The sequence below is a fragment of the Strix aluco genome, chromosome 1 (assembly GCF_031877795.1).
Source record: "Strix aluco isolate bStrAlu1 chromosome 1, bStrAlu1.hap1, whole genome shotgun sequence".
Classification (NCBI taxonomy): domain Eukaryota; kingdom Metazoa; phylum Chordata; class Aves; order Strigiformes; family Strigidae; genus Strix; species Strix aluco.
The window spans coordinates 89941837-90013925 of record NC_133931.1 but is presented as its reverse complement, the minus strand read 5'-3'; positions in this window follow the sequence as shown (position 1 = coordinate 90013925).

The following is a 72089-nucleotide window of genomic DNA, read 5'->3' as shown; positions in this document are numbered from 1 at the left end:
TATACTTTTATATGTATATGCTATAAGGATATTTATACAATATTAAAAATCTAATATAAAATATTTATATTATATATGAACATACTATCCAGTATTAGATTATTTATAATATATAAATATATGATTATATAATATATAATATGTATACTTGCACAAATATTTGAAATATAAGTGTCATTTTTCCTATTTTTCCTCTTTTTTACTCTTTTGTTTGATTTTTTTTTACTTATTTTGTGATTAGAAATTATCTCCTACCGATTCCAGATCAATATCACAGAATTAAGAGTCTTTCTACAGCAAACTTTCTTTAAACTGCTCAAAGACAACTTTTCAGTCTTTCCAGAATACATTCTCCAGTGTTTTGTTGCTAGAGAAGCTGTTTGTTACTGCAAGGTGCTATGGTGTTTAACAGGTAGGCTTTCATCCAGTATCAGATGCTTCAAGCGCACCTGCGGCTCCAAGTGCATCTGAGGTTAGCTCCAAGAGATGATAGAATTGCACCAACTGTGATCACCTCTTTCAGCAGCTCCTCCTCACAAAGGAAACTGAAATAACAAATCAGTGTCAGAGATGACACTGTAAACCAAAGAAATAGTCTCTTGGGTTGAAAGATTCTTAGTCATGCGAAGGATGATGTTCAGATAAATTCCCAAGTCATCTGCTGACCTTATTTGTGCTAAAAAAAATACTGGGATGTTGTGGCTACATCTATGCTAGTAAACTGAACAGTACTAGGGCTTGCTTTCTTGTTCTCAGGTTAGCTGGCACAGTCTGGACCCCTTCCTATTGCTACGTTCTCTTGATTTCAAGGCAGGCTGCTAACAACTAAGCTACTGACTGGGGACAAGTGGAGAACAGTCCTTGCTTTGTGTTGACTCCAAATTTGTGACCTAGAAGTGTTTAGGAAAGGCCTCATTCGCTGAGCCAAAATTATGCTAATAACTATTCAATTATAAACAGAATATGAACAATGGAATTCCTAAGAGCCCCGTTTAGTTTACTAGTACATATGTTCCCTATGGTTATATCCTAAAATAAAAGGTATGTTTTCAGGGCAGAAGGTGTTACTTAGCATAAGCACTCCATTCCTAAAGTCACCTTTTACAGTAGCATTTTCCCTTTATATGGTGTCTGTGGAGAGCAAACAGCAATAAGTTCACTGTGAAGAACAATGTACTTAGTATTCCCTATAATATGCTATATGAAATGTGTAATTCTATCTATGCATTTTCAGAGGCTTCTGAAAAAGAAAAGCAGCCTGAAGTCTATACTGGGAATATGCTAACGAAGAGATGTGATTGAAATGTTAATCAAGATATTCTAAGGCTGACGAAGGAGATGTCTTAATCCTCCACATTAACAAGAGGTCTTCCATTGCCTAGTCATAGCAGAGAGAAAGCAAAAGAAATTGAGATGGAGTGAGACCCCGCCCATCACGGGCTAAGAGTCTGTTCTGTGTCTCTAATATTTGCAATCAACAATGGCAGAAAGCTAAAACAGAGCTCTGAGACTTCTCTTGAGCATGCCAGATCAGGGACAGACTTTCACGGCTAATTAGTGAACCTCAAACACTTGCAAGCATGAATTGTTAGCAACAGCCTTAGCAATTTATTTTTCATTTAAGCTGTTCGTAGCTTTGTTCTGTTATTGCAGATCTCTGTTTTAAGTAAACATGCCATTTAAATCTTGTCTGGTAGTAAAGCAGGTGCTGAATAACCTGATAATACATTGAACTTTTAAAAATATGTTGAACTCAAAGTTGTCTGAAAGGATTGGGTCTCTTTTGTGGTGTCCAGTACCTGAATGCATTTATGCACAGCACTCCGATGGCAAAAAAGATGCACCTCCACTGAGTTACGAGTTTAAGAGCTGGTAATGCAGTTTTGCGGTAGAGGATCTGCTTGAAATAAGTGCTAGCCAGGCAAGTTTCTTTGGCAACAGGATCTTAGTGAGACCATTTTCAGATGTACTGGTGGCTTAAAAAATGCACTTAAGTTAATTTGTCTGTGCAGCAGCTGTTCTTGCAAATATTATGCATTGTGTTACTATGTGGCTTTGCGAGGACTTGCCATTTTGTGTTCATGAAATCTGAGGAAGACAAATTTTTTTTTTGCTGCTGGTTAGCTCCTAAAGTTGTTCCAAAGATCCCTTTTTTTCCTTTGCTCTTTTTTCCTCTGAGCCATGTCAACAAATACTTTCCTGTCCTAGCAGTCTTGAACTGCATCTTTATGGATTGGATCTCTGAAGTGAACCTGCTATTGTGGAGGAATCAAGGTCCATACTACACAAGTTTCTTAGGGAAGGAATGTTACTTCAGACTACACCTAGCATGATCCCATGGACTAAAAACCCACTAGCATTTGGAGCAGGTTAGTTGTGTTCTTGGTGTACATCTTCCAGTTTAATTTCATCCAAAAAGGATATTGTTCATGCACTCTTAGACTTCTACATGGTATGAAACAAATTATGTGGTATGTGGGAATGACTGAGCTATTTGCTTCAAAAGCACACTCATCTGGACTAAAACACCAATATGAATACACTCTGTCTTGAAGTGTTGTGAAAATACAGATTCAAAATTTATCAGAGATGTTAGGGTGATTTTGATGGCACTATTCATTGAAATGAACAGGAAGAGGGCATCTAAATTCTTTAGAAAATCATTCTGAACCATAATATCCTTTGTAGTTTTAAATCTCTCTCCAAATACACTCTAAATATCAAGTATAGGAACAGAAAAAAAAAATTCAATGATGCAGTACTACAATTACAGAAAAAATATTAAAATCAAATATAGTCAAACTAACATGCTTATACCTGTCTTTTAAAATTAGTTTGGAGTATTGGGATTTTAGGTTGGTTCATTGAGTTGAGTGTAAATTTTTGTTGCTCTTCTTTGCTTTTAATTCTTTATGTAGTTGACCTTTCTGGCACAGCAGTTTGGGACCACCACTGATGAACTGTTATTAATATCTTAGCACAGCTACATTAATAATCCAAAGGAAACACAGCTAAACATGCTCTTTCCAACTTGCTCAGTGACTTAGCACCAATGGTGTGCACAGCTGGTGTAGGTGACCTGTTTTCAGCAGGAGCCCTGGATACCTCATTCCCTGTGGTGAAGAGAAGGTGATCCTGTTGGCTGCATCATCTTGTACTGACATCACATTCAAGGCAGAAGCTGTTTCTCAGTACAACTTCTGTAAGCTCAGGGTAGCTGACTTTGCTGGAACATCGGTTGCAGTGGATGCTCAGTGCCTCTGAAAACTCAGTGTAAGATTTATTTGGACCCCAGAAACAAAACAAACATCTGAATGACTGGGCAGTTTAGAAGATGCAATGAAAGAGATCTACTGAAAACTGCATGCAGATTCTCTGGCAAGGCCAGGGAGAGAGCACTGAGCTTTCTGCCTTCCAGTCCTCATTCCAGATCACAGGATGGATTGGTCCAGCTTAATAGCTCATATGAACTGTTAATACTATTAACATTTATTAACCCCTCCTGCAGACTGTTAATTAAATAATGCAGAGTCAAACCTTAATTCCTTTGGTGCTGACTAGATACCTCTTCCACTTCACACAGTTTCATTTATCATTACCCTGTGTCCCTTGTGTTTAATTTTCAGATGAACTAAATGCCTGCATTTGGTATTTAAGATATGACGTTAAAAGTGGCTGCAAACATAACAGACATAAACTGTGTTACCAGAAGTTGGCACGGTGAAGCCAATAAACAAGCCTGACTGTAGGAAATTGGATCCTGGAAAGTGTGAGGAAAGAACCTTGAGTAAGTCTGTCTCTTAATTTAAACTTATAAAGAATAGTAGTTAATAAGCCTTTGCTAAAATGTGGCAATGTTCTCTGCATGTGACAGGTTTAAGTTTACACATAAATGCTGGAGAGAATGGATGAGCTGATTGCCCAAAATGTGATCCTAAGTTATGGTAACCCTTTACCCCAGCTTGACTTTTTATTATATCATGCGGCTGTGAGCCATACCAGAGCTAAAGCAATGACTTGATGAATGTGCTTTTAAAGCAGCTAAGCTAAGGCCCCCATAAAACTTGGGGAAGTATGCAAATTAGTGTCCTTTTCTGGATGTTGATAAAAGGCACTATTTATAAATACAAAATGATTGTTTGGCAAGCAAGATAACTTTTTTCATGGTTAGTGTTATAAAATAAACAATATCTGAGGTTTCAAACTCCTGGTAATAAGAGCACTGGGAGAGCGGTAGTTCTCCCACTGGAATTTTGTATTGATTTCCAGAGCTGACTTTAAAGATAGGCTGTAGTTAAGAAATAGAAGACTTGTTCCAGGATAAATAAAATTTGCATCCTAGCTGATCACCCTCACAGCTATCCTTTGGTAAGTCTGCCTTTTTCATATCCATTTTGCCCCAGCAGTGGTACCTGGGGCCATGATTTTCTGTAGCAAGGGTAGAAGTGGGGAGCAAACAGACAGCAGGTAGTGCTCATCCAACAGAGCAGAAGGCTGTCACAAAGCAAACATTTACCAAATTTATTCTTTTCTTTAGCAAACATTACAGAGAAAGCCTTTCCCACCCCAAAAGTAAGAATACATGTGGTAAAATACTGAGAAAGGTGCTGCACAAGAGCAGAGCTTGTGTTGGTGTATCTCACAATTCAAGATGGAAAAGGGCAGAGCAGACTTTCTTCATCTCTATAAATAACACGCTGCTTTTTATCTGTGTTAAAAGATTTACAGAATCCTTTCTTTTGGCACTTGATCACTCTAGCTGGCAGTATAAACATAGGAACTCCATGAACACAGAAAATCAGAGGAGAAGAAAAATGACTGTGCAGTCCTACTGGGATTCCTCAAACCATGGCAGTTAGGCCTCTCACACATTAGATATTGTTTCTTGGTTTTTTCCGCCATTACTGCCAACGCCAGCACAGTGAGCATAGAGTGCAGGAAAGGCAACCAAGTCTTCAGAAATTAAGGGGAAATGGAGTTTTGACCCATTAGTTGTCTAGATCTTACCTTAGCAGTTCTAGTCAATCCCAAAGTGCTCCAGTTGTCTACAGTAAAGCTCTTACAATTGCTGAAATGGTGGCAAAACAAAACACATCCTGTGGGCAGAACAGTGCATTGCTACATGAATTGCCATATTTATTACCAAAGACACAGATTTGATATTAGAACTGATAGCAGCATTTTAAAATAGCTTTCCAATAAAATTTCAGAATTAATTTAAAATGAAAAAATACCTTTCAGAAAAATGCAACAATAAAACCCAAAACATTTTTTAATTTTGCCTTTCATTTTTTAAATTTTCACTCCTTCCTTCCCTTTACTGACTCCCACACCCTTTTCATTAGCAGAACTTAATAAGGTATACAATATCATGGGAAGGGAAGGGAAGGGAAGGGAAGGGAAGGGAAGGGAAGGGAAGGGAAGGGAAGGGAAGGGAAGGGAAGGGAAGGGAAGGGAAGGGAAGGGAAGGGAAGGGAAGGGAAGGGAAGGGAAGGGAAGGGAAGGGAAGGGAAGGGAAGGGAAGGGAAGGGAAGGGAAGGGAAGGGAAGGGATATTCAAAGCAAGAGTTTCAGCCATCATAACAGCTGCAAAAATGCCTATTATTTAAAAAAAGTTTTTTGAAGAGAAGTCATGTAAACTTTTTTCAGTTATAGTGATCGTAGAGTTTTATGAACTCCACTTTGTTCTGTGATCTAAGCTGGCTATCCTGATTTTCCCAGGCTATATCTTAACCAGATGTGATACTATTAACAAATTAGAATTTTAATGTTCCTTTACTCTCTACCATAGCTGTTTTCTAACAAATTTTCTTGGAAGTCATATTAGCAGATATCCTTTTCTGCTATAATTTATTAAATTTAAATATTATATGACAAACATGCTGGTTCATATGATTACATACACAGGAAAAGATATGAAAATGAATGAGACCATGTCTTTATCAATAACTGTAAAATATTATTCTCTTACCCAGAATTGATACATGTTATATATTACTCACATATTCTATAATTCACTCTGTTCAACTTCAATGTTTTCTTACCAAAATCCAGTTGTGAAGGCTGTCCACAGAGTATGTGACTGATCCATGCTGACCAGACGTGCCTGCAAATCTGATGATATATGGAAGAAACATGTACCCTAATTAAAACTGTCAGCGAAATAGTCTCTTTACCTATAGTGAATACAATCATGAGGTCTCCCTCTCCATTTCTCTTCCTCAGAAGAGAACTTCACATTTTCTATAGATTTTTGGTTTTTTATAAAATAAACTTTATCTAAGGTGCTGTCCTGGTTTAACCAGGATAGGGTTAAGTTTCCCCAGCAGTGGGGGAGGAAGCTCTAGCCGGGTTATTCATATGCCATGCTGACATCATGTCCAGGCACCAGAGCGTGGGAAGAATCGGTGATCGCGTGGGGTTGGCGCAGCCGGGTTTTCTCTCACTGCTGTATTGGTAGATATCTTGCTCTGTTCATTGTTATTACTGTTACTGTTATTGTTATTGTTGTTGTTTGTTGTGTTGCTGTTGCACTGTTGTATTAAACCTTTCCTTATCTCAGTCTCGGGGCTTTGTATTTCACTCCCTTTGTGGGGGAGGGGCAGCGGCCGCATGGTCTCAGACCCCGGCAGGGATTAAACCATCACAACTTTGGCGCTCCAACGTGGGGCTGGAGAAGACTGAGATAAGGACAAAAGGAGAAGGTGTGTTAGAGCAAACTGTTAGGTGTAATTTTTCTGTTTTTATTTGCATTTGTTTGATAAGAAATGTTTGCAATGCTGACCAATTTGCTTGTGTGCTGGGGCTGGATTAATCCTTATATCCCCTGTGTGTTCCCAGTGCTGGTGTTTGTTCTCGGTGGAAAATGTATCAAGGGTCTTGTTCTGCTCTATTGGTTACTGTCTGCTTATAATGGGCTCATTTCGCTGCTTGTGGGGGTGAACCGGTACCTGTTTGCTGCCTGGGCTTTTGTTTGGGGTCTCACCCCCTCTATGGGTGAGCCAGGGGAAGAGATTCTCTCGGTTTTTGAGAGTTTCAGCTATCCCTGGAGCACCCAGGCCAGTGTGCTTGCGGCACTGTGCTTTCTAAATGTCTGCCAGATCTTGTTTTGGGCCATGTGGTACTTCTCCAACAATAGCACCACCCGGAAACCTGCCCTGAGGTAGGTATAATAGCTATACCTATTATAGCTATTATATAGCTATATAATGGCTAGGTATGTGGGAGAAGATGGGCAAGTACCTGAGTCAGTGGTCACCCCCAATGTTCTGGGATTTCACTCCCAAACAAGTGCAGAGTCCTGATAAACTGGTGGAGTGTTTGGAAAAGGTGTGCTGCCAATCTGACAAACCCTGGGAGATGCAGCTCGCTGCGATGTGCTGGGGGCTTGCCCACGCTTACCGCATCGCTCTTAACACTGATCACTGCCCTCAAGGGGGAGAAAGAGCTGCAGGATCTGAAAGTGAACCTGGTGGTACAGCAGCTGGGCCAGGGGGACAGGCAGTGCCAGTACCAGTCGCCTCCACCAGCACAGCAGCTGAGCCAGAGGGACAAGCAGTACCAGTATCGGCCGCCCCGATACGGAAAACCAAATATACCAAAAAATCCCCTCGCAGTGCACAGGATGATAATGAACCAAGCCCATCATGAGAGCAGGAGGAAGAGCCGGAGGTAATCATCCGATCTCTATCCCTCAGTGAGTTGCGAGATATGCAGAAGGATTTTGGCCACAGTCCAGGAGAGCAAATTTGCACCTGGTTGCTCCGGTGCTGGGATAGTGGAGCTGCTGGTTTGGAACTGGAGGGGAGAGAGGCCAAGCAGGTGGGACCTTTAGCCAAGCAGGCTGGTATTGACATGGCAATAGGGAAACAGGCTCAAATCCTCAGCCTTTGGAAGCGACTCCTGCTCGCTGTGAGGGAGAGGTACCCCTACAAGGATGATGCTCTATGTCGGTTAGGCAAGTGGACCGACATGGAGAAAGGCATTCAAAACCTCAGGGAAATGGCTGTGTTTGACATGATCTATGGTGATCTGAATGATGAGCAGTCACCAATGGATCCAGATCAGGCCCCTTGCACACAGTTGATGTGGCGGAAGTTCCTGCAAAGTGGACCAGAGGGACATTCCAAAGCATTAGCAGTAGTGTCCTGGTGGCGAGACACCCAGACTCAGACAGTAGATGAAGTGATTATCCAGCTCTGGCAATATGAGGGAAGTCTCCCTTCCTCCCAACATGCTTTGGTTTCAGCTGTAGAGGAACTGTCTCAGAGGCTCCAGAAAGTGGAACAGGACATGTCCTATGTTCCACCTGCACAAGCCAATGTCTCAGCTATTAGAAGCAGGCACTTCCCCAACCAAGAGAAGGGCAGTGGAAGACACACACCACGGGGCACCCTGTGGTTTTTCCTCCACGACCATGGGGAAAACATGACAAGGTGGCATGGACAGCCCACTTCCGCCCTAGCTGCACAAGTACAGCAACTGAAAGGGAAGACCACCATGAAAGGGGAGTCTTCCAAGAGAGATGTAGCTCCACTGTCTAGTCGGAAATCCCCCAGACAGAATAGAATGGCCAACAGTATGCTTGACCCTCTTGAGGGGACAAGTGAGTCATTCTTGCAGGAGTCACTCTTAGATCAAGTGAGTGATGGTGAGCAGGATTAGAGGGGCCCTGCCTCCAGCCAGGTGGAGGAAAGGGATAATCGGTTTTACTGGAAGGTGTGGATCCGATGGCCTGGCACATCAGAACCACAAGAATATAAAGCCTTGGTAGACACTGGCGCACAGTGCACCCTGATGCCATCAAGCCACAGTGGGGTTGAACCCATTTGCATCTCCGGAGTGACAGGGGGATCCCAACAGCTGACCCTATTGGAAGCTGAAGAAAGCTTAACTGGGAAGGACTGGCATAAGCACCCCATTGTGACTGGCCCAGATGCCCCGTGCATCCTAGGTATAGATTACCTCAGGAGAGGGTACTTTAAAGACCCAAAAGGGTACCGGTGGGCCTTTGGTATAGCTGCCCTGGAGGAGGTTGAGCAATTGTCCACCTTACCTGGCCTCTCAGAGGACCCCTCGGTGGTGAGGTCGCTTAAGGTTGAAGAGCAGCGAGTGCCAATTGCTACCAAGACGGTGCACCGGCGGCAGTACCGCACTAACCGAGATTCCCTGGTCCCCATCCATCAGCTGATCCGTCGACTAGAAAGCTAGAAGGTGATCAGCAAGACTCATTCACCTTTCAACAGCCCTATATGGCCAGTGAGAAAACCTAATGGTGAATGGAGACTGACCGTGGACTACCGTGGCCTGAATGAAGTTACGCCAGCAATGATTGCTGCAGTGCCGGACATGCTAGAGCTCCAGTATGAGCTGGAGTCGAAGGCAGCCAAGTGGTACGCCACGATTGACATCGCTAACGCGTTTTTCTCCATCCCAATAGTGCCAGAGTGCAGGCCACAGTTTGTGTTCACTTGGAGGGGTATCCAGTACACCTGGAATCGATTGCCCTAGGGGTGGAAACACAGCTCCACCATTTGCCATAGACTGGTCCATACTGCACTGGAGAAAGGTGGGGCTCCGGAACACCTGCAGTTCATTGATGATATCATTGTATGGGGGGACACAGCTGAGGAAGTCTTTGAGAAAGGAAAGAAGATAATTGAAATCCTTCTGAAGGCTGGTTTTGCCATCAAGCGACAGAAAGTTAAGGGGCCTGGAAGGGAGATTCAGTTCCTAGGAATAAAATGTCAAGATGGGCGTCGCCACATCCCAATGGAGGTGATAAACAAGATAACAGCCATGGCCCCACCAACCACTAAAAAGGAGACTCAGTCTTTCCTGGGCGCTGTGGGGTTCTGGAGGATGCACATCCCAAACTACAGCCTGATTGTGAGCCCTCTCTACCACGTAACCTGCAAGAAGAACGATTTTAAATGGGGCCCAGAGCAACAACAAGCCTTTGAACAAATTAAGCAGGAGATTACCCAGGCAGTGGCTCTCGGGCCAGTCCGGACAGGGCAGGAGATTAAGAACATGCTCTACACTGCAGCCAAGGAGAATGGTCCTTCCTGGAGCCCTTGGCAGAGAGCAGATGGGGAATCCCGAGGCCGACCTCTAGGCTTTTGGAGCCGGGGATACAAAGGCTCTGAAGCTAACTACACTCTGACTGAGAAGGAGATACTGGCAGCGTACGAAGCAATTCGAGCTGCCTCAGAAGTGGTCGGCACTGAGACACAGCTCCTCCTGGCACCTCGACTGCTGGTGCTGGGATGGATGTTCAAAGGAAAGGCTCCCTCCACACATCATGCAACAGATGCCACGTGGAGTAAATGGGTTGCGTTGATAACACAACGGGCTCGAATAGGGAACCTCGACCCCCCAGGATTAGTGGAAATGATCATGAACTGGCCAGAGAGCAAAGATGCTGGTATGTCACCAGAACAAGAGGTGAAACGTGCTGAGGAGGCCCCACCATATAACGAGGTGCCAGAGGAAGAAAAACAATATGCCCTGTTCACTGATGGGTCTTGCCGCATTGTGGGAAAACATCGACAATGGAAGGCTGCGGTGTGGCATTCCACACGAGAAACCACTGAAACTGTTGAGGGACAAGGTGAATCGAGCCAGTGTGCAGAGGTGAAAGCCATCCAATTGGCTTTGGAGACTGCTGAGCGAGACACTGACTCGTGGGTGGTGGCAAGTGCCCTGTGGATGTGGTTGCAGCAAAGGAAACAGAACAACTGGCAATACAAGGGCAGACCCATCTGGGCCGCTGAAGTATGGCAGGACATTGCAGCCCGGGTGGAGAACCTCGTTGTGAAGGTGCGCCATGTGGACGCCCATATACCCAAGAGTCGGGCCACTGATGAACATCAACATAACCAGCAGGCAGATCAGGCTGCTAAGATCGAAGTGGCTCAGGTGGACTTGGACTGGCAGCATAAAGGTGAACTGTTCATAGCCCGGTGGGCCCATGAGACCTCGGGCCACCAAGGCAGAGATGCAATATACAGGTGGGCTCGAGATCGAGGGGTGGACCTCACCATTGACACCATCGCAGAGATCATCCACGGATGTGAGACGTGTGCTGCGATCAAACAAGCCAAACGGGTGAAGCCCCAGCAGAATGAAGATCGATGGATGAAATATAAATATGGAGAGGCCTGGCAGATCGACTACATCACACTGCCACAGACCCACCAAGGCAAGCGCCACGTGCTCACAATGGTGGAAGCAACCACTGGGTGGCTCGAAACTTATCCAGTGTCCCACGCCACTGCCCAGAATACCATCCTGGGCCTTGAAGAGTGAGTCCTGTGGCGACACGGCACCCCAGAGAGGATTGAGTCGGACAATGGGACTCACTTCCGAAATAACCTCATAAATGCCTAGGCAGAAGAACATGGCATCGAGTGGGTCTACCACATCCCCTACCACGCACCAGCCTCTGGGAAGATCGAGCGCTACAATGGACTGTTAAAAACTACATTGAGAGCAATGGGGGGTGGAACCTTCAAACTCTGGGACACACATCTGACAAAGGCCACTTGGTTAGTGAACACAAGAGGACCTGCCAATCGAGCTGGCCTGGCTCAGTCAAAACTTCCACGTGTTGTAGACGGGGATAAAGTCCCTGTGGTGCGCATGAGGGATCTGCTGGGAAAAATGGTCTGGGTTAGTCCTGCGCCGGGCAAAGGCAAACCCATCCACGGGACTGTTTTTGCTCAAGGACCTGGGTGCACCTGGTGGGTGATGCAGAAGGAAGGAGAGGTCCGATGCGTACCACAAGGGGACTTGATTGTGGGTGAAAACACACCGTGAGTTATACCGTGCTTTTGTCAATCTTCCTTTGTTAATGCTAATTGCTAAATGGCAGCTGGATGTGACGCGCATGGGATAGAATAAAGGGGTGGATTATGTCCTGGTTTAACCAGGATAGGGTTAAGTTTCCCCAGCAGTGGGGGAGGAAGCTCTAGCCGGGTTATTCATATGCCATGCTGACGTCAGGTCCAGGCGCCAGAGTGTGGGAAGAATCGGTGATCGTGTGGGGTTGGCGCAGCCGGGTTTTCTCTCACTGCTGTATTGGTAGATATCTTGCTCTGTTCATTGTTATTACTGTTACTGTTATTGTTATTGTTGTTGTTTGTTGTGTTGCTGTTGCACTGTTGTATTAAACCTTTCCTTATCTCAGTCTCGGGGCTTTGTATTTCACTCCCTTTGTGGGGGAGGGGCAGCGGCCGCATGGTCTCAGACCCTGGCAGGGATTAAACCATCACAGGTGCACATCAATTTATTGTACAATTTGTTTTTCAGTCATTGTATCCAAACACCCCATGTTAGATATGAAAATAAGAAAATCCTGTTGTTCTGTCAATGCATTTTCTAGGAATTCAGTAGGCACTGAATGGTCTCACTGATACTCCACATGAGCTGCACAGCTCTTCACACCAGACGACAAGTGTGTTCCTGCCGGTAAATAACAACAGGGGACTTTGGTGGCTGCAGAAAGGGGACTCTCATTGTCACTGTGGACATAGTACTGCATCTTTCTCTGTTCCCTTAAACAGTGCTAACCTGGCAGCAGGGAACATGAGTTCAGCAGGGATAACATGGGAAACAAGGCTAAAACAGAACAGGAGGTATCAGCCAGCATAACATGCCTGGGAAGGGAGTGAGTGGCATTGGGAGTGCTGGGAAATGGGACTGCTGCTTGTCACAGTTTCTGTGTCAGCAAATGAAATTATTTCACCTCTATTTGGGCTGAAAGACTTAGTCACCTCTTTTGGAGAAAATGTGGTTATCTTAGTGGTTCCATGAAATCTCACTGTTTCTAGCACAACAAGGTACTATTTCAGTATTGCACAGCTATGAATATATGTTTCTGAGAAATCATACATTTTTGGACATGAAGTCTTGCTAAGACTGTCTGGTACAAATGTTGGAGCTATGTTCATTTACACCAGCTGAGCTGTACTAGTAGTAGTAGTAATAGTAGTAGTAGCATTTTTCAAATTATCAGCACATTTAATTCAAGTGTCCTGAGAAGAAAACTGAAATTTATACATACAATTCTAAATTTTGTAGCCACTGTTATTTCTTGGCTCTCTCTGCACTTGAAGACACAATAATAAGGTTTACATCACCAAAAATATGTTTTTATGCTTACTTTGCCAAGACTAGTTAGTTTTATTATAAACTTTTAAAATTAAATAACCTGGATTTCTTATTTAAAAATGTACATTGTTTAATATAAGCAAATGACAAAACTTCAAAAGACTATTGTTAGTAAAAGGAGTAAACAGAATATTTAAAATTACTAGAAAAATGGCCTTACAAATGTTCTTTTCAAGTATTGTTAATATACTAATGTCACTGGATACATTCCACTGTCTGGAACAATTTCCATGTAAGTCAATGAAGTATATACAAGTTTTCCTCAATAAAAGTTAAAAGAATCTTACAGCTTGTTCAGGTCTTTCTGGTATGATTACAGACTTTTACTGGGTGTCTTGTTTAAGCACCTGCTGGTGTGATGACTATCTCACTGCCTACCTGCTGAAGTGATTTTTAATATTACTGACTTACATTCTGTAGGATCAAGTCTAATTTTAGATATTAATTTTTGTTAACTTTGTCTCACTGCTTACATTATAGATAAGTAGAGTATGAAAACTGCCCATTCCAGTTTATACAAAAAAAACTTAGATGGTTGATCATGACAGTCTAAAAAAAATCGCAAACAAAAAACCCCACCCAAATCTGGGAGAAAAAGAAAAATAATTAAAAAAATAATTTCACAAATTTAGTCATAAATGCTGTTTCAGAATAAGTTATGGATGAAACTTCCACAGTTCAAAGAAACCAGAATGTTGACACATTACTGTACTAGTAACTGTATGCAACTGTATGGGAGTATGCAATACCCCCAACAATTACAACAGAAATTTACACCATGGAATTAGAATAAGTGTGGAGTGTACAGTGATGAATCAAATCCCACAAAATGCTTATCTGGAGTCATCCCTGTGCTTATCAGGATTTTGGCAAAATGCTTCTCCATGGTTTCAAGCAGGCTAGTGCTATTGTGAAAATCATCTTCCTTTTGCTATTTCAGGATTTCTGTTCTTACAACTGGTAATGAAAATTTGCCAGAAATTAGAAAAAAAGAAGTAATTAAAAGCTTCCTCATCTTTCCTCCTTGATTCTGAAAATTGGAAGAAATAACAAATATTTGGAGATAACTTTATTTCTGCCTGTTTTCTATCAGTCACCAAAATGCTTCTGAAAACATGAGGGAGAAGACTGTAGAAAATGTTAGTTTTGATCTATAAGACTGTGATGGTTTTGTGGCATGTTTATTTAGGGAATAAAGACAAGGTAATTCTAAGTATTTTGGCTGTATTTTTAAAACAGTATTTTGTGCTTTGTTTTTTTGAGTTTTTTGAGATAATTAGGTCAGAAAATATATCACTATGATCAAGACCTCCATTTGGATGCAGTTAGAGTCTGGTGTAAAGTCTTGTAAAAATACAGAAGATATGCTTTCCAGAACACAAGTTTATACAAATAGCACTGTACACATTAATTTTTTAATAATAAGGCAGTAGGTCTGTAATTTTAGCAGCAGAAATGAGAACTGTACATCTAATGCTAAAAATGCTACCTTTCAAAGATGGTTTCCTTTGGTCCTGAACTCTGAGCCTGAAATTGTGCATGTCAAGAATTTAATATTTAAGTTGTTGTTTTGGGTTTTTTTTTTATTTTTAAATTTTCTGGACAGTGTATCTCAGGAACATGTAACTTTGAAATGTTACATAAATTGATTAGCATCAACACAGGTAGAAATACTTAACCATGACATTTAGAAATATAAACAGAAATCTAGATTCCACTTTGCTTCTTCTAGCTGGTATCTGAGGGATAAAACACACTATACAATCAGGTCTCAATGACAGCACTAGAAAGAAATCCCCAAAACAGTTGTTGGGTTTTGGTTGGGTTTTTTTGGGGGGGGGAACTACTTTCAGCAAAAGTGAAACTTTCCATGTTAAAATGCTGATAACATTTTTCCTTAGCATCTACAATTTTCCATCACAAAAGCCAAAACAAAATGTTTTAAGAAACCTAACATTAAGTGCCCGTGTGATTTTGCAGCATCTTACAGGTGCTACATTTTTGTATTTAATGCTCCTGTTTTCCTCTCTGACTCATGCTTGTGTGTAAGTCCATTTCGTCTTGTACAGCTCAGCCTCCTCCCAGGCTGAATGCAGAGCTGATGGTGGTGCAGACATCAGCAGCCTTGTGACAGTCAGTGGCACCGTGCACACCGTAACACACTGGCAGCAAGTATTAGCTACATCCAAGCCAGTAAGGCAAAGCTGAGTTGCTCTTAGATCCAGAGCCCATGGAGTCACCAAGGTGTGGTTCATGTGCATCTCAAATCACTCCTGTCTGTGAGAGTTCAGGTTAAGGAAAAAAAAAAATTACTGAAATTTTTAGAAATAAAACAGAGAAAATTTTAAGCACTGGTTTTGACTTTTTTCTTGTTTATGTGCACATGTGGCTAGCTGAATTTCTCATCAAAATGTAAGATGCAGATAAAGGTACTTACAGTTTTCAATGCAATGGACTTTGGGAATTTTGAAGACCTCTAGAATGACATACTGGAGCTACCACACCTTGCAAACTAGAGATGAGCAGGACAAGCACACACGCTGCCTTACAGACAGTGTAGGAACTCCTGTGGGGCTAAACCACAAGTCATAGAGATTTAGGGCACAGGTTTAAAAATCTGGAGTCTTTTTCCTTTGTGCTATTTTGGAGAAGGTCTAAATCATTTACCTCAGATATATAAGGCCTATTTTTACATAGACTAAGGGCATTTTTAGTACTTTCACATAGAGTAAATAAGCTTTAAAAGAAATGTAAATATAATTTGTTTTGTCATTAAAGACCTTTAATACTGCCACAGTGAGAAAACAGGAGTCTGAATCCAAACATTACTCATGTCAATAGTTTTGCCTTTTCTTCTGCAAATTTTACCCCAAGTCCTTAGCTCCTGAGTCTTCAATAATCTTCTGATTGCTTTTTGTTGCTCTGTGACAAAAAGTGTCTTTCAGGCTGAATATCCTTTGCTCTGGTAGTTTGTGCATGTTTTTTCTTTTGAGATATCAATAAAATATATCTGTGTACATTCTATTCAGCTTGCTTGGGTATCACACTGAAAACTAAACTTTTTTACCTGTACAAAATTTCTAGATATGGATTTCAAGATAATTTTTGAATATTTTTTCAGAATTTTGTCCCTGCCAGGGAGACCAGGAGTTTATATTCATTTATACTCTATTCTTCTGATATATTGATATGTTGATGTATGTAGAGGTGACCAACATTTACTGAGCAAAAACTGTTTAGTAGAGGAAAAACTCATTTTAATTGTTTTAATAATTTTGCCCATATTCAGGCTCTTTTTATTTTTTTTTAATTTTATTTTCTTGATAGTGGTAAATGGGAAAAAAAAAAAGGAGAAAAAAATAAGGAGCGAGGAAAACTGCAAAACCAGGACATAAATTTTATTGGTAGGATTTTCAGTGAAAGAAAACAGAACTTCAAAATTTGCAGATTGAGACCAGCCTCCTACAATGCATGTTCCTTTTAAGCATCTCATTTGTAATTGCTCACTGTTATGAGCATGTTTCTTCTGTATGTGATAATACAGAAGATAAAATGGGAGGTGCACTGTTTGTTGCAGTGAGGTACCAGGATTTCCTCCCTCTCCTTGCCAAGCAGAAGTTAGCTGGTTATGGAGACTGTAACTGCATTCCTCACTGTTTTGACTTTGTCTTCTCTGAGTGACTATAACAGTCTTCCTCCTCTCTCAGTTGGGACTTAATGATTTTCTCAGTTGAAGCAGACAAAAATGGGCATCTGTTCTACTGTGGGTGTTTAAACACAGTGGGTGTGTGTGTATGTGGATACAGGGCATAAGGACTTCTTTTCTGGGTTTGCAAGAGATGCCACCTGAAAGAGCTTAGAAAAAAGACAACAGTTTAAATTTCACATCAGGTTTCTGAGTATAACTTTCCAATGTCTCTTTGCTGGTCTTCTGTTATCTCCCATCAGCCTATTTTCTTATTTTCTCATCTGACAGCCTTTTCACATGCATGTGAATGACAATTCAAATGCTTCAGAAGCTGTTGTTTTCAACTTTTATTAATGTTTCCCAACTCATTCTCTTATTTTCCTGTTGACAGGCTGCCAAAATCACCCTCTGGTGAATTCTAAAAGGGTCTGGGTAGCAGAAACTGGACCCAAAATTTGTTGCAAATAATCACTCAATCAGATCTTTGTCACAGAAAATATTTGATAGCCCACACATCTCTATTTTTAAGCAGTCCATAACATAAAACTATCAGAACTTTTATTTCTTTAAGCGTAAGAAGCACATCATTAGTTCAAAGATACCTGATTTGACTGGGTAGCATACTTGATTCTGCATAATTTTTTGTTGATTCTGTTGATTTTGTTGATTTTGTAGATTCAGCTTAGACTGGGATTTTGACCATGTTCAAAAATGTATACCATTCCCTGCTGCTTCTGGGAATAATACACCGTAGTGGTAATCGAATCCAAGTTGTTTCATCCTAGATGTCATTCAACATAGCATTACCAGTAATAGCCTGCCAAGGAATATTTCTGCCAATTTTCAAATCTGAATCTTGAATGAAGCAAAGGAAAAAAATTTATTCTAAGAAACCAATCTAGAGATTGTGGTCTGATTACAATCTATTTTGGGATAGGATTTCAGGAATTTAATAACTGCTGTGTGAATACTCATACATATAGACATGATCAATAAAGTTTACACTTTATGTTTCCCACTTGTGAAGCTTGGTTGAATTTGATTTATGATTTTTTCCTAGCAGCTTGGGACAGAATATTACAGATTTACAATGGACAGTCAATTTATAGTATTTAATTTAAACACTGCTGGGACATTGTACAAAAGTTTGAGGCCACTAAAACAAATCTTAAGTCAGTGACAGAAAAAAAAAAAAAAAAGTCCTTTCTTAAAAAAAATTACATAAGAAGAAAATAAAAACCATAAAAAATAGGAGAAAAATGAATAAATAATTTTAAAACTGTAAAAATGAAATGATCATCATTGCAAAGCCCATCTTATAGGAGCTGGATAAGAAAGGGAACTCACTGGTGCCTTGTAGAGAAGCATAAGGGATAAGGAAAGAAGAGGGGGGATGAATATCTGACTGATAACTTTATAAGTAACACCTTACCAAGATACTCTGATGTTCTTAGAGTACAGGGATTTCACTTGGCTGTGGGATTTTGGTTGTTCAGTTAAAACTAGAAGCAAGAAGAAAAAAAAAAAAAGGAGAAATGAGAAGGGAAGAGAAAGAGGGCAGAGAAAGGGAGGGAAGACACAGACAGAGTGAGATTCTGCAGTACTCACTGAAATACTATCATTTCTTTTGGTACTTCTTGACAATGTTACAGCTGTGCACTGATCCACCTGTTCGGCAGGTCTTTACTCTTCACCTTGCTTGCTAATCCATGTCATTCATTAATTGCTGTTTCTCAGAAAGGAAGTTGGTTTCAGCAATTTGAAATAATTAATAATCTAATTTGTTTGCAAATTTACTGACCACAACTGTTTGGGTAAGTGAAGTTCAGCTACAGGTTGCAATAGTTTCACTGATATGCAGATTGACATCTATTACATGTTTGAACTCATAAATTTTCTTGTACAAACACCAAATCACTACTTACAAGCCTGTCTGTCCTAATCTAGTACCCCCTGAAGTCTTTAATTAGGCCTTACACACGTACCATTATTTGGGTATTATTTTAAACCTCCTTTGCACCTAAAGACCTATGAACCAGTTAAGACTCAGTGTTTGAGGGCAGGTTAAAGTGTACACTGTGTGATTATTTTCAGCAGCAACACTAGAGGTCTTGCTGTGCAGGTGAAGAAATTGTGGGTGATTAAGTAGTATCATGTACTCCAGAGGGCATGCATTTGCTGGAGAATGTCTTGTGTGAGATATCCCTTCTGTTAGTTATTCCACTGGTAGGAAATGCAGCCGTAAAACCTAAACTCCAAAGTCACACATTCTTATAGGTTAATGCTAAATCATCAGCATGTCTTCGAACATTAACTGATGAATCATCACAGCAGCCCTGTTTGTGAAGTACTTATTATCCTTGTTTTATTGGCTGGGAAGACAGAAAGGCTTAAACCAGTCATTTAGGACTCAGACACTGTTGGACTCCCCAGATAGAAGGATTTCTGACCAAACAGCAAACCCGTGGGTTAATCTCAAAATAAGCCTTATAGAAGGAAAAATAATACTTAATGGTGGGGTAAACACAGTCAAAGTGAATAAATAAATAATAACTTCAATGGAAGGCAGTAGAAAAATGATTTGTAAAAAGATAAACAAAATAAAGAAACACTTTGTTTAGTTTATTAAGCAAACAAAGCCTTATATGTACATAAAATTATTGTAACCCTGGGTTTAGAAATTAACCCCTGTATAGGTTTATACACTGTATGGTTCTTTGAAAAGAAGGAAGTCAAAGGTATTTGCAAGCCTGTTTGTCTTCTAATAAGTAGTTGTGTTTGAGAAAGACCTTGGTCCTAAACTTTAATATTGCATTTTAGGTCAAATTGTCTTCAATTACACTGAAATTTAGTATTGATTGGTTGGTACTACACTGAATTCAAGGTGGAATTTTGTGTTCATAATATGCCAGAACAGAAAAATAGAAGAGTATGAAGTTATTCAACTAAACTGCTTATAAACTATGGAAAATAAGGCAGATGAATCAAGTAGAAAAATAAAAAGAAAATTCAAAAGATGTCTCTCACACTACCCCAGTCTTGGAGCTTGCAGCAACCCTATTGATACAACAGGATATCTTAATTTTTCTAGGCTCTTGCAGTGATTTGTTACTGTGTATGCTGGTGGGGATGCTCAGTCTACAAACAATTGACACTACACCATCCACAGATAGGGAGAGTTGAAGCCTTCATCTTGTTATTGAGAAAAAAAAAGTCATGTAGTTAGAGAACCATACTGTGTGTACACAATAAGCCTCTGATTGTGTTTTGGAAAACTCTTTACCAGGCCTTCAGCAACAGCTTGTTTTTAATCTTTGTTATTTTCAGCCCTTTATTTATTTTAAAAGGCACAGTGGAAATTGGCTACATCTGGGCTCAAGGTTGCCAAAACATGTCACATAGAAATTATAGTCATTTGTTTTTTAAAAAATCCCCCAAAACCTCCACAAAATGTTCAGGCTTACATTTCTGACATTTAGGATGAGTTAAAACTATTTAGAAATCCATGTGTGAAAGGTAGAAAGAGGGAGAAATAAATCACTGGTCCTCAAACGCCATGTTTCAATCAGACCAATTCCTGTTTTCATATTAGGCTGAAATGATAGAACAGGGGAGCACAACACAACAGAACGATACATCCAAGCACACTTCTTTGCCTGGCTTAGGTTTTCATGGTCTTTGTGTCAGCTCAAATTATATAAGGTTCTTAATTTGTAGAACCACAGTCTCCAGCCATCCCAAATAACTTTTTTATTTGTGTATCCTTAGCTTATAAGTCATAAGAAGGCCTGAGCATTAATAATACAAATCCACCTGGGTAATAAAACAGGAAATAAAATGTAAACCAAAATAATAACTGGTCATTTTTTCATCTAAGAAAAGTGGTGAATTCTTAAAAAAAATACTTGTTGTTACTTTTGCTTCTCACTTTTTGTTAGCTCTAGCTTATAAATATGGCCAGAAGGCTAAAACTTGACTTATCACTGTGAGCTTTATAGACCATAAAATAGTGGGTTTGTTACCAGTGGCAACATCCACAAAGACCTGGACTATTAATGGTGATAGTTCCTGAAAAGCTGATGCAATGGCTCTCTTAAGGTAGGCCAAGAAGCTTTAGTATGAGTGGGAGAGGATTACCAGAAATATGGTACTATCAAAGATGTGAGGAAAGTTTGCAATTGAGCAAGGATTGTCAAAGGCTGTGCATGCAAAACCCACTTTATTATGGCAGAATTATAATTGCAGTGATTTTTCAAATGTGAATAGCAAAACAACCACCTGTTAAATCATATTGATTTAAATCACAAAAGCAATTGAATTTTCCATAAGCAGCTGGATGTTCTGCTGTCATGTATTTTCTAAAAGAGAAAGTAAAATAAAACTGTAAGAGACAGACTGAGAGAGAAACAGTGGGGAAAGAAAGGTCTGGAGTTCCTATTATCTCTTGGGTAGATATGCCTTTGTTGGATAATTGCACTTTGGATTGATTTGCTTCCCCTGGCACTTTATTTGGAAGACGACTTTTATTTGTCCCTTCTCCCCAGTCTCTTCGACCCTGTTATTTAAAACCTAATTGTCTTATGAAATGCTAATTACCAAGCTGGGCAACTTAATTTTCCAAGCTGCAAAGTCTCCATTATTTCACTTGCCATTTTTGATGCAGGAACACTTGCAGGGAACAGTTTTACTTTTATGACTACTTCTCCAACCCACCATAGGCAGGAGCTCAGGCATGTCATAAGATCCCACATTTTTGCCTGAAGCAGATACTGACATTCTGCATCCCTTTTTTTTCTTCTCCCAGGCTTTGATAGAACAAGGAACCTGACACCAAATGATGGTGGGGACTGGGAAAAATGAGACAGCTCTAAAATCAGCGTGTGAAGTTTCTAGGCCTTGTCTGAATACAGCAGATGGAGATGCCTGCCCTGATGGTAAATAGCAACTGCCTGGAACCAAGCAAGTACAACAGATCATGCATCTCTTTAATTTCCAAATTTGTGGGACTACATGATGCACAACCCGTGAAACACGAAATGAAACTGTGAGATTTTAATATCCTAGAGAAGTCAAAGATAGTTTGCTTGTAGGTTGTTTTTCCCCAAGACGTTTTGTCATCTTTTTTTCTTCTTTTCTTTGCTGCTTCTTCAGTGGAACAAACTGTAACCTTCTGAAGGCAGATAGCCCTGTGTCCTTTTTGCCTTTTAAATACCAGTGATATAGCCCACATCCTGCACACTTCCAAGATAAGGTTAGCAAGGTAAGACCTAAAAGAACTGCTATATTTTTAGCTTACATCTGCTTTGTTGTTAATATTTTGGTGCTGCTATGGAGTAATGGAAAAGAACCCAGAATAAAACCCCAGTGTGTGGCATGGTTCCCAAGTCTATTTATATTACAGGTGGACCTAGAAACAAAGATCAGACCAACACAAACATATTTTTCTATCTATTCATAAATCTAGGCAGCTAAAGATTATTAAGAGGCATTAATATTGAATTTCCAAACACTACCCTGGATGTAGTATATATGAATGTTTTGTATATGTCTCTGCCAATATTTTGTGCTTGTTTGTTTTTAAACAGCTCCACAGTAAATGCCTTTCCAGTTCAAAGAAAATAACTTTTATCGGAGAAAAAATAAGCCAGACTACCTAAGATTACTGAAACTCTAACACTGAGAAATCAAGAGCCAGCAGCTTGGTAGGGTCAATGTTTTGATGCTGTGTTACTGTGCTTATGGGTGAAGGGTGAAATACCGTCTCTTTTGAAAACCTTATCCAGCACCAGTTATTCATACTCATCTTTGCAGAGTGTATTCTCAAACAGAAAATAGAAGGACTGAAAGGCAGAATGGAGGATGAATAATTCAAAAAGGAGACCATGCACTCATCGGGTAATTTTAAGGAGAGTTTTACCAGACCACACATGTTTAAGTTTTCCTCTGGAATATTATGTTAAATTTTGTTATATAATATTGTATTACCTTGGGCAGTTTTTCACAGGCTATGGGGTTCTTCTTATTTACCTTTGGTTTAGATCTATGTAGCTCTGTAAATTTCATTGCCATTGTTTTACATTGTGTAAATTAAGTTAGCATCCAGTGTTTGCTTTCTCTGACCTGATCAGTTATACTTCCTCCTTTATGAATCTCTGACTAATGTATTTACAGCAACAGTACTCACACCACCACATGCCTGGTGGTACAGTGTGGTATTGGGTTAATCTGAGGGAGAAGGGGAATTGACAGCACTGCAAAATGCAGCAGCAAAAGAGGTTTATTAAAACAAAAAAGCTCATAACTTCTGGGGATGCTTCAGAATAATGGAGCAAAAGCTTTCACATTCATAATGTAAGGAAAGAAACTAAAAACCAGGCAACCCAGAGTTACTCATGTATCTCCTCTGCCTGACTCTATACCAGATTTACCAATTGCAAGATAATCTTCTTAATGGACCTGCTTAAAAGCTCAGCTGGAAGTAAGAAATCCAAACTACTCTAATGAGAATCAGTAAGAAATACTGCTGCTGGAACTTCTCCTTTTCCAGTGGAACATGGCAGTTTGTCACAAGTAAAATATTTCTCAGGAACATTACAGTTTTAACCAATTTTCTAAGCAGATTTATTGTTTGTCTTGAAAGTAATTTCCATTGACCAGAAGCTCTGGCTCAAGCCCTCTGCTGTCAGGACCCCCAGTTTCCCAGGGGCTCCCCATAGATATCTTTGAGAGAACAGGTGAGTTAGTGCATCTAAGTTTTTACTTATTTATTGCTTGCCAAGCGAGCAGACAAATTTTGGTGCTGGTTGGGGAACCATGTTACACTGCTTAGGGAAAACTGAGACATTTAATGTCAGTATTTGGACTTTTAGAATAATGTAAAAAAACCCCAAAAATGTAAGATTTTTAAAATTTTATATTAAACAAATATAATTTATTAAATTATTGTGATGATTTCTATTTTCTTGGCAAATTTTCATTTTGTGTTTCATTTACTCTGAGACTTAATTAGTACTGACTAATAGTCAATCAGAATTTAACCAGCAAGGTGACAATTCACATGAAAGTCTATAATTCCTTAGAGTTCTCCTCCTTCCCCCCAGATTTTTATCATTGTGCTTGATGCTTCCATACTTTGCAGTTAGCCCTGATGAGACATGAAGCAGCAGTGGATGTAGTCTGGTTTTGGATCTCTGCTGCATTGTGTTTCTAGTAATTTGTTGGGGTTTTTTAACAATTAGTTCTGTTTTGAAGATAAAACAATCTGTCTTTGAATTACTTAATCCTTGGCTAAATTCTGGTGACCTACCACTTATTTTGCAAGCAACTGAGGTACCTTTTACTCCTTCCCTATTTCTGTCACTTGAAAATAATGTCACTGGCTTTAAGTAGATACCTTGGACTTTCAGTAACATGCCAGGTGCCATACTCCAAAGTGAAAGAAACTTCTGATACAATTTTAACTATGGGAGGCTTCTTTGACTCCTTGCATAATTTTGTGAGCTTTGCTATAGGAAAGTTTTAGCTTGGAAATAATCTGTGGACTTGGTTATATGAAGGTTTTAGCTTGGAAATACCCTAGAGTCTGTATTTTTCTGGATTAATAAATTTACTCAAACCTGTAGAGATGTAATTCTATTATGCTGTGCCCCTCTGGTGAAGAAATCTAGATCCTTCATAGGTGTGATCTTGGTGCTTCTCTTTTGATCTCCTGTCTGCCTGAGCACAATGCTTTTATTCCTGGACTCTGCTTCCCACAGTCTCCATCACTTGCCCACATCAGCAATTTTATGAGCACTTTTGCCATGTTAGACTTGATGAGATAGATAAAGAACAAATCCTTCCAAACAGGGAAACTCCTTATTTTCCTCATTTATTCTTTGCTAAGTAAAAGTTTACTGAAATTTCTTTTATTCAAATGATGTCACAATAAAAAAAATAAAAAGATCAAAATGAATTGAAGCTTCACATAATTGCATGGTATTTTTCAATGTCAGAGGCAAGCCTTCAGTTTGGGATCAATGTATTGATTTATAGCTACTGAAGAGCTGGCCTGAAAAAATTAATATGTAAATATGTCTGTCAAGAAGTGGTGATCTCATAAGGAAATATTCTCTGCTGTTTATCAAGGCTGTAACTGTAGTAGATTCTTAATGTTGCACTTACGAATCTTGTATTTAACATTTACTTTAATACTTAGGCGCCTTCTGTGCAATAAACCAGCTTGACAAGGGGAAAAAATGATCTGTTTACCATACTGGTGATATAATCCTTGTAAAGCTAACTTCTGTTAGGCAGAGGCTGCTAAGCACACAACAGGCAAGAAAGAAGGTGAAGAAAAAAGTTGGAAAATGTTGCCAAAATGACAGTAAATGTTAATGATCCGATCACAAAAATTGTCCTTCAAACTGGATTGTGTAGTAAATAGTAATGAATAAATGTACTTGTCAGGAAGATTTGATTTGTCTAGCAAATCCTTACTGACATATACACTCATTTAGTACTATATAGCCTTTTGAAAATGCCATTCCAGCGGAGCATAAAAAAGGTTATTTAGATTAAGTGTAGTAACAAGATGAGCAGCGTACTGAGTTCATTGGACTACAGGCACACTCATTTAATACCCAATGCTCCATTACTCTGAATGAAGCTGTCCCTGAAAAAAAAACAACAGGAAAGAAACAGCATATGAAAACAAGCATAATGGTTTAAAAAGAAAAATATGAGCTTCAGTGCAATGCTGTGTACCATCAGTATTTACATTCAGTCTGTGAATGATAATGCTGGAAATGGCATAAAGATATTAGATGGTGCAGACACCATCACCACTACCCCCACCTCCGCTTCCTGACAGCAAAATTGTGAAAGCTAAAAATTTGCCTTCATGAGCGACACTTGAAGTCAGAAACTCATATTAAAAGGAAAAAAAAAGTCAACACCAATTTTACATGCACTCTTAGGTCTACCTTCCTTGTTTGGGGGCATTACATGAGATGGCCTCATTCTGCACTCAGCTGCACTTTGTCTTTCTTGAAAGAATCCTTAGCTGCTAAAGAAGCAGTCTCACTTTGGGGTTCATTAAAGCAATGCAGAGATCTCATGATGATTGGCTTCAGGTTTAATGCCTGCATACTAGCTACTATGTTTTCCATGCCTTCTCTTAATTTTATTGCCATCTCAAGCCAGCTTAGGTCTTTCTATATACAGTTTCTTCTGTGATAGGTTAACAGCTTCACATTCTCTTCCTTCAACCCAGCCTTTTGTCAGGAGCAGTTCAAGCATGACTGACAGGTCAATCATTATTATGATTGCTTCCTTGCACACAGACAGTGCAGGTCTGACACAGGAAGAAATAAGGAACGTCAAACTAAATCCAAATATAGAGCTGGAGGAATGCATGTGCATGTAGACGCCTACACACACACTCGCATGTGCACGCGCAGACACGCACACACATATAGCTATGATATAAAGTATCAGCCCTTTCATATTTGTGAGCGGTACAATTGTATATTGTGATAAAATATATGTGCAGAATTCTCAGATGGCAGCATATAGACAATATATGGCTATGCCAGGGGTTTTCACTATTATTCTTTATACCAAGGCATAATATATAGTGTAAGTATGCTTTATTGTGTTCCTTTCCTGGAAGCGTGTATTACAGTCTTCATTTCTCCAGTGTATGTAGAACAGAGAGAAATCCGAAAGGGTATTACACTGAACGGTATTAGCTGACAAGTAATATATCATGATGTTACTCAGGTCCCTTGGTCAGATGCCAAAACAAAATTTCTTCTCCTATCCACAAGGCTGGGGGAAAAACTTTTGAAGCTGCTTAGCTTGTGTGGTCCTTAATATGTTTTCTGCCCCACTCTGCCCAGCAGAATTCACAGGTGCTTACTGAGGGCCAGACTTTTTGCCTAGGAAAACTAATCAGTTTATGCTCACCTAGATCATTGCAGCTGCATATTCTGCTTGTGTCTAGGAGAAATGTGTAATTGTTTGAGCAGAGTATGTTGTCCAACTGGCTCATCACTATTTCTTGCCTGAACAGGGGAAAACAGAGAACAACTTTCCACTTCCACCTTCACAAAAGGCAATTACTGGAATTATTTCAGGAGGTTAAGAAGGATTCCTTCATGGGCTCATTAGCCTCACTCTCCTTTTTCTTCTTTTGCTTTCCCCTGAGGTTTTTCCATTTTTAAAATCCAGGCCTGCCTTTTCTCTTTTCTGTAGAAGAAACAGTGCTGGCATGCTTGTGGCAGAGCAGAATAATCAGATCAGTTGAAAGGGCAGGAGATGTAGAGGGGGGAGGAGGAACAGAGGGATATGCTCTTTCTTCCTTGAGATTTCTTTCCCCAGATCCTGCTCTGCCGTCATTACAAGAATGAGGACCAAATAAATTGGTTTATGCTCCTATGAAGCCTTGAATTGGTACCATGCAGTGGCAGCCGGACAACATGCATATAATCTTCAAACTATTTTAAAGAGTTTAGTGTGTCTGTAGTTTACCTGCTCACACATTCCCTGTACAATTTATTGAAAAATAGAGATTGGTTTTCTGTAAGACTTCCTTTTTTTTGTTTGTTTTGTTTTTTGATTTTTGTTTTTTTAAACTGACTGTGGAATCAGTTATTTAACAAAAAGCTGAAACTGAATAAAATTATGAAGCCCAAAATTGGTTAGTTGTTGGGGTTTTTTTGGAGGGACTAACAAAACTTATTCATTGAAACATTCTTTTTATTTAAAAACATATTTCTATGAAAAAGGAAAAAAAATTCAAATAAAAGTACTTTGACTATTTACAATCATAAGCAAAGACTCACAGAAGGCTATTGTATCTTCTGCATCTTTAAAAGTTAACCTGGGTAGGCTCAGATAAAGCCTCTCGGGTACCTGGATATGTCTGCAGGGGCTGATAGATGTCTCCACACATACTAAATGATCCACAGCATTGCCTCTGTCTCTGTGTTGGGTTTGTGTGTGGCGGGATTTTGGTAGCAGGGGAGGGGCTACAGATGTGGCTCCTGTGAGACGCTGCTAGAACCTCCCCTGGCTCCAAGTCGGATCTGCCTCTGAGCCAATTAACAATGGTGGCTGTGCCTCTGTGATAATGTATTTAAGAAGGGGAACCTGGGAGAAGGAGGAGTTGTGAAGGAGACACCTTGGGGTCAGTGGAAGAAAGGAGGAGGAGGTGGGGAGGTGCGCTGGAGAAGACACTCCCATGCAGCCCATGGTGAGAGGGCAGGCTGTGCCCCTGCAGCCCACAGAGGTCCACGGTGGAGCAAACGCCCACCTGCAGCCCGTGGACGACCCCACACTGGAGCAGGTGGCTGTGCCTAAAGAAGGCCGGGACTCTGAGGGAAGCCTGCGCTGGAGCAGTCTGTTGCTGGGAGGACTGCAGCCCGTGGGAAGGACACACCTTGGAGAAGTTTGTGGAGGACTGTCTTCTGTGAGAGAGACCCCACGCTGGAGCAGGGCGAGAGTGTGAGGAGTCCTCCCCATGAGGAAGGAGTGGCAGAAACTACAGGTGATGAACTGACTACAACCCCCACCCCCTGCCCCTGCACCACTGGGGGAAAGAAGGTAGAGAAATCAGGAGCAAAGCTGAGTCCAGGAAGAAGAGAGGGGTGGGGGGAAGGTGTTTTTAAGATGTGGTTGTATTTTTCACTGACCTACTGTGTTTAATTGGTGGTGGTGTTCAAACTAAATTGGTGGTCCTTTTCTTCCTCAATGAAGTCTCTCTTTTGCCCATGACCATAATTGGTGAGTCATCCCTCCCTGTCCTTGTCTCAATCCCTGAGCCTTTTATTATATTTTCTCCTCCCCATCCCTGAGGGGGAATAAGTGAGCAAGTGGGTGAGTGGTGCTCAGTTGATAACTGGGCTTAAACCATGACAGTGTGTCTCTCCTTTTTTCTTTCCCTCTCTATTCATGGCAGCACGTTTCCTTGGGTTCTTCACTGTAAAGCTGAATTATATGCTTATGCGCAGCAAAGCATTTTAAGTTCACAGTCTGAGCTTAATTGAAGGAATGGATGTTGGCTGAGCACTCCTAATATGAAACTTCCTGAAGATCCAAATACAATTTATTTCGGACTAACAAGGTTACACAGCATTCTTCCTTTCCAATGCCAGAAATGTCAGATGACACCTTTAACATCTAGTCACTTCTAGCCTGAGCAAGAGAGGTGCAGTTAGCAATCAGATCCAAAGCCCACTGAGATAAATAAGAGCTTTTGCACTATCCAGAGCCAGTAGGATTGGGGCAATAACTGAAGGACTGCATTTGGGCTCCCTCCTTATCATCTTTATGCAGGACTATGAATCACCCTTTCAGAGCCTTCTCTTCAAACCAAAATAGTTGCCATTGGAAAACTACATATAGTTTTATGTAATAACTCACTTCTAATTGAAATTATAGAAAAAGTTTTGCTCTTCAACTGCCCATCGTGAGAATACAAAACACAAAATCTTGTTAAATTATTAAGCAGAAACAGATCTTTTTAAATTCCCTGTTTAGTACTCATGGTATGATGCAAAAGCCTTATTTCCCTTTAATTGGCTCATCGATAAAAATGATAATTTTCAGACAGTTGGTAGTAAAATCCCTCAGGACTTCAGGAAGCATAATTCGCCTTTTAAAATTCTCTACATTTATTAATGAACTTGAAAAATAACACTTAAAATTTTTCAGTAGGTTTTCCCTCCTGTGCATTGTACTCTCTACAGAGTTTTGTGGTGAACTTGTGGCAGTTCTTCCTAATTTTTACCTTCAGGCTATGTTTCCCAAGTGCTAACCTGGATAATCGCTGTTAAATCCTGCCCGTTAAATATTTGTGAGAAGATGGAAGGTTGCAGATCACATGTAGTTCATCAAGGGGAATACACGGGAGGGGAGTGATATGCTGAGGGGGAAAAGACATTCTCACCCTGTCTTTCATCACCATGCTTTTCAAGTTCGTACTTACTTATTTTCATACTAAAAGAGAACAACTGTATTAATTTCAGTCTTGCCAACCCAGTTTACAATAAGAGGAAAGGAAAGGTGCAAAAGGAGATTCTCAGTCAACTCTTATCTACTAGGCCCACTTTGTTGTTCTGTCATCTCTATAGTATCCAGCAAAGTAGGGTCTAGGCCATCACTGGACTCTTCAGTATTAGCACAATGCAAATAAAAGATGTTAACAGTAACTTGGAAGGCACAAGCTGGTCACATATTCTATAAATTATTTAATATTCTGTAGAAAGTCAGCTGGAACTGCATGCTTTTCTTTGCAAGCTGATGGATCACTGTATCTTGTTCTAGTGCAAGAAAGAAAAAAGTAGTTTTTGCACACATGGACTAAGCTTAAACCCAAGAAATTTAGACTCACTTCTCCTCAACAGAGGGTGTTATTCAGAATTCATTTAATACTTAGGTTATAGAATGGAACACAGGGCATTACAGGACCCAGCTGTCTGATAACAGAAACTCCTGACACATAAATGCAAGTCTTTTTGTTTTATCCTTAAGTTTGACCACCAGAGGAAGCCATCCTAAAGGTTTAGAATAAGCAGCAGGCTACCATTTCAATCTTTGCTTTCTAATTGAAGACTGTAACAGGGACATCAACTCAACTGAGACACTTATCCTTTGAAAAGTGATCTAAGACTTCATGTAGGTCCTAAATCTGAAGTGAAGTTATAGCTTATTTGTTCCTCTACCTACTTAGGTCATTTTTTATTTAGTAACCTCAAATCAAAATCTATATGGTTATTAATAATTCCTTACTAAGTTTGGCAGACAATGAGTGTATGGTGACTCGGAGGGCAAGCACCCTCAATCGTGGGCAAATGAGATCAGAAAATTTTGCCCAAGTGTTATCACAGGAATTCTTATCTTCTCAGACATCCTTTTCAGGAGAAGGCAGAACACTAAATGTGTACGTGCTTCATAGGAAATTTTCCATTACAGTAAGGCATGATTTGTAACATTGACTGGGATGAATGGCATCCAGGGAGGATTTGTCTGCTGCATGGGGAGGAGAATTGGACCTGTGAAGATTGTGGTGAAGAGCTGAAAATGCTGGCAGGTGCCAAGGGGATGTGGTAGGCTGGGGTAGGAGAACACCAGCATGAAGAGAAGAGTGCCTACAGAAATTTTGCAGTTAGGCTGTGGTTTTTTGGAACATAGTTTTGCAAAGATGGTTTTAAGGGATGCAGTAGCACTAGTTAGGGAATCACTCCAATGTGCTATGTTCAGATGAAATGGTGTTTACAGTTTTCAGCCTGGGTGAGAGTCCTCCTGCCCTATCAGGTCTTGTGAAAAGAAACCCTGTCCCAAGCTGTGGACAGTCCAAATAGGTAAAGTGGAAAGAGGGAGAAGGAAGAGAACTGCAAGATGCTCATGCAGTGACCAGAATGCGAGCCCTTCATCTCAGTCAGGTAAATTTTTTAACATTAGTTTTACAGATTTGTTCTTACTTTCCTTAGAAGAATACTCATTCACTTTGCCATGTAGCATGCTGAGTTTCATTTCTAATTGAATTGAGCTCACTTGGTAAAAGCCAAGGCCGCAGCCATATCTGTGTTTGAGGGAGAGGTGAAACACGATAGAGGTGTAATTCAGCGTAACTGGCTTAACTAGCCAATTGTTTGAAAAAAAATAAGAAAAAAGTAAAGGGGAAAAACAAAAAAGATTTTTACTTGCAATTAACTTCTGCCAAGATAAATCAAGAGCAAAATCACTGCAACAAATAGAATTATAATGCTGTAAAACCAGGAAATGCAAAATGAGAATAACTCTCAAGTTGTGTTAACAGCCTGGATCTATGGTTTGTGGCTGTAGAAAGAATGCAAATTTGTGATTTTTCTCTAACGAATCAAAGTACAGATATATATAAAAACATCAGGGATTTAAAATTGAATGAGATTCTTTCTTTCTTTTTTCTTTTTTTTTCCCTCCTTTTTCTTTTTTCTCTTTTCTTTTCTCCTTTTTCTCTTTCTCCTTTTTCTCCTTTTTCTCTTTTTCTCCTTTTTCTCTTTTTCTCTTTTTCTCCTTTTTCTTTTTTCTTTTTTCTTTTTTCTCTTTTTCTTTTTTCCTCTTTTTTCTCTTTTTTCTTTTTTCCTCTTTTTTCTCTTTTTTCTTTTCTCTCTTTTTTCTCTCTTTTTTCTCTCTTTTTTCTCTCTTTTTTCTCTCTTTTTTCTCTCTTTTTTCTCTCTTTTTTTCTCTCTTTTCTCTCTCTTTTCTCTCTCTTTTCTTTTTCCCTTTTCTTTTTCCCTTTTTTTAAAGAAGTCTATAAAATAATTTTTATTCTTCATGTCATATAATCCTTAAGCATGTTATGAAAGGCTGGTGTGGACCTGACCAAGCAGGTGGAAGCTGCAGAAGACTGAAATCTCAAAGTAAAATACGATAATTTTTTTTGTGTGTGTGTATAGGCAGATACTTCTAGATTGCAAAGAGATGTATAGCAAAACAAAAAATGTGCTCATTTTTTAGATGGGAACATTGAAGCAAGATACAAACCAGTAATGTTACAGTAAACAAAGCATCTGGTTTCCTAAGTTCAAATACTTTTCCTACTGAATTATACTGAGAAATAAATTAGGGTTGATTACAGTCTTTGCATCATTACCACCCTTGTATGATCATCTGTTCTGTGAATTCCATTAAGCAACATTTAACACAGAGGAAAACCAAAATCCCTCAGGTCTGTCTCTAGCAAGGATCCAGCATGGAGTTTGAACTCTTACCAGTGGCACTGTTAGCACATCATCTATGCCAACGGATCTAGGCAGTTAGGTGTATCATGACATTTTTTGTTTTCTCACTGACTGAATGATCATGTTAGTATTGCAAGCATAAATACTGTAATTCATTTTTGCCAATATACTGCCAATGCTCATCAAGCTTGAATATAAAATAAGGTGCAAACAAAGAAAAACTGACTTTATTTAAAATGTGGGCAAATATTTGCAGAAACTATTTTGTATTATTTTTCTCCTCTGTTCAGCATTCTTAATTCCCGGGAGTATGATGAGAGTTTGAAACACAGAATGTCTCCCAGAGGTGCTCAGCAATTTGCAAGAACAGCCCCACAGCTCATATCTCTTTGGTTCAATGGCTTCAAAATAAATTAAAATACTTCTGGTTTCTACTGGCACTGATAGACATTGAATAGGCAGCAGCTACTTGAGCAACTAATTAGGAGGGCCCGTCTTTGCTGATTTTTGTTGCTTTCAGGTGAACAAGTTCATCAATGCATTATTTTAATGCTTGGTATAACTGTCTTTTAATGGTTAAAAAATAAGAAAGGATACTCTAAATAATCTCTTTGTAGCCTGATTAACTGTAAAAATTTTCTGTATAAACTGCGGCTTGTCTATCTTTAGTATACAGGCTGTCAACTTTGTACAGTGAATAATACTTGTTGCAGAAAAGTGGTGTATATTCCAAGGTATCAGCCACCATTGATTATGCTGGTGGACTAAGTATCTAATCCAAGATATTACAGGGAAAAGAAACTTTATTTTATCAATTGTTTCAGAAAAGTCATGGGGACAAGTTAAATACAGGCCTGTCAGTATGATTTCTTATACTTAATGTGCAGAGGATTACAGGCTATGACTACAAAGAATTAGAAGATATTCCACAAAGAATTATGCACTACGATTCATAGCTATCAGAATGAAGGCATCATGGTGATGCAAGTGGTGAGAAAACAAGCTATAGACACATGCTAAGAGAAAAATTTTCAAGTGTCATAAAAGTGTGATTACTGATTTAAAACAAAAAAATCGATACCAAATCTTAGTGTTCCAGAGCTTTGTGCATTCCATACAGTCTATTTCCCCTTTCATTTTTTATAAACCTGTAGGGATAAGATAACAGAGGTCACAATTTTTGAGATTTCTTTAGAAAACAGTTAATTTCTGCATTAAATCAAATGTCAGTGTAATGTTTCTCTAAACATGCTCCAAATTTCTTGTGGTTGAGCAGGTCTTCATATATTTCATTTGAAAGCTGAAGTAAAATATACTGTGAATAGAATGGGCTAAATACTTTAGACAACAATTCTATCTGCTGGTTTTACTTACTGCATGCACATAGCAACTCAAAGTGTCCTTGTGTTTGTTATCAGAATTTGTCCAACATATTTCTTCCTGTTTCTCTTTGTTTGTCTCCAATGGATTTTTGGTAAAAAGATTTATGTTGGTATTAGTCCACAGTATTCAACATTTAGACGTTGGTTAGTTATGACTGATCAGATAAATTACATATTTTTCAATTTCTCTGGTGTGATGAGTCATTTTTTATAAATACTAATAATCAAATTTATTAGTATTTATACAAATAAATACTTGGCAAATAAACTATAAGCATATGAAATTGTTTATTTTTTTTATGATGAAGATCTAGCTCTAATTGCAGGCCCACAAGTACTAAAAACACTCTATTCTTTTTGCAGAATGGGATGCTCTGTAATATCAATGCTTTTTTCCTTCCTGTAAATTCTCAAGTCCAGGTACAGAGGCCTGAGTTATTGCAATAATATTTTTATTCACAACCCTTGCAATAAGATCTTCAAAACATCTTTTCCAAAGCCTATTAAAAGAGGCCCTAATTTTGACCTACTCAAGAATTAATCCAGCTATTAAAATTACTAAAATATTTGCCTGTTTAATAAAGCACTCTTGAGGTTAATAACCTGCAAATCTGACCTACTCATCATTACTATCACTGCTATTCTTTTTAATAAGTTTGCAGAGTCTACTTTTTAGTTTCAGAGGAAGAATTTGGTAGCATTTTGTTTGCAATACAGGTGCTTAAATGAGCTTCTCTGCAGAAATGCATCTTATATCTATTTAAGGATAATGTTCTGAGTATTGTGATACGTGTAAACTTTGATAGAATATCATATGAGGTATAAAAAACAGATTATCTGCAGAAAAATGGCTCCCAGAGGGAAGTAGAAATAGCACAGCTTGAAATGTCTTGTGCTTTGTAATGTCCTTAGCCACCAGCAAGGCAAGTGTCCTGTGGAAAAGACAAATGCCTGACTTCACAGTATATACAAGGATGTAGCGCAGGAGGGTTTGCTGGATAAATATGAAAACACAAGTGGGAATTAGTTCTTCTCTCACAGCACTCCTATTGGCACAGGACTTCAGGGGAATAATCCTAACTGGGATTTGGATAAATAAGAGCAATGATTTATGTTTTTCCTTAAACTCATAACTTGAGGGTAGGAGGATAGAGGGAAAGGAAGACCGCACTTTACTCCAGATGAAATCAGTACAAATTTTGCCTAAAAAGTTGGGAAAACAGGATTTCACTCTCTATTTTCTAGAACTGAGGCCAATAGGGAACTCTACAAGAGGCATTATACAGCTTCCCCCTAAGGGTGATCCCTTTAAATTTCGCCTTTTTTCCCCTCCTTTTCTCTCTCCTCAATTTATTCTGGTGGGATTAGCCATAAACAGTAACACTAGCTACCTTCTCATTTATACTGAAGACATTAAAGAAAAATATTCAGTTATTATTGATAGCTGTTGACCCAAGTTTTCTAAATGACTTGCCAGCAAAGCTTTAACTTGACACACTTATAAGCTACAGACTGTCTACAGAAGCTAAGTTAGATGAGAACTAACTTAACTTTAAACCTTCATTTGCTTGCAACAGTGAAAACTAGCAATTTCAAAAAGCAGCATGCTTTTCACGGATGTAAATCATCACAAATGTTTCAGGTCAAAACAGGATAAGGGCTTTCTCACATGGTAGCATCCTACTTTATCCTCTATCACATCCAAAATATGTACTTATTGTAGTAGGATTGGATCAAATTCTTCATCATTAAAAATTTGCTACTTGCTTAAAATTCTGATCCAGATAAGTATGTGTTATACCAATATGAGAAGTATCTAAGGTATACAGTATCTTGGGAATCCACTGAGGGTAAATACTGGTAGATTAAGTTAAAACACATCAGTTTTTAAGAGAACTTGCTCTGTGTGCATGAGAGAGAGAGAGAATGTGTGTTTTGCACAACTATATCTATCCAGAGATGTAGAACTTTGTTTGTTACTGCTTTTTAGTTTATGTAGTATTTTATTATGGCAGGCTAAATAAGATTTAAATTCTACCAAATGCTACTGATTCGAAAAAGCAGTGTTTTATATACTCACTAGTATACATGTTCTTATGAGCTACAGAGCAGTTGTGATTCTAGTCCATTAAATGCATGCCATTAGCTTCACTGTCACAAACCATGCTGAAGAGCGATGAAGCATTATGAATACCTATGATGAAGGAGATAACAAACACAAATTCCCACTATTATTACAAGAAAAGCAGGAGAAAAACTATTGCTAACAAAATGCAAACAAGCAAACCCAATCATATCTTTTATAGTTGAAACAAAAATAAAGCTTTAAGAATTTCTTCCAGGGCAATTGAAATACATGCAACCCAATAACAAGCTGATGAAATTCTCATACAACAGAAGAAGATTCTCTGTAATGACTCTAGCCCAACCTCCTAAGCAGGATCTTCAGCTTCGCCAGTTTCAAGTCTAAATGTCTCCAGTAATTACACAAAATTAGGATCAAATTAATAATTTTAATGTTCAAAGGATAGATTACTAGTAGGCTGAGCAAGAAAGAACACAACAGGCTGTTTGTTTACATTGTTTCAACATTTTATAGAGCAATTCCAACTGTGTGTGTGGAAAGATTTCAACATAAAAAAAAGAAATCACAGCATGTTGCATGGCTGTTACTAGTTGAGTAAGATGAAGAAACCTAATAGGAGCAAATCTTCATGATGTGACTAAATAAAGTTGCAAAACTTAAGGCATTTCAGTCTCTAGATGGAGGAAATCTCTGGTTTCCATGAAGGGAGCTAACATTAGTTCTGAAAGGTCCTTTTTATAGCTCCTGCTTGGTTCAGTAATAAGAGGGATGGACCTACAAACTGACATTTAGATTTAATTTTGTAAGTTCATCTCTGCAGCTTTTATTTAAAATTTATAACATTATGTAATTAAGACATTTGGGGGTGTAAAGAACATATCTGTGATGTCCAGCAATGTAAACTTTTTCCATTGCATTATGAATATAGAATCAAGAAAAGAATTTGTAAATCCTAAGTTTATTTAACATGTCTATACTCTGTGGCATTTGATAGGTTAGATTTTATTGTTTCCTCCTTTAAAGGCAACATTGCCAGTTTAGGTAATGTTCAATGGGTTTGTGTAAGGAAAAGTCAGAGATTAAGATGTCTCAAAGTCAAAAGTTTGCAGAGATAAAGGCAGAAGGAAATAAAAAGAAAACATAAACATAGACCCAACAAAAAAAAACATAAAAAAATGAAGGGTGGGTGGCTGGAAGAGAGAAGGCTGACAAAGAAGCTAATTTTGGAAAGGAAAGGACTTTGTTTAACCTTAGTGTAAATCTCAGTGTCCAGCTGAATAATATCACAGATATTAAGCACACAAAGGAACTGTGGTAAATCTGAAGTTCATTCACAATATAAACTTTGAGTCATTTTTTTTGCTTTGTTAATGTAATGGGTGAATGGAGCAGACATCTCCACTCCTCTGAGATTTATTCTCCTTCTGTTTGTGCTGAACTTAATCTATACAGGTTACAAAAGTCTGGCCCATACCATAGATCTGGGAGGTTTACACTGATGGCTTTGAGTGGACCTAGGACAAAGAATATTAATAGCTATTTAGTTTCTCATATAGGTTCCAGGGGTTCGATTTTTGTCTAAAATGTACCTTAAATATTTGGGAATTAGATAATTTCAGATCTGTCTTTTCAATTCTATTTAGGCTGTCTCCAAATCTTGAGGAAATCAGTAGAGGGCCAAACAGTTTTCACTGTGCTCAGGGATGGCTGAAGATTATAATGGAAGTTACCAAATTATTGGCAGTTATCCCTATTATTATTCTTATAGTCAGTATGAATATTTTAAGATTCTAGTTTTAGGCTTGAACTCTCCTATATGTCAAAATTTAATGGTGCACTTAATTTTTCTCATATTGATTTATATACTTTACATTATTTCTTTAAGCTCTCTAGGGAGATTTGGAATTGAACTCAGTTAAGAATAAAACAAAACCATACTTACACTTCTTGAAAACAAATCTGTATTAAAAATTAAGAGTAAGAATTTTCAGAAGTCCTTACAGGCTTCAGTTATATATTATAAATTTAAAAGAAGATGAGTGCCAGAGACTCTCAGACTCTGTTGAAGAACTCACCTTTTAAAATCCTCTTGAAGGCAAGAAATATGTCAGAAAAAAAGTTCAATTCCTTTGCCACAGATCTAAACAGATCTGATTGTTAACTTCATGCCCATCACATGCAATACTTTTCACTGCTTTATGCAAGAAACACTGGAGAAAAAGAAAGATGATATAGGGCTTTTTGGAGAAAACTTCTCCAAAAAAGGTGTGAACTGGGGACTGTTTAATCATGAATACATACAGCATATTTTAAATATTTGTGAAGTGTGATAAAATATTTCCTAAGTTTTTACAATAGTTAGGAATATTTTTGACCTTCTAGGGCTTTGGCAACTTGAGAAAATACCTATGTTCTTCTGAGTTCCATCTATTGGAACGGACCTACCATTTGCTCTTCTTCATTGCCTTCAGAACATTTACCTTCCTAGAATGACCCAACCAACCCTCTAACTACCATGAAAGGATGCATGTTCAGATTTGGGCTAGATACCATTCCTTAGTAAAAAGCTCCAAAATGTCAAAAATGGCATATAGAATCTTTAGCTGAGGGAGGGACTTTAGCATGGCCTGAGGTGTCAGGCAAAATGACCACATCAGCTTCTGAATCTGATTTGGCAGGTGTACTGATGTCAGGGGAAGGCTGAAGTGTTTTGTGATTGCGCTTAGTTGGGAATGAAGTCCTCTAACAGAGGGAATGTGTCCTTTTTGTTCCTTCCAGTACCAAAGCATTTCCATTCTACCAACCATTACATATTTAAATAGCTTAAAATCACATCTCCTTTGCATGGTAGATAAAGGGTCATTACTCAAGACTTGATTCCAGTAGTAGCACAAGGATATATGCAAGAAAAGATTCAGACTACAATAACTAAAGGACTTGTCTGTCTCATTTCTCTTTCAGCTGGACTGCAGCAAGGTGAGAAATTACATTGCCTAGAAGGTCTTCTCATGAGGATCCTAATGCATTGGCAGTCAACAAAAAAAGGAAAAAAAAGTCATTTCTTCTTAGTGATCACAGTGATTATAATCTATAATGACACTAAAATGGGGAGCAGGAAATGGAATGAGCAGAAGTATCTGTTCAATGGGGCAGAGAGTGAAACACTTCCATGTGTTTCCACCTTACTCTATCCAAGGCATATTATTATTTCCCAGATTACATACTTGGCTGGACTGTGTAGCTAAAGAGTTTTTATGATATGCAAAACTGACAACCCCAATACATTGACTGACCCATTTTACAGAAATATCTTGCTGCTTTTTTACCAAAACTTGCATAGACAATTTACTTGAATACATGTACTCCTTCTTATTTTCAAAGGTACATGCTTAAGACTTTAAAGAATGACCCAAATCCTACTGTAATCAATGGGACTCTTTTCTTTCACTTAATAGACTTAAGATCAGTGTCTCACATCTTTTGAAGGTGGGGGAAAAAAAAAAAAAAAAAAAAGGAAAGCAGAGTTTCTTCCCCTTAAGCCCCAAAGGTCTGTTGTGTTAAAAATGGGATTAAGTCAGCTTCCTTGAGTTTAGGAATATACTTGTGTGTTTTCTATTCCATCACACACTTCAAGGTTACCATGAGACTTGTTAGAGTATACAAGGATACAAAATCACCATTGTTTGTGGTAGAAAAAAAGTGTATTGTGGCTTTTTTTAGCATTGGTTTATGGATACAGGTGAAAACTGGGCACAGATTTACCATCAAATGAGCTTCCCAGAAGACGTATTAATTGGAACTGCAAATTTAAGTGAGCAATATAAAATATATGTTCTGAGCCAAACTTGAATTCATAATAGGAACTATTTCACTGCAGAAACTGGAATCTAAGAGTGAAGCCAGTTCTGTTAGAGAAGTTAAATTTATGTTATAGCTTACAGTTATCAAGCTCTCAGTTCATGTAAAGCATTGCAATTTCATAGATTTTAGTGGAGCTATGCAGATTATGTTACCCAAAGATCTCACTTAGAATTGTATCCTGTAAAAAACAGCACAGATTTCAAGAGCTGAGTACTCTGATAAATAACTCCAAGAAAGTTTTTAGTAATTCATTCAGAATACTGAATGCACCTAAACACCATATTTTCCTAGAAAATTAGGAAATTTTCCTTTTGCCTATTGCCTGTATTTATATGGATACGGGCTTGTTGTGATTAATTTCTGAAGGAGATTCAACCCGTGTCTTAGAGGTGTATCTTAGGTGATCTGCTGTCAGGGTTATGCTTGTATCCCTTCAAAGGAGATGATTTTCTGTAAATATTATGTCTTTGGTAGCCATTGTTGTTGTTGCTGTTGTCAAGACTGCTAATTAAACTAGCAAGTAGGCAGAGCTCAGCCTCTCTGAGCTATTGACAGTTGAGCACTCACATATCACCCATATCACCTGCAGTCGAATGGTGAGATGGAGCAGGTGAACTAGATCCTGTAGCAGTATCTACTGATTTACTTGCCACCAGAATGACTGGATGTCTTTGTTATCATTGGCAGAATTTGTCTATAACAGCAGTGTCCACCCTTCCCCACAGCAGACCTCTGTTTACACGCAGTATGCTTTTCATCCCCGTGACCACCCATCTACTCTGTCAGCTGTCCAGGGGTCTTCCCCTGAGGATTGCTTTGAGTGGTTGCAACATTTACATTTGTTTTGTCAAGAGCACCTGGAAAAAGCAGAGGCTGATTACAAAGATAGACGTTGGCAACCAGCACAGGACTTTGTGGCTGGGGAATATGTTCAGTTGTCTGGTGAACATGTTCATTCAGTGCATCCTTCTAAATTGGACCACCATTACCTGGACCCATACAAAATAATGGCCCAGGTTAGTCTGGGTACATTTCATTTGTAGCTTCCATGTGCTCTCCAGACTTACACCGTTGCTCATTGCTCACTTCTCCCTGTTAAACCTGTACAACTGGATCCCTTCCAGCCACAACCTCAACCTCTGCCTCCACTTATGGCCTAAGGCCAGAGGGATTATTGTGTCTGGGTTATTTTGGATTCTGGGATATCCCCAGATACCCTGCAGTATTTGATTGATTGGGCAGGGTATGGCCTGGAGGAACATGCCTGTGTTGGAGGTACGTGGCCTCCCAAAGGTTTGAGCGTTCCACGCTTGTTATCCTGGTAAATCAGGTCCACTGGAAGGTGTGGGGGCACACCCTGAGTGAGGGGGGTTATGCTTGCATCCCTTCAAAGGAGATGGTGTTCTGTAAATATTATGTCTTTGGAAGTCATTGCTATTGCTGTTATCAGGAGAGCTAATAAAACTGGCAAGTAGGCAGAACTCAGCCTCTTCAAACTACTGACTGTTAGAGCCTTCATGTACTAGGTTCCTGCCCTTTGTCTTGGGATTGCCCTGACTCCTGTCTACTAGGCATGACCATCCCTTAGACTATATGATTAGTCTGTAGGCAGCTAAGTAATGCAGTATCAGTTCTACCCCTGATATGTAGAAACAAACAAACCAACCAACCAACCAACCAAGGGTTTTTTTTAGTATTCAGTAACATAGAACACAATAGAATCCCAATCTGGCCTAGAAGATATGTAGAGAGGCAGCAATAACTATGCCCTTTTCCCATTAAAATCTATGTAGAATAAGGAAAACCATTCTGAATGGAAGATTAGGAAAGTTGTCTGAATTTTTCCTTACTGGCCTGCTCAGGAAAGAAGTGAGGCATGCTCAGTAAGCCTTACAATGTATCACTGAATGAGGCCCCATCTGGTTGTTCAAGTGAAGTGTTAGTATTCATCCCAGACAAATTCCCCAGTGTCGCTGTACCACAAGCCATGCTTCTAAGAGAAGCAACAGCAACAGAATGTGTATGTTAATAATAATAATGTGAAGAAAATGTATCTCATGAGGGAATTGGCTGAACGTATAAGCAATGAAGACTCAGTAGACATTCACAGTGTACTGCAGCTTTGCCCTGTGAGGATTTTAGCCACACTTAAAGAGTCAGGGCTATGGTATTACTGCTATACCTCAAGACTTTATAGTTGGAAAAACAGGTTTTTGTGCTTTATAATTTTAACTACAGTTTGCTTGGGGGCTGGCAAGAAAGGAGTAAGTTATTTTGCTGTATTAAGGATCAATATTTGGATCAATAAAATTCCTTTAAAAAATCACTCGTTCATATGAAAACAATTTATTGTTGACTTTGTTTGTTACCTCACCACGCTTACAATCACCCCGAACAGAGAAATTAGTGGCTAGGATCTCTTCCTGTTTAGTGTCTTTTTAACTGACAGTGCAATGCTGCCCCATTCAGTTTTAAAAACACCTGTCACTTTTCTTTAATTTTTTTTTTCTTGTACAACATTTGTTTTATAGCTAAAGGTTTTGACTACAAGTCTGCACCACTGAGAGCTTTAATACTGACTTCAGTGGGAGCCTGACTGGGATCTGCACAGGTCTTTCTGTTGGCTTGAATAGACATTAGATGATGGTTCTTGCTTTCAGGTTATACTCAGCTATCAGTCTTGAGTTAAAATGAAGTAACGTGACTCCCTCAGGTGAGAAAGAACAGAATCCTGTTTTTCTTGCATCTGCACTATACCCAGTGACAATGCCTAGTTGATACATCTTTTTAGTATTTCTTGTAAAAGAAAGCCATAGCTTTTCAAAGGCAGCCCTTCCATAACCTTGAACTTTTGGTATATCACTTACCCTGTATCAAAACTATTGTATCTTAAATTATGAAGAGCTGTAGAACATCACAGAGTTGTGTTTTGCATGTCTTGGTGAAGTATAAAGAAAATTAGCTGAGTGCTTTCTTTGTAGAAGGTTCGTTAGTTGCACATCACTTCCCATTCTATAATTCTATTTCTCCTCTTCTTTGGAGAGGAAAGGCATATTTTGCAATTATCACAGGGGCATCACAAATGGTCTAATCTACCTGAGTATTCTACCTCTTGAGATCAACAATAAACTTGAAGTATAACTCACATGAAGAATTTCAGCATTTCATAACCAAATGTTTTTACATTTCTGGTTGAAAAATAAAACAAATCTGTTTCTTACATAGTCAACTCTTCCTGCAGAAAGCAGATCATTTTCCCACATACATGCCATATATAAATTAAAAAAAAAAAAAAAAATCCAAACTTTCATGGAGAAATGGTTTTTACAAATTAAGTTCAGTTAAAATTAATGAAGGTAAGTAAACAATAAAGAGCTCTGAGTTTCATTAATAAAAGTTCAGCTAACTTCCTAAGAGTAGCGGCATTATAGGTAGTCAGCTCTTGAGGATTTTCTCTGTTTTTCTCTCAGGATAGAGAATACCTGAACATAATCAACAGGGACAATAGATCTGATTTTAATTGTCTTAAAAGACCAAAAGTTGGAGATAGTCATACACAACTCTCTAGTATAGTATTAGACAATTTAAGTCAGTCTTTACAGTTATTGAGATATATACAATTTGTTTATTGGGCTTTCTTATTTTAATATTTCTAGAGAGATTACGGCTTCTTACATTTGTAATTTACAACCTGACCACCCAGGTTTGTTTGACTCATCGGCCGAATCATGTTTCAGGAAACTCTTAATATTTCTAGTAAGCTGGAGCTTGATAGAGTTAAAAACAAAATAACAAACTTGAAAAATTAGTTCTTGGCTGCAACAATCCAGTTCAATTTGCAGCATCTGGAAAGAAAATCAAAACCTTCCTGGGAAGAATTAGCACAGCAATAATGACTGTAGCATTAAAGCATAATATATAATAAGATATGTTCTGGTCTTGTGTCATTGAGCATTATCTTCACATCAAAGATAATGTGTAAGTAACAGTATCTTTTTCCACATACCACTAACCTTTAAAAAGTGTACATGCAACTTCAGATTTTCCCTGACCATCTGGCTACTGAAATTTCTAGTAATAGAGACAATGAAATCCAAGCCATGGCAAGTTTCCATCTAAAATCTAGTGGGACCAAAACTTAAAAGTTGCTTCATAAATGCTGCTGCTGTTCATATCTGTTTCTTTCAGTGACAGCAATGCAGGGCTCAACATTAACCTCTTATTCTTTTTCATTAGTATTCATCAGCTAAAGGACATTCTGACTGGATTGTTGCTGGTGTTTGATATATGACCAAGATGCCATCTTTTTGGGGAGGGAAAACTTGGTTCAGCTTTTAAAACCACCACGGCTTCCTTAAAGTGAACCTCACATTCATGTTATTTTTCTATTTTTAATTAGATGATCCCAGATGCTGTGAATTGCTTCCTATTGTTATGCATAATTTTAACGTCCAAATTTGTGTGCCATAAAACTTCAAATCCATGCCTTCCATCTCAAGATATCACAGCAAAAAGTTAATATCAAGATCTGGCCTAGTCCCTCTAAATTAGTTAGATTAATTAGGACAATCTGTCCAATCTCCAGAGGTATGCTACAGGCAAAATGTCCAGGTGGACGTCAAATAGTAGACAAAAGTCACTGGCTTATGAATAGTTCCTTTCATTCATGAAGTCTACAAGAACCTTAAAAAGAATAATAAGGGCAAACGTAATTTTTACAGCTGGAGAAACTAAAGTCTGAAGGTAAGTGCCCTATTCACTGTTACCCTATAGGAGAGGTGCAGGCCTGGAAACAGAAACCAGAGCTGGAGTTAGGTAATTTCTTGGGTCTGAAGTAGAAAACATCACAGCAAGTACTAAATGAAAAAAGCTGTAAGATCTTTACTTAGTTTACTGGCATTTGCTTAAATTATATGGCAGGAGAGATCATTTCAGTCAGTCTTATTTAGTCTACAGTTTTTTGTAAAAGAATTTTGAGTTACCATGGTCTCTCATCGTAGTTTGTACATTTTGTAATCTACTGCAGCTTTTTAGATTTGCTTTTGTTACACTCACTACAGAGTATGCAGTGCAGGGACAAATCAGAGCCTCACAGATCACTCTTCAGAAACTCCCCTCATGCCCTACTGTTTGACAGTCAGCACAGTCCATTACTAAGAGGACAGACCTATAAATCCACTGTGAAGCAAAATAGGAGCCTCAATACTAGGTACCAGGTTAATGAAATAATGAGAAACACAAGAAACTGAGGTGAACTGAAATAAGTTTCTTCAGCTGATAACTAGACTTGACCAGCAAAAATGAGCTCAGAGAAAAAGATTCAAGTCTATGGCTTAATTACTGTTGTGTTTTTATGTTAGAGTAGATCAAATATCTATATGGTGTTATATGTTGTATTATCAGAAAAGATCAACAGCAACCTGTTTCGAGTAGTGCTGACTGCAGAGAAGTGACCTTGGCTGTGGCAACTGATACACAGATCAAGTTAGACTGCATTAGAAGCTCTCCTGAGGATTCAGATCTTCCAGATTGTCTTCAGTTTATTTCAGATTTCTTTGTAATATGACTTAGTCTAAAAGTTATTTTAAAATGGGTTAATAATTTTGCAATAATTTTGCTTTCAATAGTTCAGAATGTTGTTTCATAGAAGTCCCTGCACAATTATTATTTATATAAATATTCAAAAGTTGGTTTAGAAAAGTAGAAGGTTGGGAAGAGATTTACTATGATATTAGCTCTGAAAAGACTTTCAGAAATCTATTTTCTTTGATTCAAACCATAGTCATTTGTTCATTGCACTTTCTATGTAAGGTGAGCTCAGGTACTGAAAAGAAGGATCACAATCCAGTAAAGAAACAATGCCAAATGCTAAAAGTCATCTTATGAGTTAATTTGCATTCCCTAATGACAATTGAAATTGTATTGTCAGGAACCTGAATGAAAGAAACACTTCTAGTTGATAACACAAACACCAAAATTAAATAAATGCCTGCACAGAGAATGGTATGTCAGCTTTGGAATGATTGTATTTATCAGGATTTATTTTTTTATGGCAAATATTGTATTTAATATGTAGGTCCCCATCATCAAGGTGTAGCTCCAGATTGCTGGTCTAGAGTGTGTTGCAGGATGAAGCTATAAATGTATTAAACAAAATGTGTTTTGTGACAAAGTAGATCATCCAATCATGGAAAAGAAACAAGTACTTGGCTTTAGGCAACCAAACGTCAATCCTCAAAGGAATACTTGCAAGCAGTCAGTTTGCAATAACACAGGCTACAAGCTGCTTGTGCAGAATAATCAGCAAGCAGTTGGGAGGAACAAACAAACGGTAGCAATCATTGTCCGCTCATAGGTAATTACCATAAGAAGAAAAAGAGCTAAAGTAATTGAATAAAATGTACATAGATTGTTTGCTCAGCTCTATTAGCAGCAAGCAGCGTGCTCTCATTAAAACTAAAAGACGAGAAATAAAACATTGCTTAGAGCTTCAGTGAAACAGTGATATTAGTTTCCACAACATTACCTGGCATTTTAGAGAATAGTAACAGAAAACAAGAATTCAAAAGGACCCTATAAATACATTTGCAAGTTAACCTGTTCTGTATAGATCATGTATTGAGTTGAACGCAGTTCCCACTGCCAAAGACTTCACTGGAAGTCAGGCAACAATTTGGGAGTTGGTTTTCATGCCTTCTGAAGTCAAGAGCAGTCTGATTTTGTCTTTTATAAACCTTAGCAAATGGTACTGGGAAAAGAGATAAAAATACTAAAGTCTAGTCAGAGCTGCAAGCAACTTTCAATGGTCACTTTTTAGGAGAAAGTCCTTTTGCAGTCATGCTTATTTTTTGAATGTGCTTCTGCTTCTGTATTTTTTTAAGACTTTTCTGGTGTTGATGATTTCTTTTTGTGGTAGGGGAAGTTAATTTTTACCTTCTTTAAAGCAATATTTCTTAGGCCATATGAATCTTCCCTTTCTTGTTTAAAGCAATTTTTCTTGCCCCAAATGAATCTTCCCATTCACCCTCCTACACTTTATCAAGAAGCTCAAGGAATGTCTTCCACAAAAAAAGATAGAACTGGGCAAGTCAATTTCTATTTACTCATATAGAAAGACTGTAAAGATTTCACTTCCTTCAGGGCTTTAAGTAAGTAGGCATCAGAGAAGTGATGGGAGAGCTATAAGAAGTTTTATTGCTACACGATTCATTCTACTGGACAGACTGCCCTTAACAGAAGTCTTACAGGCCAAGTTTACAAATTGTAGTATAGTTACACAGATACTACCTATAGTTTATACACACATGTATAAATATGTATGTGTATACATACACACATACACACATATTTGTACTGATATCTACTTATGTCTACTTATTCTAGTCTGTCTTATCTCTGATGCAATTCTTCCTTTGTTTGAGCATTTTAAAGATACTTGTTAACTTGATGACAGAGCTAAACCCAGGTCCAAAATTAAAATATTTCAAATATTGGCTAAGACTAAATTTGAATTGGAACTTTGCTTTTCAAGACAGTCTTTAAATATACGTCACCTACCTTTCTTAATTTTTAAACAACATACGCAATGAAGGCATCCTTAAAACCCCTTTTACATTAGTAGATCATACAACTGAGTTCACAAGGAGAGAACCTTATTTATTATTTATATTTCAGTAGCACACACTGTGTAAGGCTCTGTCCATAGAGACAGACAAACAGGCAGTTCCATTGATTTCCCGCAGCATTTCCAAGTACAGGTTTTCAAACCCCCCCCCAAAAACTGCATGTTGATATTCAAAATAAAAGAGCAAGGAGATGGTATCTGGCCATATATCTTGGTATTACAAGCACTATGTAAACTATGCAATGTACCATGGGGCAGAATTCTCCAAACTGGCTTGAAAAGTTAGGTCTAGAATTGGAAATAGTTTAGGCATATCAATTTAGTGTCCAGGCCAATTAGACCAAATGAGAGGCAAAGATAAAAGCTTTAATATGTCTGGCATTTTTGGGGTTCTTCTATAAATATGTTTTGTGAATTCAGAAATCCTGTCTTATCTTTCTCTGCTTGGTCTTGCCACTCAGAATTAATATGAGAGACACAATTAATTCATAATTCCAAAAGTGATAGGAGGTTAGAGGAAGAAAAGTGCTATATGGATGTGAAAGTATGCTTTCTTTAAGAGTTAAGTAGGTTTCAAACTCTTCATGAAGAAAAAGAACAAACAGCTTATTTTTTCCTGTCCTACCTCTAAGAACAGAAACATGGGATATGCCTGAAAAGAACACAGATAAGCACTTAAACGTTAGGCACAATAATCAGAATTGCTATTTGTGCTCAAGTGTTGCACTACTTACGCTAATTTGACAGCACAGTGAAGTATAAGGCAAAACAAAGCATAAAAGAAGTCTCATGACAGACATGAAGGAAAGGACAAGAAAGGGTTTTGCCTACTCCAGGGCTTAGGAAAAACTGATTCCACTAGTGAAGCAGCACTGCACTCAGCAGAGCTAGGCTGATTCATGTCAGCTTAGGATGTGTTTTTCCAAGGCTAGGACTCCTGTGTTTTTTTCAGTAGAGGAGAAAGACAAAAAGGTATGCTCTCCCTCTTCATTGGAATTTTTCTTTTTTTCTTCAAAGTTAATTTCTTAAAATTCAGAGTTATTTAACAGCAGCCTCACCTCCACCCTTCTCGGAATCCTCTCTGCTATTCCATAGCCCTCAGAAGGAGAAAGAGTAAAATGGGAGACAAAGAGTAAGATTAAAAAGGCTTCTGGGGATCAATTCCATAACTAGTAAGGGAGGAGAGAACATGGGTTTATGGTCTGAAGGTCAGTTCAATGTATTCTCCAGAGGGGCCATTTCTTGAAACATAAATATGTAATTTAAAGTATATTGTGTCAGCAGCATTTTTGGGGCCTGATCCAGCAGCAATAATTGCAGCTTTCCAGGCAAGGTAGCCTTTGGGTTCTCATTAGTACTATAGGGTTGTAATTCAGCACTCATTTGCATTTCTGCTCTGTGTGATCAATCTTTGGCAGCTCACCTATCCAGCAAGAGGCCAGCATGCTGCAAAAAGACACATGTCCCCTCCTTGCCTCCTGCTGTAACTGTATGCCAAGTTGCTGTCACACTGTTTGAGGAAGAAAACCTTACATGAAAATGCGGTTTCTCCTTTCAGTCTTCTGATATTATTTCTGATGAGCTCTCTATTTGTCCTTTACCCTGTATGAGACTGTTGAAGAAAATTCTGTGGTCAAAGGAGAGAAAGCATTTGCTTTGTAGTCTTATCCAATGTATGAGACTAGGGGTGAGAGGTGGAAAGAGAAATTAATGCCATGAAGCCCACAAACAGATAATTGCTAGATAGGATGAAAAGGCTATAGCCCTTCCCATGTTACCATTTTCCTCTGTGGGATGCATGTTTTCTGCCACGTGGCTTGGAATTACATTCAGCTGCACAATTTCCTTATTCACAGCATAACTGCATTCATTTAACAGACCCTATTCTTTGCTATAAAAAAATTGAAAAAAATCCATCCTCCCTCTCCAAATGAAATTTACATCTACGTTATTTCTGTGCTTAGTCATGTTATTTCAAAGCTTAAAGTATCTGCTGAACCCTCATGTCCTCAGCTGTGTATATAGAGTGCATGCACATGCATTTACACAAACACATACATATGAAAGTACATATTTACACATTCAGATATATCTTTATGCATTAAAATACGTATTTTACACACGTGTGTATAAACACAGAATTTATTGTGCCTATATATTTAATTCTAATAAATGACATAAAATATTTGCCAAACTTTGGACCTGTTATCAAACCAGTGTCCAAGAAATATATACTGATATAGTGTATGTGTATATATGTATGTGCATGTGTGCATGCACATGTTTATATGAGCACGTGTGTGTGTGTACAAACACACATACAGAGTCTTCATACTCTTCTTAATTTTTGAAGCATGCTTTCCTGTTAAGGCACTGTGAACAACAAATGAAGCAGAAAGCACCCAGTACTCCACAAGTCAGATGTTGTCTTGAGGCTCCAAGGATTTCTTAATTGACTAGGGTGAGGTCAGGAGCTAAAATGACTGAGCAGTAATGATGTGTGCAAAAGCATTTTTTGTTGCTTCAATTTCATTTCCTGATGTCCAGGAAACATCTCTCAAAGAATGAAGAAAACCTTTAAAGAGTCACCAGTGCAAGAGGACAGGATTTTATGTTGAACATTTGAAAGAATAAAGAATATGCCTGATGCTAAGATTTATGCAAGAGGACATGGGCAGCATTAGTTTGCAATGGTGAATTCAGGATACTGGACTTTATTTCAACTTCTTTCCCAAATGTGCGGTGTGATCACTTCATCTTTCTTTATCCCTGTATCCTCCTGTGAAACTGGAAAAGCTTTGTTGCAGGCATTGAACTCTATACAGCTCCAAACAAAATCAAGACTCAAGCCAGTAAAGGACCAACTCAATTGTTCCTGTTTTAGGTAAATATAATAGGTATGTAAAAGTACAGTCAATGCATTTTATTTTAAGCCTCATATGGTTTTTAATTTAAAACAGGAAGCAATGCTAATTAATTAAGCCTAATTTTACATATCAGTGACAGCAGTATTCCCCTAGGTTCACATCAGAAAACAAGTGTTGTACTTTGTGTATTCATGTTGATTTTTATTTGACTACTTGTGTATAAACTATTACATGGATATGTACACGAACAGACATACACCATGAGCCATCCTCATGACCTTACTCCTTACTCCGGTTTCCTACTACCAGCTGTTTAAATGGTCTTCCTTTCCTCAGCCTTCAGGACCTGCTGTGGCTGCCCTTTGGACCTGACAGCTCAGAAACTGAGTTAGAATTCTGCTTTTAGTTTAAATCTAGGAGTGCATGCATTTGAAATTACATTTTCCCTGAGTTTTGCAAATATTACACTTCCATGATGGATAATGCAGTCAATGAATGAAAAATATTTATTTGATTACTCCTTACAACTGTAAATATCTTGAGGACAAAACAACATTAACAGGTACCTTGTAAGAATTTAATAGTTAATTTGCCTCACAAAATGTGTTCCAGGAGACAATACAGGGTTACTATTGTTTGCATGGCTCTGCTCTGTCCTTTTTTCCCTGCTTGTACCAGAACTTTCTCTATTGCTCCCTCTATGTATTTTTTTCATCAGCAATTGCCTTTTGTATATTTTATTTCTCCCTCCTTTTCATTGCATGACTGGTTCTTTACTTTCCTACTGCCTTTCCTATTCCACAGTGTCTAGGTCCACATCTACTTCTTCTCTTATCTGCTTTTATTCCCCAAGTCCAAGATCTATATATCTCCATGTCCTTATTATACTATCAATTCAACCTTGATTTTGCTGATACCTCACAATATCTAATTCCTACTTCACTGCTTGGCCACCAACTGAAATTTGATTGACTGGCTGGGGACAAATAGAACTGAATAACCTGCTATTTAAATATTTTCATGGCCAGGTTTTTAAAATGCACCAAAAAAATGGAGACCATCAAACTTCAGCACTTGTCAGCAAATTTCAAATTCATGTTTAATTGGGTTTGGAAAAATAATCCCACAAATCTTGCCTTCTCTATATACTGAGACAATATGTCCACAGTCTTACTCCAATCTATTCTGGAGCCCTGAACCCTGGCAGTGAATTTTGAATGCCCCTCTATCTCTCTGAAATCTTTCCTGCTGCAGCAAATTTTCAGTACCATTGAAGTCCTGGCATGCCAGTTTATTTATAATTAATATAAACCACTTAAGTTTTCATTGCAGAACACCAAAGAGCCACGGTTTTGTTATTTGGACACTACCTTGCCAAGAAAGATTAGGAGTTGAGGTTCTGTCAAGCATTGAACTTCTTTTATGGGACCTGAGTAACCAGATGATGAAAAGCAGATCTTTCCTCCCAGAGAATAAATCTTCAGTGGATTCTTCAGGCTCTTTGAACACAGAAAAAAATAAAATAAAATCAAGACTTGTACCACACACTATGTTTTCCCTGAATTAATACAAAGTAGACAGAAGTTAAATATTTAAGATATGACCCATCCAGTGGGGAAAGCAATTTTACTTTTCATAAACACTGTCAGATTTCAAAGAAGTGTTTTCTCAAGAAGGCTTAAAATTAATATCTGAGAATATTTCTCTGATGAAACTCCCCTCCTAAATGGGATCTCATCCATCTGAATTTTTGTTTGAAAATTCCATCATAAATTAGGCTCTACAAACCTTTTTAATTTTTTTAAGAAAGAATTAATGACTTGTCCTTTATGAGAGGCCTAGGGCAAACAAAGCAGTATGGATAAAACACAAATGAGTGAACGTTTTTCTCTTCTGTCAAAGCAAACATGACCTAAACTCCTTTTGAGAAATAGACAGAATAAATAACTGGATTAATTTCATGTAACTTTCTAGTGGGATCAGGAAGAAACATAAGCAGAAAGGTAAAATTAGTAATAGAAAATGGTCTTCAACAACACCATGACTTTTCTCCAGCTCTGGGTCCAATGGAGTCCAGACAGCACTTTGAGAAAGAATGAAAAGATGCTGTTAGAAAATGTGAACTTGATATTTGGGTCCAAAGAAAGAGTATGTTTCCCTCATTCTCACAGAGATTTTACTTCTCCATTTCCCAGTTTTTCTGTCAGCAGAGGGTTGAGTCCATTATTCATCTCAGAAAAGGAAGAAAACTCCAGTCCTCTAGTCAGATGGATTCCCATGGTCTGGCATGCTCTCAGGCACTATCCCTCATTGACCATGTGAGTTGATTAAAATACCAGCTGATTATTTTGCATAGCATCCCACTGCAACAAAACAGAGTTTTTCACAGCTTCAGGCACATCAGAAAACACATGTGGCTACTCCTACAAGTGTAAAAATGAACACACAGTGTTCAAGTACCCCTTCTTTAAATTGAATTTGAATTTGGCTCATTTCTGTATTGTAACTAACTTCTGATGTCACGTGGTGTTTCCAATGGCTAGTATTTCACGTATTATACAAGCTGTCAGAAGAAAGCTGAGGATTTTGGCTGAGGACATTTGGAAGTCAGCAAGACATGAGAGGCAGCTTGGATTTTTGGTATAAAATTATTAAAGTCATATATCTTAGCAATCATCACAGAGATTGCTATGGACAATGAGGAAAACGTGCATTCTCAGGCAAGAAAGTTAACACCTCATTAGAAGGAAGAGATTACTTGCTTTTCAGGGGGAGATAACATTATTGACCAATGAAAGTGGGAATGATGGAAGATCTGATTTATGAGGGGTTTTATTTCACTAAAAAAGCATTAACTGTGATCAGATAGGGTAAGAACTCATTCACAGTGGGATAAAAACTCAGTTCAATATAGAACTGCTTAGATACTCCTTGTAAAAGTTTTGCTGAAACTAAATTGAACAAAGAAAAATTTAGTCTAGAATACCTAAGGAGTGTCTGAAATATTCTCGAACAGTATTGGGATTATCTAATGAGAACTTGTAGCGAACAGGTACATTTTCAGGAGACTCCAAAAAGGCAAAGAGTATTAGTCTGTAAAGGAGAAGCAGGAGAAAGCACGAACCAGAAGATTATAGATCAGATTTTCAGAGTTCCTAGAAAGATTTAGATATAGACATAGACATATATATAGATAGATATAGATAAAGATACCATAATAATGATATTAAAAAAACCCCTACCACCACCAAAACAAAAAAATCCATTTTAAGGTCTCTAAAGAATAATAGGATGGGAAGTAACAGCCAGGACAGATCTATCAAGAATAAATTATATCAGACCAGCCTGATTAGGGCTTCTGAGAAAATGTAGTTGGTAACTTGTATGTGGGAGAAGCAGAAGGCGTCATAACTGGACAGATTAAGAGGTATGCTGTTCATAAAACTGGAGAGTACAAGACAGAGTAAAACTATAATTCTCAAAACCCAAAAATATTTGATTGGGATAAACTGTTCTACTTATTTCTTGCAGATAGGACAGGAAGCAATGGGCTTAAATGACAGCAAGAAATATTTGGGTTGGCAACTGGGAGAAATCTTTCCAACTGTAGGCATAGCAGAGCACTAATGTACACTGCCAAGGGAGAACGTGCAAACTTCTGCCACTGGAAGTTTTCAAGAACTGGTGAGAAAAAAATCTGTCAGCGGATCTTGCCTTTGGGCAACTAGATGGACTATATGACCTCTTGGGAACCTATTTACTATGATTTCTATGATTCCCATGTAAACATAACGCTATTGACTCAAATTCAATTAATGTCTAGAAATTTATAGAAACTACTTTAGGAAAAAAGGAAGAATAAATTTCGCACTTAATGCAAAGAAATGTTACATGTGGAAGTTAGACAGTTTTGATTGTTTTACAAAAATCAGAAGGATGGGTAATGCCCGAATGAAGACACAGCTGCATGATGAACTTCTGCCTCCATGCTGTCAGCTGGCTGTGGTTGTGTTTCACGGCACATTTAGGTACTTGCCTTTTGCACTCCCCACCATTTATATTGGGGACAAAATGTAACGTCCTAGTTGTAGCAGACCTTTCAGCTCAAACAGTTTAGTATCTGGAAAACTGCCCAGAACTGAAGACTCAAGCTAAATCATTTGTGTACTGCCAGTCCTCCAGAATACATCCCTCCTACTTGCTGTGTCCAGAAATACCATCAGGTTTGCTCATAGGATACGAGAAGACACCCAGAAGGCCTATCTAGGGTGCAGCACTGGCAAGTGTGACAAAGGTACGGCTTCCAATACAGGTTTGTTCAAGCCAGGGGCTCAGGCTTCAGAATTGAGGTTGCTTTAGGAAAGGTGTTGTTAAGAACACAAGAAGTCTGAAGAAAGCCTGCAAAAGCATTGTATTCTACAAAACAGAGGTTGTTAACTGACACTGGACACTGAATAGTGAGGATCTCCTCCATAACTGCTGTGCTCCAAAGCTTTGATTTAATCCTCCTTACTTAAAGCATTTGCCTGAGGCACATAAAATAAAGCTTAGCTATCCTAATCTCCCTCTTTTTCAACTCAATAGAGTGAAGGATTCAGAAAATTTAAGTTACATCCCCTTTTGACTACAGAGGGAGACTAGGAAGGCCAAGCCCTTCATTTAAGCACATCAGTTAAGTCTTTCAAAGTAGGAGTGATGAAGGTAAAGTTCTGGGCCCAGGTTATCTGCTTAAGTCAAGACAGATGAATCTGGGCTAACTCCTCAACACTTTACTCATCACCCAGGATAACTTTGCCCTGTGTAGATCAATTGGAGATTCAACAGAATAGTACAAAGTCTCTCATAACAATATATCCTCAAAACCACTCTCCTGTTTCCCTGCTCTTAGAAATGTGTGAAAGGAGGTCTCTGGCAGCAAGCATATGGCTTTCAAAAATATTAAGAGCTCTATATAGTCACAATGAGCTTTGAGGGTGCAGGGAGAGGGGAAAGTTACAGGCATCACCCTGATGTCTACTATTGTTGGATTGTTTTTCTGAACATGTACCTTTCCACTCAAGAGCACTGCATCCCTAAGGTTGATCCTATTGTTTCCTTCCTTGCAGAAGAAAGAATTGTGTGCAGCGGGTCAGTTCTTTTTCATGTACAGTTCTCAGGAGGGAATCAGGCCCTATTGCAGGAAGTACTGAACATCTTGCAAGGGATCTTGAGAAAGATGCAGCTGCCTTTTTCAGACACCAGAGGCATGGAAAGTTCAGACTGTGCTTGTGTATTCAGTAAACTGAACACTTAGCTGAACTGAAACAAACTTCAAAACATTGGGGATGAGGGATCATTATGGCAGACGCCTGAAAAAGAGAGATTATCATAAATTAACTTGTGTGTGTGCATGTATGCACATCTTTGTGCAAATAAACAAACATACAGTTATTTGCTAGAGCATGTGGTATTAGCTAACTGAAATACAGCCAGGTGAATTCAATTTTAGTAGAGGACAAAAATGTTCCATGTCTTCTCCATCCTAGAGCAATTCAATTGCTGCTGGTGACAGCTACAGACCACTTCAGATTAACTGTGCACAGTAGCATATGGCTGCTCCGTGTCTACTTTAAAAGATGATCTCATAACTGAAAAAAACTCGGGCAAAGTTAATAAAAGCCAGTGAAGTGTTTGGGTGGTTGAGTTTCTCACAGTGAACACATTACAGTCTGGTAATTTCCTAATATTGCACCCTTAAACTATGGAGGTAAAATGTGATAATCCCAGTGAGATCTGAAATCTAATTATTTCATTCAAGGAACGCAAAATAAAACAAAAGCAACCAGCTCCTCATCGGAGTGAACAAGGATGGTGCAACATCAGGTTCACATCAACACAGGGACTTGAAGGGCTAGAAAAGAGCTTTTAATGATGTCTACTATGTAAATTAGTTTAACACAGTGCTTGTTAGGCCGCACCTGGAGTACGGCATCCAGTTCTGGTCCCCACACTTTAAAAAAGATGCGGACAGACTGGAAAGGATCCAAAGGATGGCCATGAAGATGATCAAAGAGCTGGAGAACCTTCCCTGTGAGGAAAGACTGAAGGAATTAGGTCTCTTCTCCCTGAAAAGGAGAAAGGTCAGTAGGGACCTCATCACAGTATTCCAGTACTTGAAGAGTGACTACAAAGAGGACAAAGTCTCTCTCTTCGCAAGGAGCCACATAAAGAAGAAAAGGGGCAATGGGTAAGAGTTGCACAGGGATAGGTTTCATCTGGACAAGATAAAGAAATTTTTACAGTGAGCAAAATCATTCACTGGAGCAACTCTCCCAGTGACATGGTAGAGTCCCCATCGTAAAAGGTTTTCAAGATGCGATTGGACAAGGTGCTAGATATTCTCATCTAGGCTCCCTTTCACACAAAAGGTTTGACCAGCTGATCTTTCAAGGTCCCTTCCAACCTGGCCTGTTCTATGATTGATTCTAGAAACACAATGAAAACACAGATCTCTTTCTTCTCTTTTATTGTCTTCATATATTATTTTTCTTCTTAATAGCAAATAATTCACAGATTTCTATCAGAAGAAAATAGACTTTTCCCTCAAAAGAATATGCATGACAAATCCTTTTTGGCAGGAGTGAGGTTCACATGTGTGCTGGGTATTCCAGCTTCAACTGCAGGATCTTGTGTCTATCTTTTTACTACTTATTTGTAAGACATTGTGTTAGGCTACAGTGGTTTCCTGTGTACTGTGGATTATGTACAGATTACTTACTCTGATGGACAGGCTCAAAATTTACTCATACTGCTCAGACCTGCCTGTTTGAGTTCTCAACTCTGCTTTGTTGTTGCAGTTGCATCTGTAGTTGTAGTTGTAGTCCAGGTAATTACCTGTTTTTGAATGCAGTGTTCTCTAGTTATTTAAGAATAGACTAATCCCAGAAATGAGCTGCTAAGCATCCTACTGATGAGAAGGTAAATAACTAAAATCCACTTTGAGTCCCATGGCTCACTCTATTTAGTATGTACTTTAGTGTCTGAATTCAGCTCAAAGAAACATTTTTTCCACCCCACATTTTTGCATAATGGCTCCCAGGTGGCAGCAATTGCCAGGGAACATAGGTTCTCCTTACACAAAATGGATTAATGCTTCATAGCCCACTGCTAAGGAACAGGCTCTTAAGAAGCAAATTGAGGTTTTGGTTTTTGTTTCAAAAACTATGAATGCATTTGATGTTAAACGTGGAAGATGCTGAAATGGTGCTGGGAGGAGAGAACATTCTGGACTGGTGCCTGGACTTTATTCCCTGTCTCTTATGGAAACATAGACACCCAAGGAGAGAGTTAGATGTGGTTTTGGCATATAAGATTTTTAAAAGTTCAGTTCTCAAAGCTCCTCTGCAGCTGAAGTCCAACCTTGGCAGTGCTTGCTTGCTGCTGCTTACTGCGTGCTCATGAGGAGCTTGGTTTAGATAGGGTCGGCAGTTAGGCTCCCAGAAAATCCATGCCTAAATTCCTTTGAGGTGTGCATGCTAAATTTTCCTTTTGCTCTCAGTGCAATGGGCGTTCATAAAGTGAGTTTGACTACTTACAAAAAACTACTGAGGAAAGCAAAGAAACAAAGAAGTTTCCTTAATTTCCTCTGGTAGCTCAGGTTTATGAAATCTAACACAGATTGCAAGTATTTTTTTTCACACATGCCCTGTTGAATAGAGGTGCTTTTGACAACTGAAGCCTTTCCTAGATCTATGTAATTTCAAAAAACAAAGGCTTTGAGATAATCGAATAATATACTTTCTCTCTAGATATCATCACAGAGCATAAATATATACAATGTGCATCCCAGTTTACATCTTCCCTTTTAAGAATTTTAATGGCAGGTGATATTTTAAAATTACTCTGATCATTCTAAATAGACTGAACAAATGAACAGGACTATGAGGAAGTTGTAAAATATTTTGTATTATCCCCATAAAACTGAGGGATCACTGTTATATTCAAAGGTAATAACAATCTGAAGACTCCACTTTTGCCTTTTATATATTTTTGGTCAGTGTATCCAACATTATCTTCTAGTTATTCTACGTTATTAGGAAATTATGAAAAAAGAGTTCAAACCCATTATAACATATTGATACTGAAGTAACAGTTCAGTATACAGTACATTATGCAAGGGAGAAGAAATGTAAGGATATTTATTACAAAAATTACCATATAGCTAGTTAATAGAAGATTCTAGGGGAAAAACTCTGAAAATTACACTTACTAATTTTTAATGAGCTATTAGAGAAATAATTTAGGAGGATATGTAAGTGAATTTTATACACAAAAACCAGTGAGGCAAGCAAGTCCATCACTTAATGCCCTCTGCTCATTTTAAATGGAAACACTTTGTTTTGATTCTTTTACCACACCTGAACTAATTCACTTTCCTGTTTTACCTCCCAGTACTTTTTTTTTTTTTTTTATTTGCACAGCAGGTGGATATTCCCTGAGGGAAGCTGTAGCCCATAGAAAGCCCACAGAAAACCCACACTGGGAGAGCTTAATCCTGAAGGACTGTAGCCTGTGGGAAGGTTCCATGCTGGAGCAGGGAAAATTGTGAGGAGGAAGGAGTGGCAGAGAGGAGCTGCTGTGGACTGACCGCAGTCACCCCCATTCTCCATCCCCCTGTGCTGCTCCAGGGAGAGGAGGTAGAGGAGTCAGGGATGGAGGAGTGAAGTTGAGCCTGGGAAGAGCTGACAGCAGGCCTTTAGTTCTTGTCTGGCCTTTAGTTCTTGTCTGTTCTTTAGTCTTGTCTGTTCCTGTCTGTTCTTTAGTCTTGTCTGTTCTTGTCCGTTTCTCACCATCCAACACCATTTTAATTGTCAATGAATTAAATTAATTTTCCCTGGATTGAATATGCTTTGCCCATGACAATAACTGATAAGGGATCTCCCTGTCTTTTTCTCGACCCATGAGTTTTTCCATCTTATTTTCTCCCACTGTCCTGTTGAGGAGGGAGAGTGAGACAGCAGCTGGGTGGGCGTGTGGCAACTGGCCGAGGTCAACCCACCAGATTCTCTCATTCTCTGGAGCATACAGCAAAACTTGAAAACTAACAGATTTTATCTAACAGTCAAATAATATTCTGTGCTTGAAATGCTTCTATTTCAGTGTGAAACTTAATGCATGTTTCTCTCCTTCAGGCGGAAAGACAGGGTCTGTAGGAAAATACTTAAACAAAACTAGCCTGCCATTTTCTCTAACATAAGGGAAGTCAAAGTGTATCCATAGTCCAATGTCATACATATACACTCTCTTAAAAATATACATGTTAACATGTGTGGTTACATTCCTAAAAATAAAAATTTCTCCCAGTTTTGATAAGAGAGGGCATTTTAGCCCACAGAGCTCAGCCCCTAATGTGTACATGTCATTGAAGCAGAATATAAAGCCAGCTTGAAAGACAATAATAAAAAAAAAATTCCGGTAAGAATGAAAAATACAGATCTAATTTTGGAAACAATGAATAACTGACATCTGGGCCAAATGTTTCATAGGAAACAAAAGTACTCCTTTTAAAATACAGTGACAAAGTAATTGCTTCTAATAAGGTAATACTTTGGTCAAGACAAAAGTCACATGTTCTTCTCTTCTCCAAATAGTGACACATAACAAAAATTAAGAAAACTCTCCTAAAACAGTCATATTTGTATATGAACATGACTGTTCAAAATGTTTAAGATTAACACACAAAAGTGATGACTTTCTGGCAAAACAAAACCAATTAGTTAGCATACTGCTGCCAGAATGACTTGGGCTTTGGCCCCATTTCTCTTTCATTTTAGTTTCTCACTTTTCTGTTTGGAAATATTTAATAGTCTGGATTCATTAACCAAGGGTGACATCTCCATAGGCAGCCAACCAAACCATCTAAAGACTCTTATTTGTTCATTTATTAATTTATTTATTTTACTGAGTGCATTATATAGCTCAGCTATGGAATGCATAGGTTTCAAGAATATAAGTTCAAAGTAAGTGAATGGTTTGTTTGTGTGCGTGTCTGAGAGAATTACATATCTATTTGTTATTCAGAGGCTTCTCTGAGGATTAACAACTCTGCATTGGCTCCAGTTCACAATCTTCTGCAGGAATATTTCCTGTCCATTTAGCTTTGGGGAATATTTTCTATCACTGTTTTGGCCATTGTGTAATAGAGAAATCTTCACACTTCTGCAGGCCAGATTCAGACACACAAAGCTGTAGCACCTTTTTCCCCAGTATAACATGACTGATGGGAAAGATGATTCTAAGTAAATCCACCACTATCTAACACTGGTTTACAAAATTTTAAAAACGCTTTATATTTAGAAAGCAATGTACTGCATGAATGCTAATTGTTAGAAAAACAGTAGTGATCAAATATTTTATGCAAAAGTACCACAAATGAGAAAATTGTTTAGCTCTGAAGACTTACGTATCTTTGTGACTAGTAATGCCAGAAACAGACAGGTGTAAGCATTATATAATTAAAAAAATACAGAGACACAATTATATCTGACACTTTTTTTTATTTTCCAGAGGCAATTATTGTAAGGGCCAAATTCCTAAGGAAGTTACCCAGTAGCTGTTAAACATTCATGGCCAAGTTATAAACACCAAGACAGCCAGTGTCTTGACAGAAGGATCTATATTGCCAAACATGAGGTAGACAGTTAGTGTTTGACTGTTTATGTTACCTGTGCAAGCAAATGACCATTTAGGTAGAAAATATAAGTATAAGCAAAAATATTTGTAAATTTTGGTACCACTGGGGTATCGCCATTGCAAATATATGGACCAAATTATAAAGTGAAAAAATATTTTTCAAGCTGAGGAAATTGAAAAGATCGGAAGTTATCTTGTTGTTCCAAAAAAGCTTATCAACAGCACTGCAAATTAGGAAAAGGCATTCATTATACCAAAATGAGTACTTGTGATGCTGCATGGCAAAATGTATGAAACAAGACTCAAGAGACACTGAATCTCAGATGTAGAGTACATCTGTTTACGAGTTAGACATGTATTTATGAGAAATTTTGTTATTAGTATACATCTAGTATTATTATTTATTTGCATGTCTATGAGAGGCATAGATCCTGCTGCTGCTATTCACTAGAGCCATTGGTCTTGTTCAGTCTCTGAATCAACACTCTTCAAGAAAATTAAGAATCATGATTTCTTAGAGAGGTAAATGAATGTGTTCATGCTATAAAGAGAATCTAGAGACAAAGGCTGTACCAAATATTCTGTTTCAGGTAATTGAACTTTCCCTACATTCAGAAAAAGAATTTGGGGTTGGTATACTGTACTGTAAGAATTCCATGCTCACTGGTCTTTTCCAAATAAAGGCTTCTCAGATAAAATAAATATTTAGGTTTTATCCTTTACACAATATGAAATTTTTATTTGCTTTCCTATTGCCCTGTTTGATAGATGAAGATGAGATTACTCAGTTTTCTTGCAAAGAAATGAAACAATATGATAGTATTACAAAGACTGAGTACTCCATTGCAGTGCTTTATAGACAAGTAGAGAAATACATTAGGTATTAATATCATGGATATTAATTATTATGTCAGTGACACATAGCACAGATCACCTTGTACTTACATATATTGATCAAAGGTTTTGGATCATTTGTTTATAGAAGTATCCTAAGACATCAGTAACTGCAAGGTTCCGTCATCTTTATTTATGTTATTCCATAGTTCTGTGAGTATAAATACCTGAAGATTGTTAATATAATAAATATATGTAAGGAATATGATTTCATGAACCACTGAGATTCACTTGCCTTCTTGTCACAAAACCAGGATAAAAGAACTTATCGACACCAATTTGATGTAAATAAGCAGACACTCCTTTATTAATGGCCAGGTGCGTAGGGGAGTCTTCTCACCAACAACGCACACCTAACTCGTGTAGCATGCTGATTATATAGGATACAGTAATACATACTAATCAAGTTCTCATACATAAACATGTTAACTCCCATAACTCATTTTCTTATTCCCACCTCTTTCCGGCCATGCGCACTTGAGTCCTGAAATGAGTTGGGGGGCTGCTTTTCCAACCACCATGGACTACTGACCTAAAAGAAAGACCCTCCAATGCCCTTGACCCAAGGATTTTTGGCTCACATTACAATTTTAACATGCTTCGAGGCCATTTCACAATGTAACTTTTACAGCACCTGGTCTATAGGTCAATTAATCGCCCTTACCAGACAGTCTAACAATGGTACCTCATCACAAGTCTTATTCTTTGTATAGAAATCTAGTTAATGATTATCACTAGTCTACATGGCCTCAGCCTGGGACTTCAAAAAAAAAGAACTTTTTAGCAGTAGCAGCATAACTGGTTGTACAGTTACTCGAAATCATTCCTTATTTAAATCCAAATCATCAAAAATCATTAAAATCAGATCAAAGTAATAACAAATCAGTAACATTCTATAGACCTCTAGATATGGCGGAAGTCTAAAGCTGAAGTCTAGACTTGGATATGGTTATAATATTTGAAATAAACACTTTGATATTGTGTCTTCATTGGAAACTCTACGTTTCCTTAGAGGGATTTGAGAATGAATGCATCTAGTTTAGCACCGCTGGAAATGAGAACCAAACATTTATTCATCTGATTGTCTCTCTGTTACTAACAAGGGGCAGAGATATAAACATGATTTCCAAAAAGTAAGGAAGATGCCATGGAAAACTGAACTTGGGTTATGTGTTGATTAAATTAAATTAAAAAGAAACATATAAAGTTGTAGAAAACTCATATTTGAACAAGCCTTGAAAGAATAATAGAATTTATTGCTATTGTTCTCCAAACATCTGCCAATTTTACTCCAAGTAAGGCAGAAAAGCATTGAGGAAAGAATTCTAGACCTAACCAGACAAATAACTCCTTCAGAAAGACAGTAAGAATAAATAGGGAGTCTACAAGGAATGTAAAAAGAGGGATCAGCAAAGCAAACTCCATCAGGGAGGTGTTAGATCTTGCAAAGGATGTTTTAACAAGTAAAAGCTTCTTCAGCTATATAAAGAGGAAAAAAGCAAGGAAAGCAAAAGTGGGGTCAGTATACAGTGGGGATATGTTGGAGACTGAAAGCGACCTGGGAATTGCCCTCAAATAAATAAGCATTTTTGTTTCAGTTTTCAGTAGAATAATGGTGTTTGTCCATGTCTGTCCCACAGAGATCGTTCCCACTGACACAAAAGACTTTCTTTCCTCCACTAAGTAAGAAAAATGAGTGTGGTAATTATATCACAGTTGCTTATTCAAATTTATACCTATTTATGGCAACACATTAAGCTACTTTACATTCAATTTCACCCATTGTTAATAGCCTGGGATTACTGTAACTGTTGAGAATTCAGATCTCCCCTGGTTCTTTTTCTGGTGGTAAGAATCTCCAAATTCACCCGAGTTGAGTTTCTTTTGAGTGGATTATTCCTCACTTCTAAATCAGTAAAAGTATTAATCAGCTTTTCCAGCTGAATGAGTTTGAATTCCTTTGTTTCCTGGCCCCTTAAAAGTCAAGTTAAAAAAAGACCAAGCAGGCTGCTAGATTGGTGATTTGAAACTTTTCTCTTTTCCCTATAGGGGAGTGAAAAGGTATATGGGAGGACAGATCCTTGTCTTGGTGCTCTGTATGTTCAGCAATACAAAAGCAAAGCCTCCTGAGAGCTGGAGCCTACTCTCTCAAGCGTAAACCTCCTTTTGCCAAAAATACTAGCTCATGTTGTTAACAGAGGTCATTATTTATTTTTTTAACTGTTACAGAGTCTTCAGAAAAAAAACCCAAACCTAACACAGAGACGTGATAATAGCACAGCAGACAATATGCTAAACAAAAGCACAACCTTCCATACAGACAGTGTATGTGTATGCATATACGTTACATGTTCTAGAAGCATCTGGATTTAAAAGATTACAGTAGGTCCTTGCTGCTTTATTTCAGGTTTCATTCAAAAGGGGCAGTTTGTGTAATAAGAATTTGGATATGGAAATTCCCAATCTAACTTCAAAGCAGAAGCCAAAGAGCGTTTTGACTTTCTGAGTATTTTTTGAACCTTTAAGAAGGAACTAGTTTTCTCCACTTTTAAACTGAGGAAAAAATGACATATGAATCACATGTCAAAGAAGAAAAGCTTTTTTTCCCCCCATCTATCATTGGAGAAAAATGGACTACAGCATTTTTAGCCTACATTTAATAATAAACAAACTCTGAAGGAAACCGTAACTAGAGATGAAAGTAGTGAAAAATGCATAAAACCAGGAAAAGTTTTTAGTGGTATATTTTACTAAACCTTTCCTGACAGCTTTTTTCATTATTCTTTTTCTTAATTAGCATTCATATGGTGAAAGAGGGACTACTTGCAAGGAAGGACAATATAATAAAAAGAGCAAAAGGTATAAACTGAAGAAATTTGGGATGGGAAATAGAAAGGGGATTTCTATTGCAAGTAGCACTTTCTGAAATACTCCCACCCCCACCCCCACCCCTCCCCCCCCCCCCCAAAAAAAATCAACAAAGAAACTTTAATTCATTTTAAGATAGACTTTACTTGGTCTATGAAAGGAATTAGACAGTGTTCATCTGTGATTGCAGACAATTGCCCTTGATAACCCAGACAAGACTTTCCAGTTCTATTTGACTAAGACATGACATACTTTGGGTGGATTACTGAAGAAACTACTTCCCACAACTTCCCATGGGGATTATTTCACTCTCTTTACTCCAGCAGCTCCTCAGTACTTCTGCATCCCTCAGGAGCTGTGGAGAAAGGCTCGGCAAGGAAGCGATGAAATCCACCATAAAATCTGGCATCAAGTGAGATCCCTGACTGAGTCAGGTAAACCGCTGTCTCATTTGGTCCACTTTTTGGTTTGTTAAAGACCCAGTCTCTCACAGAGTTCACTTCTCATGAACTGCTGAGTTCTCTGATAACTCACTGATTCAGTGCAAGTTGAAGACAATCTTTTAAGGGCCATACAAGAGCAATCCTAGACCACAGTGCATCATTTAGTGACATAAATGCATGCTTTGTTGAAATGGCCAGACTTTCTAACACCCCATGTCCAGATCCCTGTAAATTCCATCCAGCCATTACATCTTTCTGAGCTCTACTAAATTTCCAGAATGCTTTTAAGGTGAAAACTTTCTACTAGAACAAACAAATGTAATGACTCTTTTTGTAGAAACTGCAGTTTATCCCAGTTTTCTCAGACCAAATTTGTTCTTCCTCTGCAAGACTCTTCTGTTTACTGCTGAGTTGCTGCTTTCGAGCCCAAAAGAAAATACATTTTTATAGAGCTGTCTATATGCAGTATTGTTTCTGAAAGTTCTTTGGAAACTAGGTACTTGTTGTTGTTGTTAGTAGTAGTAGAAGTAGTAGTTGTATTAGTATTATAATACTTGGGTATGTGGGACAGGTTAAGGAAAAAAAATAAAATCACATCTAGCATATCCAGCATTGGTTTCTCTGCTAAGGAAATCAGATAAATAGTGATATGATCTTGCCCTAACAGAGAACAATAAAGAAGAAGGTCTGGTAAAATCTACCCACAAAGAAGATGACGTTTACTGGTTGGTTCCCACTGTGCAGAAGGAAGCAGTGAGGTTGGGTAGTGCCTGCACAGCAGGGATGGAAAGATGTTGAGGCTCTTTCTGTTCCCAGAGTCTTAGATCCCACCTAACATTTTGACTCCAGTGTAATTCTTGTATTCCCCAGAATTTTGGAGTCCCTCAGAAGTAGACTGGAACAAGTGTCTGAGGCCTCATTTCCTACCAAGTGGAAAGTGGAGCTTGCTGCCTACTGAGCAGTGGGATTAGGAGAAAGGGGAGTCCCTTGGCTCCCTCCATGGGGAGCTGTTGCCCTGTTTTCACTCCACTGCTGAGACAGGGACAGTGTCTACAGCTCCCTCTGAATTGCAATTCCTGGAGTTAAGTGATCATCTATTTTAAAAGAAGAAAACATCAGTAAGGTTCCAGAGTGCCTGGTATCGAGAAAAATTGGAAGACATAAGCCCTGAGGGTTCAGTAAGTAAGGCAATTTTTAAAAAGAAAAACAGCACTAATTTTAAATGTCATGGGCTTTTTGGGGGGGACATGAGGGAAGAGGGCATAACTGAGGACAAGAAAGATCAATTTTGGGTTTTTTGAAACAATCTGGGATTGGTACTCCTGCACTTTGATCCAGAAAGCCAAGGTATATTCAAGAATCTTCCCCTTGCATGTTGTGGCTTTGTATGTATAGGATGGAACTATAAATGAAAAATTATTTTCCTATTGTTAACACTCTGTATAACACAAAATAGGGGAATCGCTTTTCCTCATATCTTGTGTGCAGAATCAGAGCCAGCTGATTTTTCCCTTCTGTATCTAGAAAAACTTCTCTAAAAGACAAGTCAAAAAACATCATTTTAGCTGTCCCTAATGTGCATTTAATAATTATCTGATAAGGGTTTTTTTTCAGTGCTATTAGGTTGTTTGAACACAGTATTTTGAGAGCCCCAGACATCCTTCTCTTTGTTGACTGATTAGCAGCAAAATGCCATTTCTAAAAGGCCTTTTACAAAAGCCCAAGAAAAACAGAATTAGTTATCTGCAGACAGTGAAAGCAGATAATTAAGAGTGAATATGTATTTGTCAAAGCACATATTTGGTGGCTATGATAGATCTTAAAAAAACAATTAGGAATATGGCTAGAGAGGAGAAAATTATTTTGTGATAAGAGAGAAAGAAAACCCTGGCAATATCAAAAACTGTTAAGTTCATCTTTTCTTGAATATAAGATGAAAATTGACATGATTTGTTTATTTGTATTTCTTTTAAAAATTTCCTTAAGGTTTCATTTAGTCCTTGCACTTGAAATTCACTAAAAACAATCTTGAATGCCATCAGATTTTAAACAAATAAGATAGAGAAAAGAATTCCAGACTTTAGGATCTCACCCTCTGTAATGCACAAGAAATCTTGTAGGATTGCTGAATCCATGGTTTCCTTGATCATATAGGTTGACAGGAGAAAAATAAATAAAGCTTTCTAACATCTCTGAAGTCCTGTGTGCAATCTGTTTCCAGACAGAGGAACTTACTGCAGTGGAATGACTTTTATTTTAGTTATCCAATATCCTCCCTAAAACCATCCCATACTTGACAATAGTTCACATTTGTGTATCTTTGAGACATTTCTACCAGGACTGACAATACCAATACTTTTAAGGCCAAGGCTTCTGAAAAAAAGAAAAAAAGAGACAGCAAAGATGTCAGAAGCCTGTTCAGACACCTGATAGGCTTACTGGGGCAAATACAAACATTTTAGGACAACAGCGACCCATTTAGTGTCTGTGATATATCACTATTCACAGTTCTGAAATTACAGATTAGTATAAAATCTGATCAGTTCTTCAGATAAGCTTTATAAAATAAACTATTACTTGCAGAGCAAGTCTCACATTGCATATTGAAGTGCCTTCTTCCATTTGTTACCTCTCCATGTTTATACACTGTAGAAGTCAAGGTAAAACAGAATATAACAATAAATACCTTTTCTTAAAACAAGATGATTTGACTGTTTCCTTTTCCATTCTTGTGTGGTTAAAGATAGGCTGGGAAGAGACAATTTAAAAAAAAAAAAAAAAAGACATTTCATTTGCAATGAATCTTGACAATGCAATATACTTGACTGTAAAAAGTCTGTGCAGTCCTTGGAGCTTTGAGAGCTTTGGATAACTCTGTATAGTTACGACAGCACATATGAGTGAGTTTTAATTAAATTAGCAACAGCACTATCTGTGATGGCATCAAACAAAACAGAACATTTAAGCCACAATTTTTACCTAAAAGTATGATTGCATTCAGCCTTCAGAGGGCAAAGAAAATAAACACCTCCTTAACCCTAAACAAAACATAAGATCGCTCCAACACTTTGGCTTTTTTGGGGGAGAAAAAGCAAGATTTTTCTACTACAATGTAGCTGTGCAAACATGTCAGAAAGTAGGTTTTCTACAAGGTAGCTTGCCTTTGACACCAAATAATTGATCTACCTGTCAAAGTATAGCAGTAGGTATGATCTGTATGCCAAGCTATTGGGAAATGCATGTCTAATTTTATATCTATCCTGTACCAGGTAAAATATGGCAGGTACAGTACATATGACCTAAAAGAATATTCACACAGACCCATATCTGTGTAGTACACAGGTGGTCATGAAAACTGTTACTATCTGTGCAACCATTCTACGGGCACTTGTTCTTTTAAATGAAAGTACGGCACAGAATGGCCATTTTATCTCTTGCACTCCTAATGTTTATAACAAGGCTGTTCTACAGGGTGATGGAGAAAGAAGCTGTGAACAGATACGCTGCAACAGAACCTGAGCCAACAGCATTCAACTTTTTTCAGTATTAAGTTTCCAACAGAAAGGGAGACTTCTTTAGAAATTTAGGATATCCATCACAATTGCACTCAAACTTAGATCTCTGAAATTGCTTTTTTAGTTTCCTTTCTTGGGTGTGCATGAACCCTGCACATCATAGGCTAAAAACTTCTCTTCATATTAAATTCATTAAAGAATATACATCTTTTGGTTTGGACATTAACTGGACCATGGAATTTAGTTGAGAAACAGAAATAAGAAAAAGAAATAGTTCCTTCACTCAGTTCTACATAACTACTCAACTATTAAAGTCCATTTGATGTAAGATTAATAGAAATTTTGAATTTAGATAAAAACCCTCAAAGGTTCACCTGTGTTTGCTGCTATTGCACTATTTGTATGAAATAACACCCGTAGTAAAACATTAATGTCCAGATGCGAAGTCTATTTGCAAAAATTATTTTTGTTCCTAGCAGAAATGGCAATTTGTTCATGTTAGCAGTGCTTGTCAGAAAACAGACATACATTAATATTTTAGAGACCAGCCTGCTCCAGAACATGCCCTATTCCTCTTATTCCAACTAGAAAAAAATGTTGGCTTATATGATGTGATTTTATTGCCTTTCTTCTTAAAGTAAAAAACATATTGTAAAAGGAGCACTTTATTCTTCCTTAACTTTGCTGGAAATAATGGACTTCCTTCCTAACCTGCACTGGTCAGAAAAAGAGAATTTGAGACTTTAGGCATTTGTCATTGATGGGATATCATCTAACAGTAATTCCTGCAAGAGGTACAATTCTCAACTGTTCTTATGTGCTTAAGTTATTGTTGCAAATGGTGATGTAAAATTGTAAGTCTTTTAAAGTAAAAGTGTACTTTTCCAGCAACTTTGCACACAGAAGACTCCTAATGTAGCATTGTGTGAGGTAGATGAACTATTATATATAAACTATTCATAGCCCAGAAAGCCAACCGTGTCCTGAGCTGCATCAAGAGAAGTGTGGTCAGCAGGTCGAGGGCAGTGATTCTGCCCCTCCACTTCGCTCTCATGAGACCCAACCTGGAGTACTGCATCTAGCTCTGGGGCCCCCAGCCTAAGAAAGACATGGACCTGCTCGAGTGAGTCCAGAGGAGGGCCACAAAGATGATCAGGGGGCTGGAGCACCTTTCCTGTGAGGACAGGCTGAGAGAGTTGGGGTTGTTCAGCCTGGAGAACAGAAGGCTCTGAGGAGACCTTATAGCAGCCTTCCAGTACTTATAGGGGGCCTACAGGAAAGATGGGGACCAACTCTTTATCAGGGAGTGTAGTGATAGGATGAGGGGCAATGGTTTTAAACTGAAATAGTGTAGATTTAGATTAGATGTAAGGAAGAAATTACTTCCTGTGAGGGTGGTGAGACACTGGAACAGGTTGCCCAGAGAAGTTGTTCATGCACACCCCCCCTCCAGAAGTGTTCAAGGCCAGGTTGGACGGGGCTCTGAAATAGGGTAGCATTAGATTAGATGTGAGGAAGAAATTCTTTCCTGCGAGGGTGGTGAGACACTGGAACAGGCTGCCCAGAGAAGTTGTGGGTGCGCCCTCCCTGGAAGTGTTCAAGGCCAGGTTGGACGGGGCTTTGAGCAACCTGGTCTAGTGGAAGGTGTCCCTGCCCATGGCAGGGGGGTTGGAACTTTATGATGTTTAAGGTCCCTTCCAACCCATTCTATTCTTTTCTATTCTATGATTCTACTAAAAGTCAAAATTATGCTATAATGTAGTTATTTTGCTTTCTAACCTGTTTTCCACAGTTACATTGTAGCAGACACACTGTATTTCTTTTCCTAGAAGTTAGGCAGTGTTGGGGCTGTTTGAATCTAAATCTCAGAGTATAAATGCCTTGATTCTTGAATATTTGAGTTGTTAGTCATTTCAAAGTTTGCTACAATGTTGTATTTGGTTTTAGTGTGTCATGGTTAATTTTGCATCTAACAGTTATTATTTCCTGAGATCAGATGATCACTGAAGATGGATCGAACCCAGGCTTTAATAGTAACCAACTGTCAAGTCCCCCAGATTGTCTCATTAGAAGATCTTTTCTCTCCTTTAGTTCATTGTAATGAGCAACATTTAGAACTATAGAAACAATGTTGGGTTAAAGTATAAGAAGAGACCTGATGTTCCCCTTTTAAACAAAACACATCACTTGGACAAAATTCACACATTATATTCTTGTAATATTTTACAGACTTAGAGATTTTACTAATGAAAAAATGAAGTATATGAACAGAGAAAATAGTTATTTGGGTTGAAATACATACAATAAGCTAAATACACTGTGGCTAGGTGTAGATTTATGCATAAATACTGACCAGTTAAGGACCTAGCATGTTTGGATGCTGGTCTGGACATTAATAGCTGCTGCTACTCCATAATGTGTTTGCATTTAAGAAGTCATGCAGGTGTGTGATAACCAGCTTGAAAACAGAAACAGGATTTCAGCTCTACACACACATCATAATCCTTGTTCCTTTTCCTTTGTTCTGCCATTCCCCTCTTTCTCTTCTTTTTAAATGCATAAACATATCTTTTTATTTCTTTTATTTTTGTTGCGGTTATGAAGAGGTTTAGGGAAACATTGACTGCATGAAAACACCAGGAAACTACTCTATAGTTTCTTTCCTTCCATCACTGTGCTGAAGAAACTTGGTTATTTCACATGACAGTTTTCATTAGTGCTTCCACTTCTGTGTCCCTTTCCTTAGTTGCTGGAAAAACTCCTTACAGGTAACTGCAGTTGTGCTTGTGATACTACTGAGCACATAGCTCCTGTTACAGACCATAGCTCCTGTTACAGCAGAAGCAAGCTAAAATACTGACATCTTTGACTTTCAGGTTTAATTGGCTTAAGATCATGTTCTAAACATTTTCATATCCATTTATAAGGGAATCACAGGAACAGTGGTTCATGGAAAAATCTAGGTTGGAAGGAACCTCTGGAGATCATCTGTCACAACCTTCTGTTGAAAGCAAGATCTTATTCAGGGTCTTATCAAACTGAGTTTTGAATATTTGCAACAGGGAGATTTCTTTGGGTAACCTATCCCAATTCTCAGTTGTTCTCATTGTGAAGAACTTTCACTTACATACAAACTGAATTTTCCCTGAAGTAATTTCTGCCCATTTTCTCCTGTTGCCATGCATCCTCATGAAGAGAGTATCTCCATCTTCTCTATAACTACCTTCTAGATATTGGAAAACTGTGATGAGCTCCACCTGAGCCTTCTCTTCACAAACTCAAATTCTTCAACCTTTCTTCATATGTCAAGT